At 32.3% G+C, this 72,089-nt stretch overlaps 3 protein-coding genes across 4 annotated transcripts in view; 1 reads left to right on the forward strand and 2 right to left on the reverse strand.

The window, feature by feature from the left end:
• The window catches only part of LOC111697613 (facilitated trehalose transporter Tret1-2 homolog), an 8,768-nt gene extending 8,310 nt beyond the window's left edge, over nt 1–458 (reverse strand). The window contains exons 1-2 of the mRNA XM_023467670.1: nt 352–458; nt 1–46 (exon numbers count right to left, since the gene is read on the reverse strand). The exon at nt 1–46 is cut by the window's left edge and continues 33 nt beyond it. Of these exons, the coding sequence (XP_023323438.1) occupies nt 1–46; nt 352–385 (80 nt within the window). The 5' untranslated portion in view covers nt 386–458. The remainder of the gene's footprint in view (nt 47–351) is intronic.
• Nucleotides 459–13,465: 13,007 nt separating this feature from the next.
• Nucleotides 13,466–41,481, reverse strand: LOC111697620 (glutamate-gated chloride channel subunit beta). Of its 2 annotated transcripts, none has more exons than XM_023467687.1 (18): nt 41,395–41,481; nt 40,736–40,801; nt 40,211–40,305; nt 39,331–39,369; nt 38,301–38,392; nt 36,347–36,419; nt 35,976–36,019; nt 34,856–34,931; nt 30,570–30,642; nt 29,556–29,640; nt 28,923–29,046; nt 24,284–24,393; nt 23,723–23,876; nt 21,021–21,142; nt 18,698–18,820; nt 16,917–17,026; nt 15,564–15,624; nt 13,466–14,839 (listed from the first exon to the last, which is right to left on the reverse strand). In XM_023467687.1, the coding sequence occupies exons 2-15, from the start codon at nt 40,768–40,770 to the stop codon at nt 18,722–18,724; spliced, it is 1,221 nt and encodes a 406-aa protein (XP_023323455.1). In that variant the 5' UTR covers nt 40,771–40,801; nt 41,395–41,481; the 3' UTR covers nt 13,466–14,839; nt 15,564–15,624; nt 16,917–17,026; nt 18,698–18,721. The 2 variants fall into 2 exon arrangements, with proteins under 2 accessions (XP_023323455.1, XP_023323456.1); XM_023467688.1 differs by having other exon boundaries at nt 40,736–40,806; nt 41,395–41,479.
• Nucleotides 41,482–64,289: 22,808 nt separating this feature from the next.
• On the forward strand, nt 64,290–71,960 carry LOC111697618 (angiotensin-converting enzyme). Its single transcript, XM_023467680.1, has 13 exons — nt 64,290–64,432; nt 64,777–64,872; nt 65,927–66,034; nt 66,444–66,529; nt 66,765–66,793; nt 66,867–66,928; nt 67,110–67,172; nt 67,858–67,924; nt 68,675–68,765; nt 69,570–69,678; nt 70,891–71,014; nt 71,461–71,557; nt 71,793–71,960. Exons 1-13 carry the CDS (start codon nt 64,305–64,307, stop codon nt 71,927–71,929), a joined length of 1,197 nt encoding a protein of 398 aa, XP_023323448.1. The 5' UTR covers nt 64,290–64,304; the 3' UTR covers nt 71,930–71,960.
• Nucleotides 71,961–72,089: the final 129 nt, after the last annotated feature.

Consider the following 72,089-nt stretch of genomic DNA (forward strand, 5'->3'; position numbering starts at 1 on the left):
AGTAAAATGAGAATAAACCCAGACAGATACAATCCACTGGTAAACACTAAACAATGCAAACATTTCAAATAAAATTGTTAGATTTTATTTTTTCAAGTTTGTCAAGCAGGATTGAAGTTTTTGAAGTTAAGTTATTGAAAAAGTAATAATTATTTTTCCGAAATAGTTTAAGTAAACGTATTTAAACCAAAAGTAAATATTGCGGAAATATTGTATAAAATTAAATAATACTAACATTATAAAGATAAAAGATAAAAAAAACTTTAAGTCAGAAGAATTTATTGCATATATAATGAATCAATATTTAAATATTGCAAATATGCGAATAAATTCATATATATAGATATTTACCTAAAAGAGTTTTTCTTCTTCCAAATTTATCCATTGTTGGTCCTGCTAGGATACACCCTACCAGAGCACCAATAGATAGCAGCCCAGCTTAATAATAAACAAATGGCAATGATAATAATAATAATAATAATAATGATAATCATGATGATGAATAATGATAATGATAATAATAGTAAAAATATTAATGATAATAATAACAACATTATTGCTAATAATATAAAAGGATAATGATAATGATAATTATTATAATGATAACAACATAAATGCTAATAATATACAAAATGATAATGATAATAATGATAATAATAATAATGATAATGATAACAACTTTAATGCTAATAATATAAAAAATGATAATGATAATAATGATAATGATAACAACTTTAATGCTAATAATATAAAAAATGATAATGATNAAGGCTAGAAAGAAGGGCGCGAAGCGCCTTGAATTTCTAGTATAATACATTCTATTAATACAACTTAAACAGTGATTTCATGTTTGAACGTGAGCAATTAGCAAATATAACTTTATCCTTCATATTGTAAAATTATTTGAAATATTGTTAAAATTAGCATGAACAATATAACTATGTCCTTCATATTGTGAAAATTATTTGAACTTGTAAATCATTATTGCTAAAATTATTTGAACATGTAAATCATTATTGTTAAAATTATTTGAAAATGTAAATTATTATTGTTAATATTAACATGAACAATATAACTATGTCCTTCATATTGTGAAAATTATTTGAACTTGTAAATCATTATTGTTAAAATTATTTGAACATGTAAATCATTATGTCCTTCATATTGTGAAAATTATTTGAACTTGTAAATCATTATTGTTAAAATTATTTGAACATGTAAATCATTATTGTTAAAATTATTTGAACATGTAAATCATTATTGTTAAAATTGTTAAACATTAAATATATTTATTCCAAGAAAAAATTTCTTATTTGCTAAAAATCTAATTAAAGAGTGCTACAATTTTGGGTTTAAATGTTTTATAAAAAATTGAATTTTTTTTGCAGATGTTTGTTTAGGTGTGATGAAATACAGACAGTCCAGTGAATGAAGAATAAATATTTAAAATATAGTTTCTTTTATACTTTTAATATGAAATAAACCAATTAACCTGTGTACCCGATAACAGCTCCATTAAGCATACAGCCCAGAGTTGCACAAAAAGTTGCCAAAATCTTAAATGTAAATTTTTTTAAATAGTGGATTATAAATCAAAATTGCGAAAGCAAGTTTTAATTCATGATAAAAAACTTAAATTCATGCTAAATTACCGCTAGTTTAATATCATAATTTGTTTATATATGATGAATTTTGAAAGACAATTGTTTGGTCGCTAGGTGTCTCTGCTCTCAATATTTCAAAGATTTCACTTGGGAGAGAAACCTAGCGGCCAAAATCGTCCTCAAAAGTACAACGTTTAAAGAAAAAAGATTATGATATAGATATGATGAACCATATTGGAATGACCCGAATTGAGTTAGACCATTTCGACCTGCAATATCTTAACGATAAGTTTTAAATTTAATTGAATTATCTACGGTCTAGGTAAAATGATTCACCGACGAAGGGTCAAACGACCCAGGGTCATACGACAAAAGGGTCAAACGACACAGGGTCAAACGACACTGGGTCAAACGACAAAGGGTCAAAAGTGCGACAAAGGGTCAAACGACAAAAGGTCAAAATGATAAAACGGCCCAGAAAGTGTCTTAACCTAACCTAACCCTAAATAATAATAAATAAATGGATATAATTGACCATGTGGCCATAGCGCTCGGCCCCCTAGCCTGTCCTAGCCGCTGCGCTCGGGCCAGAAAGTGTCTTAACTAACCTAACCCGTGGCCGCAGCGCTCGGCTCCCCAGCCTGTTCTAGGCGCAGCGCTCGGCCCAGAATGTACCTAACCTAACCTTAAATAATAATAAAAAATACTAAACGTCAAAATTAAAAAAAATTTGCCCTTTTGTCGCATTTTTGACTCTTTGTCGTTTGACCCTGTGTCGTTTGACCCTTTGTCGCGTTTTTGACCCTTTGTCGCGTTTTTGACCCCTTGTAGTTTGACCCTGTGTCGTTTGACCCTGGGTCGTTTGACCCTTTGTCGGTGAATCGGTAAAATAATGCAATTCCGTGGATTTGTATGGATCCTACACTCTTCGGTATGAATCGTTTTTGACCATTTTCTCTTTATAGACGCAACAGATAGGCGTAAAATTAGTTGTGATCGATATCGAATTCAATTCAGGATCTGCACATACCCTCTTTCATTTATTACAAACACTTCCTGTAATAGTGAATATAAATGATCTCATTATATATCTTCACCTGTTTTTTCTTTGAATATTGAGTAGAGATATCATACTTAAAGGTTTCCTCTTCTTTATTCTCCGTCCAACCTTTCATAACCAAACCCTCATCCTCCGGATCATCTTTATATATTTATTCAATCATAACATGGTCAAAACTTGTGTATTATTAATCCCTTCTTAAAGCACTAAACCGGTTCTCTTTCCTCCTCAAGAGACAAGTGGGATTTATTTTTTAAATAATAATGGGGGTTTTATTAATGTTAAATTAATTTTAGATTCATTTATTTTATGATAATGGGTAGTTTATTTAGATGCATCTAGATAATTAAAACTGTTTATAATGATTTAATAAGTTTATAAGTAGAGTTCTAGGTCTACATAAAAGCTGTTCCTTTCTGGTTAGCTTGATTAATGACCATTTATATTTCAAAACCGTACTTTTATTCATATTAATCTTAATATGCAAAAATATCGAAACGTTCTTTTTAGAACAATGAAATGTTACTGGTCACTTAATATCTATTTGTATATTTTACATTTGCGTAATTAATGTAGAAAACAAATGTATTGGTAAAACTGGTCAACTAAAGATCAAAGTAAAGCAAAATACTAATATAATAATTACCAAATATTGGCTGATTTGTTGAACCCATGTTGTACAAGGTACACACTGTATTGTGTACTGGAAACTAATTTCAAACATATATTACCTTATCTTTATTACAGTGTTTTATTGGACTTCATTTTTAATATTCAAGAATTATAAATTAGTTTCGACACTCTCACATTTCTCACATTTCTCACTTGATAATTTTGTAATGCATTTATTCCAATGTATACATTTGTGCTTAATCTTTACAATATGTTTAATTTGTTTATGGTATTTCGGGACAAAATTAAAAAAGATGAAACCAAAATTACAAATTATTTTTAATCTTTTTTCTCTCCATTTTGAGTGACCTCCTCCCCATGGGGTATTTTAGGGGGTTAGGAGGGGGGGGGGGGGATTGACTGTTTTTTTTTCACAATTGCAATACTCCTCTTAAATGCAGTTAAAATGGACAAAATAAATATTTTCTGATAATGATAAACATTTTATCAATTGTAGCTAGCATTGATTTATAATGATTTCAATTTATAATTACTTTTCCCGTCCATATATTTATATATTTAGATTATCCCATAAACGCTGTGATTTCTTGTACTTTTGCTATAAAATATACGTTTTTCTTCCGAAATAGCTTGCTGTAACAAAGACGACATCTAAGTATATTATGGGTTTACAGGATTCAAGGATAATAGATTCTAACAGCTATATAGAAAATATTTAGGGGTGTCAGTAGCACGCCAAAACCTTGATTTAGTCTGAGGTAGTGTGTTAAAAAATCCTATTTTAAGAGTTTTCAATGAAATAGCGAGTTTTTGACAAAAATAAGAGGTTCATTGAATAAACTCATTTTGGCTGACCCCCCTTTAATAGACCCTGCGCCCCCCCCCCTCCTATTCAGAACCGTCCCCTTTGTTCGAACGAAAGATGACAATTCTTTAACATTTTTTACTGTTATGGAGGGTGGTTTAAGGAGGTCGTCTTACTTTTGCTTTGTCTGCAGAAAGTTCTTTAACTTAAAATTAAAAATTTAAAATGAAATTTCATCTGACAGAGCCTTTAATTTGTATCATTAAAATGGAGGCCGTTACTTTTAGAAGTAAGTTTATGTGTGTTTTTTATACAAAATTTACTTTTGAAAAGTACTGTGTAAACAAAAATTGAAAATACTTTGCAACCATGATCAACTTTTTATGTTCTCCGACTACAAACTATTATTTATATTTTATACTTTATTCTTGTTTTTTTCTTATCTTATTGTACCATTTTACCTTTGTGTACGAAATAAATCTATAAAAATATTAGTGTTTTGGAAGTAAGTTTTTTTGTTGCTGTTTTACCCCCTCTTAGATATTACCGGCCCTTTGAGTTGAGATACTGAAGTGAGATACATGCCACCAGTCCAACTTATTTAAAAAATTCTAAAAGTCCCTCAGAAAAATGTGTTAAAAAAATATTTTTTTGAAAAATGTTAACAACTTAACATGTTACACATTTTTCTACATTCATTTTTCAGGGGCTGTTAAACTGAATAAATTGGACATCTGTAGCTTAATAAAAATGTATAAACTATTTTTGATTGTTTCGAAAACACTGACCAGCCGTTAGACTGTCCTCTTCCCTACTCTATGCATGAACAAAATTTGTTCAGAACTATGAAGTTTGAACCCTGTAGATGTTAATTACACATTTTTTATTTCGGTCCAGGTTGGCCCTGTTCATTTGATAACCATCAACTACTACAATATATAAACAATAACATAAAATAGTACAAATAAACATTAAAAAAAATGTTGTCAGAGGAAAAAAATACTCAAATTATGATTTACGAAAAAAGAAAATCAATTTGAATATTATTTCACTATTCAAAGAATGTTTAAAGGAGATTAATTGATATTCGTTTCTGTCATGAAGATGCAAAACAAACTTTAAAGTGTATTACAGTATAAAGTGGGGTTGAGGATCTAATTTGCAAACATTTGAAAAACTCGGTTTTAATAATACGCGACGCGACGTATACAAATGTTTGAATATAAAATCGATAAGTTGATTAGTTGACTATTTTTAACCCTAACCTTGTTGTTTGTTGATGTCAACTCCAGATAATGCTGTATACCCTAAATACTGTGTTTTAAGGAGTAATTATGATTAATGAATATTCTGTACTGTACACTGGGACCAAATATAATTAAAGAGAATCCTATTTTGGATTTTTTATCGTTAGATCTAGTTTTACCCTCAAGTTATGTCAGAAAATTCCGTAGCGACTTATTCCCAATCTTTTAACTTCACATATTTTTGGGATGAGAACTTTAATTGACATTTTTTTCTTTTGAAATGTAGATAATTCTCTCAATAAAAATATTAAGTTAGGAACAAAAGAATAATTGCAAAAATAATGCTAATCCGAGACAAGCTATAGAGTAGACAGAGTTTAATTTTAAGACTAAAACCAGCTCCACGGAAGTGTTAATTTTTAGTTATACTTTAAATTTGTCAGTCACCCCAAGGTTATACGGCAAGGAAAGTTAATTATTGTTGCGTATTCTCTGCGTACATATTGAAACAAGTTCTCTCTGGGCTGTGTTTGTAAACAAGGATAGGTATCCGGAGAGAATAACAGCATTTATAATTTTGATAATTCACATAATAGTTTCCTTTGATCAGAATATTTCAATGATTTTTTTTGTGAAAGATGGATCCCATGTCAGTCTGTGACATCCGTCTTCCGTTTACTTTACAGCAAAAAGACAGTACACTGTAGTACAAAAAATGCGTACACCTCTGAAAGAACTATCTTTACATTATAATTCTTTGAGAAACCCAAACTTTTTTATCCAACAGTGTAGCTTATGACACTGCTGATGAAAGAATACACTTTTCATGCATTATGCATTTTGTTGAACAACATTTTCCATTGAATTAACTTTATTGTCTACACATGTCACCTGGTTTGACCATTGTGCCAAAATAAACTATAAACGATCCTTATCTAAGCTCACTGTGGTCAGTGAATGATTCAATTTTCAGAAACGTACGCAATACACTGCACTGACGCAATAAGTAGGGTTTAAAATATCTTGCGTTTTAGATAGAAAGACCCAAACTGCGGAATGTTTATTTGACTGTAAGATTCGAGTTATGATTTTAAAAATTGTAACAACAATTATAAATGTGCAGTGAATTTTTAAAAGTAAATCAAAAATTAATTTCAAACTAAACTAAGAAAAATTACTTAATGTTTGTAATCTTTGCTTTTATATAGTGCCAAATGCTGCTGGGGTTTTTTTCACTGTAACACTGAAAATGTGCCTTTCATATTTTCGGAGAAAGTCAGTAATATAATTCAATTGGTTCCGTTACGAATGACAAATTATTGCGCGGCGTTTCTAAATTAAAGAAATCAAAGAGAGAAGTTTTTATTGATTTTCACTTTAGGAGTAGAGTCTTACTAATTTTTGAATAATTTTAGCGTAAGTCGCTGAAAACTAGAAACGATTATTTTCGTTGTATCCTTAAAATATGCACTAGACAACCATAGTCAAGATACCGACGAATAAAATGTCGTCTTTGAAAAATGCATTTTAAAGCTTCAATCTTAAAAACTTTTTAATGTCGTTAGTTTGGCTGATATTGCGATCCGTCCTAAAAAGTATTATTCCATCAAAACAGTCCAATGAAACTGCAACAAAGCAGTTGTTCAATTTGCTTAAATTCATTTCATTTAAAAGTTGATTTTTAAGTTGCTGGTAAAATTATTTCTTTTTCACAAAAGCAAATGTTGTCGAATTTCTATTCCACAGTTTTATGAGTCTCACCGTATATTATGTTGATTTAAGTTTGAATTTGAACAGGGAAAAAAGGACGGACAACAAAAAATAAATATAAAAAATTAATTATGTTGCAATTTTCACAATTTGTATGGACGCCAAGTTATTCGGTCTGAGACGTCTTTAAAAATTTTCTCCTTATAGACGCAACAGATAAAAGTAAGATTAGTAGCGATCAAAAGCGCTTTTTTATCGCATTAAGCCTATACCCCCTTTCATTTTTCGCAAACACTCCCTTTAAGTTTGAATTTGAACAGGGAAAAAAGGACGGACAACAAACGCAATCGCGAAAGATATATAAATACAAAACAATATTTTCAATATTCTCTGTTCCTTATTTTATCTCTGATTTAACAACAGACTTTTTTGTTTATTTTGTTGCATTATATGTCAATATCAATGAGAATTTGCATATTTTTATCATGGAACATTTAATCTTTGAGAAAAATGTAAGGTGAGAGTTATTTATTAACATTACATATCTTTCCTTGTTTCTTTTCTATGTTCATAACCCGAAATAGATTGGTATTATGGTATTAATCTTTTATCCACGTTATAGTATATGCTGAAATGTGGGGACAATCTCACTCTAATTGAGATTAATTCTACCCTCATCTATCTCATTAGAGAAACATGGATAGGAGGAACCAGATAGTGGGACAGGAAGCTAGAGGTTCTAGGAGGAACCAGATAGTTGGACAGGAAGCTAGAGGTTCTAGGAGGAGCCAGATAGTGGGACAGGAAGCTAGAGGTTCTAGGAGGAACCAGATAGTGGGACAGGAAGCTAAAGGTTCTAGGAGGAACCAGATAGTGGGACAGGAAGCTAGAGGTTCTAGGAGGAACCAAATAGTGGGACATGAAGCTAGAGGTTCTAGGAGGAACCAGATAGTGGGACAGGAATCTAGAGGTTCTAGGAGAAACCAGATTGTTGGACAGGAAGCTAAAGGTTCTAGGAGGAACCAGATATCGGGACTGGAAGCTAGAGGTTCTAGGAGGAACCAGATAGTGGGAGAGGAATCTAGAGGTTCTAGGAGGAACCAAATAGTGGGACAGGAAGCTAAAGGTTCTAGGAGGATCCAGATAGTGGGACAGGAATCTAGAGGTTCTAGGAGGAACCAGATAGTGGGACAGGAAGCTAAAGGTTCTAGGAGGAACCAGATATGAGAATGGTTGCTAGAAGTTCTAAGAGGAACCATTTCCAACATTTAGTTGGGATAAAGCTAAAGGTTCTTTGGTTGTATAAAAAGAACTTGACAGTTTATATAGACCGCGGAAAAGGGAAATGCAAAGAAAGATTATTGGAAAAGTTCTTTGTCTGGTTCAATTGAGAAAATATTTTGATACCTTCTCATTTAAAAGAAAGGATTCTCAGCCACTTATACTTTCCTCTTATCCTATGTTACAGTCCAAGAATATTTTAATAAAGATTAACTAGCATATCCCAAAATAAAACTTTGCAATATTATCTTTATTAATATAATAGGCAACATAGGATGCATTTTTCCTCGTAGATTAAGATCTCTTCACTGGGAACTAAAAAATGAATCCTATGCGTCTAAAGCGTTTTGCAGCCATTAAATCTTCATAACTTGAACTACCAAAAATTTGTTGGCATGGTCAAGGGCTAAAGCGCAACGACCCTTCGAAACTGGCCCGGTCTCAATAGTCGATGTGTTATTTGTATAACAGTGTAGTGCGTAGATCGCTGTCACGCTACATTACAATTTTCCCTGGACGTCATACATATATATATTTATATAATATATCGTGTTCTTCTATCTGATATATGATGTTGAATAATGTTATCTAATATCTTGTTTTTCTCTCTTCTTGTTCTGATTGAATATTAGTGAAGGGTGACAAGTAACATTGCAGCATTCTTTACAAAATACACTAGAAGAGTACAAAGGGGCAGCTTGCAACTTTACAAAAATATAAATAAAGAAGCAATGCAACCATTAGAAAAGTACAAATAAGTAAGCAGTGCAACCATGAGAAGAGTACAAATATAATTAAGCAGTGCAACTATTAGAAGAGTACAAATAAGTAAGCAGTGTAACCATTAGAAGAGTACAAATATAAGTAAGCAGTGCAACTATTAGAAGAGTACAAATAAGTAAGCAGTGCAACCATTAGAAGAGTACAAATATAAGTAAGCAGTGCAACTATTAGAAGAGTACAAATAAAACGGCAGTGCAACTATTAGAAGAGTACAAATATAAGTAAGCAGTGCAACTATTAGAAGAGTACAAATAAGTAAGCAGTGCAACCATTAGAAGAGTACAAATATAAGTAAGCAGTGCAACTATTAGAATAGTACAAATAAAACGGCAGTGCAACTATTAGAATAGTACAAATAAAACGGCAGTAAAACTATTAGAATAGTACAAATAAATCGGCAGTGCAACTATTAGAATAGTACAAATAAAACGGCAGTGCAACTATTAGAATAGTACAAATAAAACGGCAGTGCAACTTTTAGAATAGTACAAATAAAACGGCAGTGCAACTATTAGAAGAGTGAACTGAAGGGGCAATGCAACTATTAGAAGAGTGAACTGAAGGGGCAGTGCAACTAATAGAGTAGTATAAGTAAAGGGGCAGGGAAAATGCTAGAAGAGTACAAATAAAGGTGAAGTGAATCTGTTATAAAAGTACGAAAAAGGGGTAGTGCAACTATTAGAAGAAGAATACAAATAAAGTGAAAGTGCAACTTTTAGAAGAGTCTAAATAAAGGGGTAGTGCAACTATTATAAGAAGAATACAAATAAAGGGGCAGTGCAACTATTTGAAGAGTAAAAAATAAGGGACAGTGCGGCTATTAGAAGCGTAGAAATAAAGGGGCAGTGCAACTATAAGAAGAATACAAAAGGAATATAGACAAGAGACCTATATTTGTTTACTTAACATAAGTGTACTGTTTATGGGAGAAATGTAAATATTGTCAATATTCCTCTCAAGAACTGTTGTAAACAAAGGTACGGGGGTTCCTCGTGTATATTCCTTGTATAGATATGTATGATATATTGTATATCCTTCCCCTTGCAGTGGGTTGTATCTATATGTTTATCATAAATGATTGGAAAGAAGAATGCCAAATTCTATAAAGTTTCGAATATTCAGGAGATAAACTACAGGTTCTGCCAACACCTTGATAGAAAAATATATATTTACATTTTCGGACCAGAGCATATCAAGGATCATGGATAACCAAGGACAAACATACCAAGGACCTTAAAAAACTAGGATAGGAAAGAAAGTCAGAACCTGCTTACAGGAAATACGGTTAAAATCTATCAAGGATCATAGTTTTTCAAATAAAAGAAATTTAGAATCTGTCAAGGACTTTAAAACCAAATGAAAAAATGTTAGGATCTATAAAGTTCCTTATATATCCAAATGAAATAATGTTAGACCTATAATAAGGACTGTTTGTAGGAACGGTTAGACCTTATCAAGGACCGTATACATAAAGAAAGATAATTAGACCTTTTAAAAGAAATGTTGAATAGCTAAACGGAAGAAATTTAGTCCTGATCAAGGAACGTATCTATCTAAAGGTACGACACCAAGAACCTATCAAGGACCGTTAAAACCCAAAGAAAAATACAGAACCTATCAAGGACCGTAAATAACCAAAGAAAAATACAGAACCTATCAAGGACCGTGTAAAAACCAAAGAAAAATACAGAACCTATCAAGGACCGTAAATAACCAAAGAAAAATACAGAACCTATCAAGGACCGTTAAAAACCAAAGAAAAATACAGAACCTATCAAGGACCGTAAATAACCAAAGAAAAATACAGAACCTATCAAGGACCGTAAATAACCAAAGAAAAATACAGAACCTATCAAGGACCGTAAAAAACCAAAGAAAAAGACAGTAAGAACCTATCAAGTACCGTAAACAACCAAAGAAAAGACAGTAAGATCCTATCAAGGACCGTAAACAGCCAAAGAAAAGACAGTTAGAACCTATCAAGGACCGTAAACAACCAAAGAAAAGATAGTTAGATCCTATCAAGGACCATAAATAACCAAAGAAAAGACAGTTAGATCCCATCAAGGACCGTAAACAACCAAAGAAAAGACAGTTAGAACCTATCAAGGACCGACCAAAGAAAAGACAGTTAGAACCTATCAAGGACCGTAAATAACCAAAGGAAAGACAGTTAGATCCCATCAAGGACCGTAAACAACCAAAGAAAAGACAGTTAGAACCTATCAAGGACCGAACACAACCAAAGAAAAGACAGTTAGTCCCTCGAACGATATCACGAACAACTTGTTTACGGTTTTAAAACTTTTTTATTTCTAATACACTTGAAAAACAACCGGTTTGATTACAAATCAATTATTTGAATTATAACAGCAATAACTTGTAATAATACGTTACAATAATCATGGTATTAAAGGGAGTGACTGGCTATGTAAGGTAGTTAAACTGAGTATGCAGTCTTGTGGACAAATTCTTTAGAATTCATTTGAGACAAAAAAAAAACTTTTTAAAGACCTGTAAATCCTGAGTTTGAGAGCAAAGTCGACATTCAAAACTGTACTATTGGGTGGATACGTTTTCAGAATTGTTTTTATTAATTATTAAATAACGACTACAAAAAATGATAACAAAATTCTACAGTAAACTAATTAGTTGTTTAGGAACAGGTTGAGAAAATGAAAATTAACTCTTATCATCGAAAATAAGTAATCTTATTCAATTATTAGTTTCTATAACCTCTGCAGTCTGCAGTCTTCAATATAATGATGAAAAAATGAATAATTTATTCTAACTTTGATTTATTGACAAATTTTTTTGAGAAATATGTTCTTAAATATCTGATTAGTTTACTATAGAACTTTTACTATATTTTTCGTCGTCGCCATTTATAATTTAAAAAAAAGCCGATTCTAAAACGTGCCCACCCAAATTCATGATTTTGAACGTCGACTTTGCGCTCAAACCCAGTAATTATACATCGTGAAAACATTTTATATGTCTCAAATGAATCCTAAAGAAGTTGTCCACAACACAGCATACTTGCAGTTCAACTACTTTACATAGCCGGTCTGTCTCTTTGATAATAACAAACTTTTATCACAATTAAATATTCAGAATATTCGTCTTAGAAATTTAATCAATTTGTAAATAAGATAAGGATTTCAACTAAACAAAATTTTAGAATTATTTTTATATAATAAATATTTACAATATTTAGCACAATATTTCAGTTTTATATACAACAAATACTAATAGATAATCTAAGAATATATGAACAAATGAATAGATGAATACATGAAAGGATGAATAGATCATTGATTATAGGTGAACAAATAAATAGATGAATGCGTGAAAGGATGAATAGATCATTGATGAATATAAAAAGGATGAATAAATGAAAAAAATAAATAGGTGAATAAATGAAATTCTGAATGAGTCAAAAAATGATTGAGTAAGTAAGCAAATAAAATATTTCTCTCTTGTTGTTCAAAATTGCGAATTTTTTCTGTGTGTCCTACAAATAATTTAGTTTTGAGTTTGTACTAAAATGAAAAGTGGCTTTTTAGAATAATCATTAAAACTTTTAAAGGGACCATTCACTTATTTGGGTAATTTCAGGGTAAACTAAACAGCCTATTCGCTGTTGATTAGTAATAGTCTTACTTTTCAAAAACAACTGTGGCCGGAGAAAAAGTTGATTTTTCGTTCAGAATTCGAGCGCAAAGGGACGGTCCCTTTCTATAGACACTAATTGATGTTTTTTTCGGCATGTTGTGAATCAAAATAAATTTCGAATATAAAATTAAACTGTAGTATCTAATCGTTAATTGTAAATGTTATTATTTTTAATTTTTTTTTGTTTTTTAACTTTCTATTTCTAAAATAACACTATTTTATCGCATTCAAAATTGTGTATTGCCTGTGTAAAAAGCTGAATTGGACGCGGCATGACAAATGAAAAGTTGTGCACATACGGGAAAAAAATATACAAAATCTACGAACCAAAATACGATTAATGATTAATTGATTGTCGTAGAGACGTCGTCTTTGTAAACACATTTTACATGTTTTAATACGAAAAACGTAAATTTCTTGCTAACTCAAATATCAAAAGTTTTAAGATTTTAGTACATAATAACGAACACATAATGCCATTAAAATATAATAAATTTAAATGTTATTGGGCTGCTGTTACTGAAAAAAACAACAAATAGTGTCTATAGAGAGGGACCGTCCCTTTCCGCTCAAATTCTAGACGAAAAATCGGCTTTTTCTCCGGCCACAGTTGTCTTTGAAAAGTAAGACTATTACCAATCAAGAGCGAACAGGCTGTTTAGTTTACCCTGAAATTACCCAAATAAGTGAACGGTCCCTTTAATAGCAAAGAATTATCTTTAATAAACATCATCTTTATACATTCAAGTCAAATGAATTATTCCTAACTTTCTGATCTTTTTTATCAAGACTCCGATACTGAAACATGATTTAACGGGATGAAAAATCATCAAATTGAAGACTCAATTATATCAAAAATCTATGATGTATGTTAATCAAATGCAAGAAAATAAATAAATAGTCAATATTATCTAAGATCAAACTTAATTATTTATTAAATTCAGAAGATTAAAAAAATAAATCTAAGATAAAAACCAATTTTTTTTTCTGCATATCATTTCAGTGGTCAGAACTTTTTCGTGAAAATATGCCTACAATGTCTGATCTCGATATCCACGGTTTTAAATTTCACAATAATTTGCAAAGATCAAATATTATTAATAAGAACAAAAATATTATCACATTAAGACTCATGAGATCAAATGTCATTATTTAAGAGTTATAAGATCATATTCATCAAAATCAAACTATAAATATAAATTTTTGAAGAATTTTCCAAAAAATAGTTTACTGGATTGAGGCCTCAATTTTGGAAATACCATTGACTGGAGGCCCCCATTAATTTATCGTTGACCGGTGGCCTATATTTCTAATATGTCGTTGATTGGAGACCACCAACAGCCATCTTGATTAAATCCTAGACTGAGGTCATCATCTTTATCAAATCCTAGACTAGAGGCCACCATTTTTACTAATTCCCAGACTGGAAGCCACCATCTTTACTAATTCCTAGATTGGATGGCCACCATCATGACTAAATCCTAGACTGAAGGGCACCATCTTGACCACATACTAGACTGGAGGCCACCATCTTGACACTAGACTGGAGGCCACCATCTTGACTAAATCCTAGACTGGAGGCCACCATCTTGACCACATACTAGACTGGAGGCCACCATCTTGACTAAATCCTAGACTGGAGGCCACCATCTTGACCACATACTAGACTGGAGGCCACCATCTTGACTAAATCCTAGACTGGAGGCCACCATATTGACCACATACTAGACTTGAGGCCACCATCTTGACCAGATATTAGACCGGAGGCCACCATCTTGACCAAATATTAGACTGGAGGCCACCATCTTGACCACATATTAGACTGGAGGCCACTATCTTTTTCAAATATTAGACCGGACTAGGCCGACAATACCTGGCCTTCCCGCTGCAAGTACATTTTTGAATTCTTGATTCTGATCTTTTATTCTTAAATAGATTCTACAAGAAGTGTTTTTATCATGAACTAGAGTTTGATACTGGAAAGAATGCACCGTTAAATTCTTCAATTGTCTAGAGGTAACAGCGTCTACGGAAACAACCCCTGAAAATTCAAAAATGGATTTAAGGGATGGAAAAAGCTAGGTTTTAAGTATCCATCATGCAAAGATGGCAATGCGCAATTCGCAAGGGAACTTTTAATAGCTTTGACTAATTAAGTATGAATTATGAATCATTATCTGGTAGAATTAAACCTTTGCATAATTGACTTCATGGTACAATATAAATAATGTATCTATACGTAAAATATTTGTATGAACTCTGTATTTATTAATAAACCCTCTCTACCCCCGCCCCTCTAAACTACTATTTGATTTGATTGTTTGGTTTAGGTTTAGGGAGGGATAAAGAGGCCTAGAGCAGGGTCTAATCTCAACAGATTACTTGGAAATCAATTGGAGCAAATACTAGATGTCATTACAAACAGACAACTCTGAAACCAGTACATACAGGGTTCCTCACAATTCCATACATCTTTGTCACAGATTATATCGTGAATCGTGAATTGTTCTAAAGTGGGATTTTCGGAACAAATTATAATAATAGAAGAGTTTGCTTGCAGGGTAAAAAAGGTCAAAGGTGGAATGAGTATTCTGGGCGTAATTTGGCGTACATAGGTGTACTGTTCACAGAAATACGGGTACAACACACAGTAATATGTGTACTGTACGATGCATAGGTTTACAGCGAATAGATAGTAGGGATTGGATGATCGGAAACACCAAACTTTGACCGGAAATGTTTCCTTTTTTGTAAAATTTATCTACCTGATTCATGCCAGGACTAGGGCCTTGGAAGAACTTGCAGTTCCCTTTTCCGTTTACAGACCTAGACAGAATAGTTTACAGTTTACATACCTAGACAGAATAGTTTACAGTTTACATACCTAGACAGAATAGTTTACAGTTTACAGACCTAGACAGAATAGTTTACTGTTTACAGACCTAGACAGAATAGTTTACAGTTTACAGACCTAGACAGTCCTTGGTGTTTTGCATATTTACCCTGAGGTGCACTCTTATCCCTGGTAGTTTGTAAATATACCTTGAGGTGCACCCTTATCATGCCCTTATCCCTGGTGGTTTGTATATATACCTGGAGGTGCACCCTTGTCCCTGGTGGTTTATATATATACCTGGAGGTGCACCCTTGTCCCTGGTGGTTTGTATATATAACTTGAGGTGCACCCATGTCCCTGGTGGTTTGTACATATATATACCTGGAGATGCATCCTTGTCCCTGGTGGTTTTTACATATATATACCTGGAGATGGATCCTTGTCCCTGGTGGTTTGTATATATACCTGGAGGTGCACCCTTGTCCCTTGTGGTTTATATATATACCTGGAGGTGCACCCTTGTCCCTGGTGGTTTGTATATATAACTTGAGGTGCACCCATGTCCCTAGTGGTTTGTACATATATATACCTGGAGATGCATCCTTGTCCCTGGTGGTTTGTACATATATACACCTGGAGGTGCACCCTTGTCCCTGGTGGTTTATATATATACCTTGAGATGCACCCTTGTCCCTGGTGGTTTATATATATACCTTGAGGTGCACCCTTGTCCCTGGTGGTTTTTATATATACCTTGAGGTGCACCCTTGTCCCTGGTGGTTTGTATATATACCTGGAGGTCTACCCTTGTCCCTGGTGGTTTGTATATATACCTGGAGGTGCATCCTTGTCCCTGGTGGTTTGTAAATTTACCTTGAGGTGCACCCTTGTCCCTGGTGGTTTGTATATATACCTGGAGGTGCACCCTTGTCCCTGGTGGTTTGTACATATATATACCTGGAGATGCATCCTTGTCTCCCTGGTGGTTTGTACATATATACACCTGGAGGTGCACCCTTGTCCCTGGTGGTTTATATATATACCTTGAGATCCACCCTTGTCCCTGGTGGTTTGTATATATACCTTGAGGTGCACCCTTGTCCCTGGTGGTTTGTATATATACCTGGAGGTCTACCCTTGTCCCTGGTGGTTTGTATATATACCTGGTGGTGCATCCTTGTCCTGGTGGTTTGTAAATTTACCTTGAGGTGCACCCTTGTCCCTGGTGGTTTGTACATATACCTTGAGGTGCATCATTGTCCCTGGTGGTTTGTATATATACCTTGAGGTGCACCCTTGTCGCTGATGGTTTGTATATATACCCAGAGGTAGGCCAGGGGCTGAGTATCCTGTATCCCCGATGAATACAGGGGGGGAGGGCAGAGATCCATCCTAACAAAAATGACAGTTTAGTTTTACCTACAGTGATTACAAAAATCACGAGGATAGTTCATTTTGAAAGCTTGCTTTTAAGAATAGATTTTTTTAAAACTACTTTAAAAACCGAACGAAAAACGCAACAAAATTCTTCAAAAAAGTCTTTAAAAAAAGATTTTAAATGAATCCTAAAATGTTTACTCTCAGTTCAACTGTCATACCTAGCCAGTCTCTCCCTTTAATGCTAAAAATTACTAACACCAATTCTAAATAAAATGATCAAAAGAAGACTTTAATAATTTCACTTTATGTTGTTAATTATTTTAACGTAAAGAAACTTGAACAGTAGAAAACATATTTTACCCATGGATAAAGATAGATTGCGCATAAGACGACGTTTTCATCTTGAAAGATTTAATGTTTTAAAGATATTCCTATTGTATAAATTAACTAGGTCGGTTGTGAACATTGGCTGTTCTTATGTCATTGAGTACTTGTGGTGTACGTGAGTTCTGTAGAGAGAAATTTAAATTAGTATAGTCCTTCTCATGTCCTTCTTCAGTTATATTGTTGTTCAAATAGGTCCATTCCCGGAGTTATTTTACACTCTCTTCTATGAAATCCATTAAAACACCAAACCACCCTGCTTATCATTGAAGTACACTTTGAACCCTAGAAGTATGAGTTCGCGGACTGTACAATTCTTGGTGATTTTGCGTACATAAGCTATCTATGTTTATTCATTTATCTATGATTTTACCATATATATATAAGATTGTAAAGAAATGGAAATCATTGTAAAAGTGAAAAGTTTTAATCTATAAGTATATATCGTCTTTGATTAAGAAGATCAATTCCTGGAACTAAAAGGTTGGAAAATCTTAGAAAATTCTTTATGTTAATCTTTCTAATCCAAGAATCGAAGATTTCTAGAAATAAAATACACTTCCTGCGAGTCAGCAGTTATTCATTTAACTTGAACAGATTTAAATAACCTTCACTGTACACTGTACAGTTATTTATTTAACTTGAACAGATTTAAATAACCTTACACTGTACACTGTACAGTTATTTATTTAACTTAAACAGATTTAAATAACCTTACACTGTACACTGTACAGTTATTTATTTAACTTGAACAGATTTAAATAACCTTACACTGTACACTGTACAGTTATTTATTTAATTTGAACAGATTTAATTAAATAACCTTACACTGTACACTGTACACTTATTTATTAACTTGAACAGATTTAATTAAATAAACTTAAACTGTTCTTTACAAAAGGACTTATATTAGAATGAGTTATGCACAAAGAAGGATATTTCATTTCATCAACTACTTGACTTAGTGTTGATTTAGTCTTACATTTTGTTTATTTAACTAAGAATTTAAAGAATTTGAGCCGTTCAAACATGGTTGGTTCAACTTAAAATTTTTATCATTGTTTCGAGATTTAAGCCAGTGCGCAATTTGAACTATTGATTGACGGTTTAGCGACGCGGATCAAATTAATTAAATTCCTTCCTTTTTATATCAAACTATTTGAATCGAAGGCAGTAAGGCAGAAACCGATCAATTCTATGATATTTCACGGCGTCATTAAAGTCTCGTCCTTTGTGAGTAACCATGTATCTGTTTTAAAAAATTATGAAAATTATTCATTATTCTTAATTGTTACTGACCGTTGCCGCCTCCCCCGATGTCGGCTATCCGCCAGATTGCCGTCCACTTAAACACATCGGCCAGTAGATCAGATTAAACACAAGGAACATAATCGGGAACACTACTAGGAACACATCGTCAACCTACAATCAAATGCTTTTTTGTGAACAATCCCTTTATTGTTGTTTGTTTGTAAATTCGATATATTCCCTTGTCTATTGTTTAATCCAGAGATTGTTTAAGTGAATTGGATTTAATAGGTTAAACTGTGTATTTAGTATCCTGGTATCCTGAGTTATAAATAGTCTACTAGATCGATGATGGTAGAAATAGTTTTACTTTATAAACCAGAACCTAACTTACCCCCCCCCTCCCCACATAACAAGTTTACAATAACAATCAACATCAGCTAGAACTGTTTGCAACAGAGATATTTTAGAATGTTTGTTTTTTGTGTTCAATGATTTTAACCTTATTTTTTATTTAGTCATGTTCAATGACACCTCTCTAACTCTGTAAAAAGAATGGGGGGGGGGGGTTGGATATCCTACAATCATATTCATTATAAAATATACAAATATTATAGCACGCAAAGTGAAAAAATAAATTTTTGTTTACTTTCTGTAATCGTTGTACAAAAAGTGTATTGTCAGTCTGGAATTAAATTTGATTAAGAAGAAAAATATGCCAAACGGAAATAAATATCAACGTAAATCTAAACCACTTAGATTTACGTTGATATTTACGTGAATATTCAAACGGGAGTGACCGGCAATGTATGGTAGCTGAACTGAGAATGTAGTATTGTGGAGATATTTTTTAAGATTCATTCGAGATGTATATTTTCTGAGTTGGAGAGCAAAGTCGACTTTCAACATCATCCTTCTGGGTGGGTACGTTGTAAGAATCGATTTTTTTAAAATCATTAAATATGGAGGACAAAAAATGTGAAAAAATCTACAGTAAACTTATTAGATGTTTAGGAACATATTTATCAATTTAAATTTTCTCAATAAATCACTGTCAGAATCAATTATTTCTTTTTTATCATTAAATTGAATTTCTTATTCTTTGTGAGTTTGTTTGCAGATACCTTCAAATTCTTTATTTATCGTCTTTTTAATAAAATTTCAAGGAAATCTACAGAAAATGTTTGTGAACAATGAGACATTACAGAAACCAATAATTGAATAAGATTATTAGTTTTTATGATTATAGTTGATTTTTATTTGCTCCACCTATTCCTAAACAACTATTTAGTTTACTGTAGAATGTTTACTACATTTTTCATCTTCGTTATTGAACAATTTTTAAAAAACAGATTTTCAAAATCATCCCTCAAAAATGAACAAATGATTCCTAAAATTTTCTTCACAATACTACATTCTCAGTTCAACTCCCATACATTGCCGGTCACTCCCTTTAAGAGAAAGATATTTAGAGATTAAGAAACATTGTATATTAAAACTCTAAAGGGTGTTTTTTCTTGTCAAAATCTGATTATAATTTTCCTAGAGTAAAGAATTCTGGCGAAAAAAAATTTTAGTTCCTTGTCTTCTTTATAAAATAGTCAATATAATTTTAATGATGAAAACTAGTTGAAAAGAAGTCAATAAGTCATAATAAGTCAAAGCCAATTTAAAGTTATAAATTTCTTGAATGAAGTAAACCCAACTTTTGTCAAAGTTATTTGATAGTTATTCACTTTAAAGCTTCACATATCACTAAAAGGGTAATATTCTTCCAACATATGACCAGTAATCTTCTTACCATTGATATTTAATTTTCCTGCCTTTGATCTTCCAACGTATTCTCTTTAATTGTATTGTCGTTGATCAATGATCTTCCAACCTTTGATCTATAATCTCCCTACCTTTGATCCATCAACGTATATGCTCTTTAATCGTATTGTCTTTGATCTATGATCTTCCTACCTTTGATCTATAATCTTTCTACCTTTGATCTATAATCTTTCTACCTTTGATCTATAATCTTTCTACCTTTGATCTTCCAACATATGATCTGTTATTTTGTTGTCTTGGATCTGTAATCTTTCTACCTTTGATTTATAATCTTCCTGCCTTTGATCTTTAATCTTTCTACCTATGATCTATATCTCCCAACCTTTGATTTATAATCTTCCTACCTTTGATCTATAATCTTCCTACCTTTGATTTATAATCTTCCTTCCTATGATCTATATCTCCCAACCTTTGATCTATAGTCTTCCTTACTTTGATCTATAATCATCCTACCTTTGATCTATAATCTTCCAACCTTTGATCTGTAATCTACCTACCTTTGATCTATAATCTTCCTTCCTTTGATCTATAATCATCCTACCTTTGATCTATAATCTTCCTTTCTAATTGTACGAAGTTTTCCTTCTTCTTCAGTTTGTTTTCTTGCTCTCTTCCTCTTGAGACAGCTTTTCTTCTTCTTCCAAAGTAGATATGCGTATCCAACTGAGAGCAAGAGTATTTGTTGTACTTTTACAATGGAAATGAGTTCTTGCAACAAACTCTTATTTTTATATCATTGGAACCGGATGTCGTAGACTTTTGATATTTCAAACTATGAATTCGCTTTGAACTTGATTTACACCATCACGTTGCTTAAATATCCAGGGAATAACAACTTAGAGTTTGAGCCAAAAACTCAGTATTTTTGCAATAAAATAACGACTACCCCTATCTCCCCCCCGCAGCTTTTTATATTATTAAAATCATCCTGTATTGTTGTACTGAATATGACTGGGGAATACCCTGTCAATCAGATCACAAAACAAACATTATTCAACTCTTTTCTAAGAATCAAGAAAATGTTTTTTATAATTTTCGTATACCCTAATTTGGTAAAAACCATTAAAACTGTCGAATAGACAGATATTTACGCTATTGCTTGAGTATAATATTTTATTTTAAAGTAAAAACATTTAGCAGTATTAGGTTGAAAATTACACATTAAGTGTGAAGGGTTTCATGGTTTTCATGTGAACCCTGTATTTACTGACATATCTGCACTGAACAAAATACAGAGAAAAAAGTGCTGAGGAGTTTCTTATCCCTATATCTGTGCAACCTGATGTCGTAGAACTTTGATATTTCAAACTATGAATCCTGTTAGATCAAGTATTTTAAGTTTGACAGGTTGCAAAGGTATAGATAATAGAATAAAATATAGCGAAATTGTTAATATAGTATATTCTGATTGTTTTTTTTCTGTATCTACATCTGTTTCTGTATCTGTGTCAGTATCTGTATCTGTATCTGCATCTGCATCTGCATCTGTATCTGTATCTGTATCTGTATCTGTATCTCTGTATCTGTATCTGTATCTGTATCTGTATCTGTATCTCTGTATCTGTATCTGTATCTGTATCTGTATCTGTATCTGTATCTGTATCTGTGTATCTGTATCTGTATCTGTATCTGTATCTGTATCTGTATCTGTATCTGTATCTGTATCTGTATCTGTATCTGTATCTGTATCTGTATCTGTATCTGTATCTGTATCTGTATCTGTATCTGTATCTGTATCTGTATCTGTATCTGTATCTGTATCTGTATCTGTATCTGTATCTGTATCTGTATCTGTATCTGTATCTGTATCTGTATCTGTATCTGTATCTGTATCTGTATCTGTATCTGTATCTGTATCTGTATCTGTATCTGTATCTGTATCTGTATCTGTATCTGTATCTGTATCTGTATCTGTATCTGTATCTGTATCTGTATCTGTATCTGTATCTGTATCTGTATCTGTATCTGTATCTGTATCTGTATCTGTATCTGTATCTGTATCTGTATCTGTATCTGTATCTGTATCTGTATCTGTATCTGTATCTGTATCTGTATCTGTATCTGTATCTGTATCTGTATCTGTATCTGTATCTGTATCTGTATCTGTATCTGTATCTGTATCTGTATCTGTATCTGTATCTGTATCTGTATCTGTATCTGTATCTGTATCTGTATCTGTATCTGTATCTGTATCTGTATCTGTATCTGTATCTGTATCTGTATCTGTATCTGTATCTGTATCTGTATCTNATTTTAAGGGTTCAACTTCCTGTTGGTCATTTAAGGGACTGTAAGTGTCGTTTTTAAGTCACCCTACTTACAATGAGGGGAATGTCCGATTTACAATGGTTCCATTTTACCCTTGACGAATTATCGATGGAAAAGAACGTGTTTTCCTCAAAAGTCTAGAATATTCTGTGTCCAAAGCGTTTTCAAAAGTTGGATTGTAAAAATATGTAATTATTAATTTAACATCAAGTGTTTCTGTCGACAAATAAGAATATGTCCGTCATCCTTAATCAGTAAAAGGCTTAAAAGGTACTGTTGTGAATCAGACACGACACTCTTCTTTTAAACGGTCTTGTTAATTATCCTTACGTGTCCCTTCATAGTCTCTTCATGTGCGTAAGTAATATACTTAAAAGTAAAAAACCGGGGCTGATAAAAAGATTGTGCTGTTTTGATTTTATCCAGGTAGTGTTACATCAAATGAAACTAGATGCCTACCTGTTTAATTTAGTTTTGTGCCAACCTTTAAGATAATACAGTGGGTTTCCAAACCGGTCCTTTTCTACCTTTAGAGAACAGACTATATATAGCCTGGTGTTCCAAGATCCAGAGTTTAGCAAAGGTGTTCGATCCCTTTCTTTGAAAAATTATTCCATCTTGCAACCTGATGGTGTAAACCTTTCAAATTTCAAACTTAGGCTATTTCATCCATAGCCGAATTGACCAAGTAACTTTGACATATTTTTAGGTTTATTTTCGGACCCTTTCACCTTAAAGATACTTAATTGTTCCCTAGAGATTGTTCAGTCAAGAAAGAAAATAAAGTGTAAAAGGATAGATTTCAATTCTATTCAAATACATAATCCTTAATTTGAGTTTTATCAATAAATAACCAAAATTGCTTTAAAAACATAAAAAATATTTTTGAAGAAGAAATTTCCAATTTTACTATCCCCCCCCCCCAAAAAAAAACCCTGAGGTAAATAACATAGTTATCTACTAAATGCTCCCTGCCTAAGGCACCAAAGACGAAGAATATACAGACAAGCATCCAGGCTGCTATAGCGGTCATCCCCTCAACATTCGGAGAGTTCGACGTTACAATATTAAAAATATTGATTAGCACGAGGAATAGAGTAATCAGCATAGCCATCCTTCCAGGGACAACCTAGATAGAGATACAGATACAGATACAGATTCAAATACAGCCACAGATACAGATACAGATACAGATACAGATACAGATACAGATACAGATACAGATACAGATACAGATACAGATACAGATACAGATACAGATACAGTTGCAGTAACAGTTACAGTTACAGTTACAGTTACAGTTACAATTACAGATATAGTTGCAGTTACAGTTACAGTTGCAGTGCCAGTATCAGTTACAGTTATCGTTAGTTACAGATACAGAGAAAAAGAACGAGATAGAGAAAGATTCAAATACAGATACAGATACAGAGAAAGACGCAGATACCTTTCTGGATGATGAATGACTACAAAAACATCTGTTTGGTGATGAATGACTAACAATATCTCAGTTTGATGATAAATGACTATAAATACCTCTGGTGGGATGAGAAACCCGACCCATGAGACTACTACGAATAGTCCAGATGGAAGATAGTAGATATACAAATACTTCAGAACGTGCCGGGATAGTCGCATCTCAAATCCTGGAAATATTATTTTTATTTCTGTAAACAACGTTCTTTAAAAAGTTTTATTAAGAACATGACATGACATTGTTCTCCTTCTAATCCTCTAATACAGCTCCTAGATTCAATATATTTCCCGTTTATGGATGTTTTTGTGTTGAACATAAGCTTTAAATCTGCCAGGGGTTTACAAGGGATGCCAAGTTCTCATGTTCTATGATACTCTACACTTGCTTTCCTACCTTGCAGTCTTCAAACCTTTATTTATAAAATAACATTTTTAAGTTTTTCTTTTTATTCTTGCAGATCTAGGATCTAGGATCTTGTATCTAGGATCTTGGATCTAGATCTTGGATCTAGATCTTGGATCTAGGATCTAGGATCTAGGATCTAAGATCTAAGATCTAGGATCTAGGATCTTGGATCTAGGATCTAGGATCTAGGAAATTGGATCTAGGATCTTGGATCTAGGATCTAGGATATTGGATCTAGGATCTAGGATTTAGGATCTAGGATCTAGGATCTAGGATCTAGGATCTAGGATCTAGGATCTAGGATCTAGGATCTTGGATCTAGGATCTAGGATCTAGGATCTAGGATCTTGGATCTAGGATCTTGGATCTAGGATCTTGGATCTAGGATCTTGGATCTAGGATCATTTTTTCATGATATTTCCAATATATCCCTCCAATATCTCATGGATTCTCTCTTCCTCCTAATATCTTCCATATACCCTCACCCTCCCAATATCTCCAATACCCTCTCACTCCAATATCTCCTATATACCCTCTTCCTCCCAATGTTTCTTAGGTACCCTCTCACCCCAATATCTCCATGAAACCCTCTCCCTACCAATAACTCCTATACACCCTCACCCGACCATTATCTCCTAGATATCACCCCTCCCAACATCTAATTTACAACTATACCCCTCTCTTAGCCCCTCTTTGGTAACCCTGTTATCTCCTTCAATCACTTAATCACCATCACTTACTCCTGATAAACCAACCTCAACCAGACCTCCCCCCCCCCTACTTCTCCCTAATAAGTACCCAACTTGGGTCCAACTCCCCCCCACACCCTCCCCCTTCTACCAACATTATTTCTATGACCGAAGCTGTATCCCCTGGACCCTGATATAGATATATATATTACCTCAAGCTTTAACACCTCTACAACCATATTCAATACCCTTGGACCAATAAAAATGTCCCCAATGGGTTCAAGCCCTTTTTACATTTGACAAACAAATCTTCTACCCTCTCCCCATCTCTTAAGCTCTACACCTCCTTCATCTCAATACAGTTCTATTGTTTAGACCTTCTTTGTCTCAAGACAGTTCTATTGTTCTACACCTCCTTTATCTCTAGACAATTCTACTGTTCTAATTACACCTTCTTTATCTCAAGACAATTATACTGCTCTACAACTCCTTTATCTCTAGACAATTCTAATGTTCTAGATACACCTCCTTTATCTCAAGACAGTTCTACTGTTCTACACCTCCTTTATCTCAAGACAGTTCTACTGTTCTACATCTTATTTATCTCAAGACAATTCTACTGTTCTACACCTCCTTTATCTCTAGACAATTCTACTGTTCTGCACCTCCTTTATCCCAAGACAAGTGTATTGTCCTACACCTTCTTTACCTCAAGACAAGTTTATTGTCCTGCACCTTCTTTACCTCAAGACAATTCTTAAGGGTCATTCTTTATGAACTCAAATAGTTTTTGATGATCAGGGAAATCAATGTCATGGATTTTCTTTAAATTTTGCACACAGGTGACATATTATGAGAAAAAAATTAAATCCAAAGTTTCTAGCTCCTGTGACCTCTGGTTACTGAGTTATACCCTACTAAAGTTCCGGCCTCAAGCCAGTTTTCAGCCTGACCTCGCATGCTTTGGTAAAGCCAATTTTCAAAAAATATCCCAATATTAAGATTAAAATGCTCTAACTCCAACAGCAAGTAAAATCCAAAAATGAAACTTTACATGATCATTAAATACATTGTCGGGAATCTTTTAAAAAAATAATTGCGAAAATTGGAGGACACCCTCATAATAAAAATCGAGGTCAATTGCCTCGGGGCCAACACTTTAGGAGGCTATAAGTCAGTAACCAGAGGTCACAAGAGTCTGAAATTTTGGATTTAATGTTTCCTCATAATATGCCATATGACATTGACTTCCATGGGGTGGCTGACTTGATAAAGACTGACCCTAATGTTCTACACCTCCTTTACCTCTAGACTATTTTACTGTTCTACACCTCCTTTACCTCTAGACTATTTTACTGTTCTACACCTCCTTTATCTCTACACTATTTTACTGTTCTACACCTCCTTTATCTCTAGACTATTTTACTGTTATACATCTCCTTTATCTCTACACTATTTACTGTTTTACACCTTCTTACCTCAAGAGAATTCATGTTCTACACCTCCTTTACCTCTTATCAATTTTACTGTTCTACACCTCCTTTACCTCTCATAAATTTTACTATTCTACACCTCATTTCTTTCAAGACAATTCTACTGTTCTCCACCTCCTTTATCTCTAGACTATTTTACTGTTCTACACCTCATTTATCTCTAGACTATTTTACTGTTCTACACCTCCTTTACCTCTAGACTATTTTACTGTTCTACACCTCCTTTACCTCTAGACTATTTTACTGTTCTACACCTCCTTTACCTCTAGACTATTTAACTGTTCTACACCTCCTTTACCTCTAGACAATTCTACTGTTCTACACCTCCTTTACCTCTAGACTATTTAACTGTTCTACACCTCCTTTACCTCTAGACAATTCTACTGTTCTACACCTCCTTTATCTCTAGACAATTCTACTGTTCTACACCTCCTTTATCGCAGGACAATTCTACTGCACTAAGATTATTACCTTAAAATCCCTCTACTATTTCACTCCTGGTTTTGCCTGCCCCCCCCCCCTCCCCTCCTTCCATATCACTTCACCACCTCCTTCCCTTCCCCGAGCTAGCTCTTTAAACCCCTAGGTTTGGACCCCCTTCCCCTCCCCGAGATAGCTCTCTACACCCCTACTCTAATCAGAACAGGAGATAGGAATAGGATTACTCAATATCAATCCTTACAACAACTTCACATACAGACACAGACAAACTTTATAATCAGACAACATAGACAAACCTCACACAAAGAAAACACAGACAACTTTACAATTATACAACACAGACAAAATTTACAATCAGACAACATAGACAAACCTCACACAAAGAAAACACAGACAACTTTACAATTATACAACACAGACAAACTTTAAAATCAGACAAAATAGACAAGCAACTCACAAAGACAACAAAGACAAACTTTACAATTATTCAACACAGACAAACTTTACTATCAGACAATACAGACAAACTTTACAATCAGACAACACAGACAAGCAACACACACAGACAACACAGAGAAACTTTACAACTAGACAACACAGACAAGCAACACACATAGACAAACTTTACAATCAGACAAAACATACAAGCAACACACAGACAACACAGAAAGACTTTACAATCAGACAACACAGACAAACTTTATGATTAGACAACACATACAAGCAACACACACAGACAAGTTTTACAATCAGACAACACAGACAATAAAAATACTCAGACAACTCCCAAGACAAACTTTACAACTAGACAAAATAGACAAGCAACACAGTATGACAACACAAACAAAATTTACAATCAGACAACATAGACAAGCAACACACATAGACGTAGAAAATTAACTCATGCACACATACAACACCAAAATAATCTCTGGCCATTGTCAACCAACATGGACAGAGATGATGACCAACCAACAGACGAACTAAAGGCCAACCAACATGGACAGAGATGATAACCAACCAACAGACGAACTAAAGGCGAACTAGAGACGAACTAGAGACAAACCAGAGGCGAACTAGGGACGAACTAGAGACAAACTAGAGGCGAACTAGAGACGAACTAGAGACAAACTAGAGGCGAACTAGAGACGAACTAGAGACAAACTAGAGGCGAACTAGAGACGAACTAGAGACGAACTAGAGAGGAAATAGAGACGTACACTGCTAAAAGACAATAAGTTATATCTACCACCAACATTAGCCCACAATAATTACATAAGATAAAAGTAAAAGATCTAGAAAGAAAATTGTAAAGAAAAGTATAGAATAAAGTTAGCAAATCATGAAAAATATTCATTCAGAAATTTATGAGAGGCTTATTTATTATTATTACTTATGAATTTAATAAATTTGAAATGCCTCCGCTGGTTCAAATTTTAATCACTGGTTCAAATCTTTAATATTTAACTTTGAATCTGTGGTTCAAATTTAAAAAAATAGGTAGTTCAGCGACGAAGCTCAAAACGGTTGTCTTAATCCTGTAACCAACTTAGCAAAAGGAGATTCTATTTATCATTGCAAAAATTCGTAAGAAAAATTTTATATACCATAATGTTATTACTAATAAGTATGAAGATTTATTCTTGATTTAGTTTAATCAATCAGAATACCTGTAACACTGTAATTCATGCCACTATAGTCTAATATCCTGTCTGATTGCTCCAAGGGTAGAACTTCGATTAGATAATCTAGTATAGTGTTCCTTTTCTTCTCATTGTACTGTACTAGAGCTTCCTAAACATATATAACCTATTATAGTGTTCCTTTTCTTCTCATTGTACTGTACTAGAGCTTCCTATAGTGTTCCTTTTCTTAACATTGTATTACTGTACAGTACTAGAGATGTTTAAGGGTAATGCCTGATTCACAACAGTACCTTTGAAGCCTTTTTCTGATCAATAATGTGGAAGAAAATGTCGGTTTTCTAGCTTTAAAAGTGTTTACTTCTAATAACTCATACATATTTTTCTGTAGTACAATGCACCGCACGCAGAAAACGCAATATTATAACAATAACATGGAATTTCTTTATCAGGCAAAGCTTTTAAGGGTACCGTTGTGAATCGGGTCACTTGATATTACGCTTACAGTCCCTTTCAGTTTCCCCCTAAAGACGAGCTGGATAACGAATCAAAACAACGAAAGCAGTCGTTTCTATAAGAATAAATTACAATTGTTAAAGCCGTTTTTTTTATCAAAATAAACAAAAAAATTTACATTTTGATTTATTTTTGTACACTCACCTCGAACCTCATTAAATTTATATCCATATTAGTAGATCCTACACGAAACTTACAAATATGTTCATCTAATGGATATCTTTCAAATCTAAACAAAAATAAAATTTAAAATCTTTGAATTCGAAACTCATGATTTGACTAGGAAAGAATCCCAAATGTTTAAAATCCAATTTTGTTCATTATGTGCAAAATAGACGAATTTCGAAAGTAAAGTTTTCAAAGAAATAAAGTACAATATCAGGGTATCAATGATCTGAAAAAGATGAATAACGAACAATGTTTATGAAAAATATTGTCTCCGCGTGACATATTTTCGGATTCTAGCTCTTGTAAATTGTAACAAACAAATCTTGTTTTTCTTCCATTATTCAATAAATATATTCTTTAGAAATACATCGTGCTTAAAAAGATGACATTTAGATTATAATTTTTGATAAAATTCCTTTATTTTGGGTAATGGTTTTAATTGAAATTTCTGTTTTAGGGAAATGTTAACAGATGTGTATAATTAAAAATTCATGAATACAATCTGACGAATGATGCAATTTTAACCCTTACTTTTACTGTTTACTTTAGAAAAATGTTAACAGATGTGTATAATTAAAAATTCATGAATACAATCTGACGAATGATGCAATTTTAAACCTCACTTTTACTGTTCACTTTAAATTAGGGTTTCCACTGAAATACAATTGTTTCATTTGCTTAAATTTTTACATAATTAACAGAACGAATAATGATGTATAGATACAAATATGAAACGGGAATTTTTGTTGACACCATGCACATATACTTTCTTCAGATATGGTGTTTATCATTCTTTTGTTCTATTTATTATAATAAAGGCAAACTCAGAATATTGATATAAAAATAAATCAAAGATAGAAAACATAAAATAATGCAAAAAAAATGTTCCCAAAAACTAAAAATGTTGTCAAAATATAATTTAATCTGGAAAATGAATTCTCTTTCTTCTGTTTCCATTAAAAATGAAATTACACTGATCGTCACACTCACCTCATTGGACAAAGGAAGGTGACAGAACAGAACTGATTGTACATAACATCCTTCCCGTCAATAATCCATACCCCTGTACATAATATAGTTAGAAAATTATTGTACATAACATCCTTTCCTTCTATAATCCATTCCCCTGTACATAATATAGTTAGAAAATTATTGTACATAACATCCTGATCCCGTCTATAATCCATACCCATGTATATAATAAAGTTAGAAAATTATTGTACATAACATCCTACCCATTTAATAGTTACAGTTAAATCTTTGTATATTACATTAAATAATAATTATTTACAACTACTTTACAGGGAAGTTAGGGAAATTTTACTTTACCAAGAGATCCCAAAACATCCAGAGCGCAGTTGGCAAAATTGATCGAGGGGACCCTTGGTTAAATAAGAATTTTAATTTCCCGAAAAAGTAGGTATACAGGTTTACACCGTTTTATCGTCTTTTGAGATGAAAATGCCCGACTTTTTCACCAAAACTTTGCAGATCGGATAGATATTTTACTTAACTGTCACAAGGGAAGTAACGTAACTAAATTTCCCTCTGTTGGGGGAATGCCTTCATAATCAAACGTAATGTAATACGTTGATAATCTTCTGACAGCAGTTATTTCGATATTTCTCAACTCATGAAAGTAATATAAAAATACTTAAATATAAAATTCAACCAAAAATGAGAAGATTTTTTTTGTCTTTTTTTAAATTATTAATCAATTATTCCTGATTAATTAGAGTAATGAATAAAGCATTTCTTCAATAGTGACGAAATAATTAATTGTTTTCTTTGATAATAATTCTGAAATGAGAAAGAAGTAAGTTGTGTGTCACAAAACTTTTTATTGAAGTTTATTGTTTAGCAACAATAATCTATCTGTCTATTTATCCATCTATCTATCTGTCTATTTATCTATCTATCTTTCTGTCTATCTATTCATCTATCTGTCTATCTATCTATCCATATATCTATTGTTGTTCAAAATTGTTCAAAGAATTGTAACTACTGAGGATCGTCATGATAGACGTGAAACATTATGTTTAGTATAATTCTTTTTTAATAAAAAATGTGAAGTTAAAAACTGAAATATCCATATATCTATATATATCTATTTAAATATGAAACGAGTATCAGTATCCATTTTCAGTATTCGTTCAAAAATCATTTTGCCCTTGTTAGAAAGGTTGGGAAGAATAAGTTTAAATATTCCTCAAATCAGAAAAGGGGAATTTTTGTCTATGACATTAAAAGCAAGCTACAAGCTTCAAATGTTTACCCAACACTGCAAACTAGACAAAGGAGAAGTTGAAATGTATGCGACATCACCACTATAATGTTGTGACCTCGTAGCTCCGCTAAAGTATGAGAAAAGTAAAGTTATTTGGTTTCATATTAGAAGTTCAAAACAGTCTTCTTAATAGCTGTTCAATTATAGGCGATCTGATTGAAAACTTTCTTACTTGCAATTTACTATAGTTTGACGTGGCAATCCTCAAATCTAAATATTGTGTTTATCTACCCTAGTTCCTAGGATAGAAGAATAAATAGGAATAAACTTGGAAAACAGGTTTAGCTTGGTGTTAGAATAAACAAACAAACATACAATTTTAAAAACAAACAGCTTCCAGGAGTGCTGTGATGTATATATGAAGAGGGTATGTGGTTCAAAGGAAGATGAGCCATGGGAACATGGAACTAACAAGTATATGTAGAGTGTACAGTGTAAATTAGTTACTGGTAAGTATTTACCCCTAAGTGTGTACTGTGTATAGACCAGGTACTGGTAAGTATATACTCCTAAGTGTGTACTGTGTATAGACCAGGTACTGGTAAGTATATACTCCTAAGTGTGTACGGTGTATAGACCAGTTACTGGTAAGTATATACTCCTAAGTGTGTACTGTGTATAGACCAGGTACTGGTAAGTATATACTCCTAAGTGTGTACTGTGTATAGACCAGGTACTGGTAAGTATATACTCCTAAGTGTGTACGGTGTATAGACCAGTTACTGGTAAGTATATACTCCTAAGAGTGTACTGTGTATAGACCAGGTACTTGAAAGTATATACTCCTAAGTATGTACTGTGTAAATTAGTTACTGGTAAGTATATACTCCTAAGTGTGTACTGTGTATAGAACGGGTACTGGTAAGTATATACTCCTAAGTGTGTACTTTGTATAGAACGGGTACTTGTAAGTATATACTCCTAAGTGTTTACTGTGTATAGACCAGGTACTGGTAAGTATATACTCCTAAGTGTGTACTGTGTATAGACCAGGTACTGGTAAGTATATACTCCTAAGTTTGTACTGTGTATATACCAGGTACTGGTAAGTATTTACTCCTAAGTGTGTACTGTGTATAGAACCAGAACGGGTACTGGTAAGTATATACTCCTAAGTGTGTACTGTGTATAGACCAGGTACTGGTAGGTATATAGTCCTAAGTGTGTACTGTGTATAGACCAGGTACTGGTAGGTATATAGTCCTAAGTGTGTACTATGTATAGAACGGGTACTGATATGGTTAAATTTTGCTCTAGGTTTGTGATTTTTAGATCTGATAAATATGTAGTTTATGGTTTGCACTGTATACTGTGTACAACTAATATTCTGAAAATATCTCTGTGTTTACTCATGCTGACAGTATATGGTCAGTATTATACAAATGAGGAGAGGGGGAGAAGAAAGTGGGAGAGGACAAACAGGAAGTTTACTTATCAACTTTTAAACGATGTGATGCAAAATATCTATAATGTGAAAATATTATCCGTTGAATTTCTTTAAACTTCGCACAAAGTTAGAAAAACATGAATAATTTAAATTTGAATTCTTGTAAAAAACCTGGAAAAATGTTAAATCGACGGTGATTTAACACCTACACGTGATATTCTACTGTTGTCTTTAATATCCGGGTAGTTAGATTAAATTAATCTAATTATTCATAATTTCTTAGCTCTCGAGGCGAGAAGATCTTGCCGTGCCTTTCTATCTAAAGAAATTATCGTTTTTTAAATTTAATTTCATATAATTTTTTTGACAAAAAGCTGTATGGCTAAAAACTTAATCCTGAGCTGAACACTTTTGAATGGGATATCCTTAATCCATAATCCCGATCCCTTACTCTGAATATCCAATGTACACATTTTTATTTTCTTCTTAAAGGGGCTGTAAAGGAAAAATGAAAGGGGGTATAGGAAGAAAAATGTAATTTCAGGCGTTGAACGATAGATATAAGACATCTATCTGATGTTCGAGTTGTAGTATCAAACAGATAATATTCAACAAATACGCAACCAATCTGAAAACGACTATTTCCCACAGGAGCCTGAGAATCTCAGATTTTCTCCTGTTATAATTTCTAAATTTTTTTCAGCATTTTTAATAGATATAAATGATAATTATAACGAATAATACATACGTCACAACATTTTGATTCAACATTTTGATTCAACATTTTGATTCAACATTTTGATTCAACAATTTGATTTAACATTTTGATTCAACATTTTGATTCAACATTTTGATTCAACATTTTGATTCAACATTTTGATTCAACATTTTGATTCAACATTTTGATTCAACATTTTGAGTCAACATTTGATTTAACATTTTGATTCAAGATTTTGATTCAACATTTTGATTCAACATTTTGATTCAACATTTTGACGCAACATTTTTGCAAATTTTAGACACGCAATTTGGCAATTCTTGAAAGTTGTGAAAAAAATGCAAACAAATTATGTTAATGTGTGTGCAAGGATTCCGAAAAGGAATATATTTTGAAAATATTATTCTTAAATATTTCTTCTTTCCAGGTAATTAACCAATGTTTAAATTTGACACAAGTAATTCAAACTTTTAATTAAAAACTTATCAAAAGATTGAAAATATAAATGAGAGATTATCTTATTGAATTAAAATTTGTTCTTTAACGTGGAACTTAGGGTTTTTCGATATTCCCTTCGATATTTCGATGTTAAATGGGTTTTCAGCATCCTGCGTATCCTTCTATTTTCACAAACACTCCTTTTTAGGGAATAAATGATCTAAACGTAAAGATTAACTGTCTAGAATAAAGAAACCTATTAATTATAAACAAGAAGAACAGAGGAGATACCGAGGTTTAAGAGGTTTATAAATAAACAAGATTTGATCTGAACTGTCCTAAAAACCAGATTTATTATTTCTTTTCAGAAATTTCACTGTGGATTTTTAACCAAGCAAAAGAGTAAAGGAGTAAAATATGAACTATGTTTATAATACACTCTATACCTGCTAGCCTTTTCAAAACATCCATTGATTTAAAGCTTTTTAAGTCGTAGATGAAGATATTGGGAACCCAGAGATCCTAAGCAAAATTAACTTTTTATAACGATAATTATTAAAAATTCATGAATAATAAAAACCGTTTTTACATCATGATTACAAGATAAAAGTGGTTTACAAAATGTCATTAAAGTTATCCCAGAAAAAGAAGAAGAATTATGCTCTATAATATGTAATTTGTACAGAGCAATGGACAAACATGTTATTCATACTTATCAATGTTTTTGAAATATTTGTTTTTTATTAATTTTCGCAATATATTTTGACTGATTCGCTCCGAAACATTTGTTTTCTTAAACATTGCTGAATGTAAAAGACGTAACCAATCCCTTTACAATCCCTCTACCATTTGAACATATCACATATCAACAAAGAGAATAAATATACATTAGAGGGGAATTTACTAGAAAAAAGTGTAAAACAACCATTTTGTTGTACTGTTTCCATACTGCAGGCGTACTTCACATATTTGTGCCATATAACCTTTTAGGCCCTGGAATATCATTTTATAGTAAATCTAAAATTATTGTTAAAAGAAAACCAAATTATGAAATAGGCTGGTTTCATTATTGACCAATGATCATTTCACATAGACTCTATGCCTTTCACTTTACAAACGATGATTTTTCGTTATAGCTATGAATCAAATGATGTTTTTATTCACCTAATTCATTATAAAGTTTATTCAACAGCTTTAAAAAATTCGAAATTCAAATGGATAGTCTAGGGAACATACTGTATTAATGTACACTACTGCATATAATTTGTGAACATTTACATGATTTGTACACTTTGAACTTCCTTTCAGGCTGAAAGGGACTGAACAAATTCATACCAAGAAATTCTCTAAATTCCCCTCTAATATATATTCTATTCTCTTTGCATATCACCTTTATCTTTTAACTTGTTTGTTATCTTTATCATCTTTTGTTTTTCTTTACTTTACGAAAAAGCATCAGCTGATAAATGTTTTTTTTTAAATGTCCTTGGACAAATTGGAATAGAAAATGATATCTTGCTGGGACAAGGAAAGAGAATTTGAATGAGTGTAATATAGTTAGATCACCTGTAAAAACTCTAAAGATACAGGAGACCAAGAATCTGCTTCAACTAAGCAACATAAAATCTTCAAAATTTGACAAAAAAGTTTGAAAACATTGAAAGTATTGAAAACATTGAAAGTATTGAAAACATTGAAAGTATTGAAAGTATTGAAAGTATTGAAAAGTATTGAAAGTATTTTAAGTATTGAAAGTATTGAAACTATTGAAACTATTGAGTTGAATTTCAAAACTTGAAGGATAGATAAAGTGAAGTATTTATATCCCTGTACTATTGATTTAAAAACTTGAAGGATACATATAAAGTGAAGTATTTATATCCCTGTATTATTGATTTAAAAACTTGAAGGATAAATAAAGTGAAGTATTTATATCCCTGTATTATTGGTCTGTATTCTGCTCTCTTCCCATTGGACGGAGAAGTACATGGATAAAGTTATAGAAAACTCCTGAAAACAAACAATGCTATATAAACAGTACATTAATAAATATACAGAAAACTCATAAAATTAAACAATGGTACATGACAAGTACATCATAAAGTTATAGAAAACTCCTGAAAACAAACAATGGTACTCAAACAGTACATAGATAGTTATAGAAAACACCTAAAAATATACATTGTATAGAATTTTAAAGATTAATTAGCTTATTTATATTTCTTAATAAAGTTGACACATTTTTAGAATAGCACAGATAACAATTTACGCACTTAGTAATTTAACCCGCCAGAAAGTTCATCTTTTTAGAGAATAAGAACAAGTCTATGATATAGTTTATTAGTAATATATTTGTAGGTAATAAACTATCATGCAGGAGAACATGTTGATCCGATGCAGGTTGGAGAACTACTGGATTTACACCAGCATATATCTTTTCCCGTATTTTCTCCCTTTCCTTCAAGGATTCTTAGTTCAGATTTAAGGAGAAAATAGATCCTCTACAGGGGTTCCCCCCAAGTCTCGAGATCCATTTGAGGTTGAGACTGATGTGGATTTGACAAAGGATATAGAGATGTCCCTTGGACAAGGTTGATTTGGGTTGCTTATGAGTTGTTGATCTTCCTCCTCCTCACGTCATGATCAACCTTAAGTTAGGCTGGCCAGTGGCCATTTGAAGAGATCATTTGTAGTGATGGCTAGGCAGGATATATTAAACCTGAAGAGAACTGGAGTCCAGAATATCTTCGAGTAGGTTAAAAATTTTGAAGTGCTGAGTTTTAGCTTATAAGTTTCAGGAGTAGCTAAGTAGCTTGTTAGCTCCTGGAGTAGCCAAAAATAACTTGTTAGCTCCTGGAGTAGCTAAAGTTTAGCTTATTAGCTCCACGAGTAGCTAAGGTTTAGCTTATGAGCTCCAGGAGCAGCTGAGTAGATTGTTGGCTCCATGAGTAGCTGCATTGCAAGAAAAATCGTCTTTGGAGGAATATTCTTCAGTGAAGACTTGTTCTTCTTCCGGTACATTTTCAAAAAATCTATTAGTTGAACTTCAATTTCATTAGGCAAGGCTGTAATCACATGATGATATTTGGTTTGTTCATTGTTAATATTCTTTATTGCAAACTGGGATTCGGCTTGTGCGAACCAAAGTTTAGCTCCATCGGCCCAGAAATGTGGTAGTTTAAGAGCTATTGATTGAATATTGTCCACTGAAACCACAGCCATTGTTCTTCTTCGGGGTCACCAATTTAGAGAATAAGAACAAGTCTATGATATAGTTTATTAGTAATATATTTGTAGGTAATAAACTATCATGCAGGAGAACATGTTGATCCGATGCAGGTTGGAGAACTACTGGATTTACACCAGCATATATCTTTTCCCGTATTTTCTCCCTTTCCTTCAAGGATTCTTAGTTCAGATTTAAGGAGAAAATAGATCCTCTACATCTTCGAGTAAATTGTTTTTTTTTTTTCCTGTTCATGAAATAAGAAAAGGATAATCCGATAAACATTGTTTTAAACGATTAAATATTTCCCTTCAACTTTCAAAACAATAAAAGAGATTTCAATAAAAATAGAGGAATATGGGTTGCACGGGTCGATTTTTCACCCCCCCCCCTTATAGCTTAGGGGGGGGGGCTTTTTTACCAGCAAAGATATTGAAAATCTATAACATATTTCAAATAATTAAATTTTTAAAAGCGCCAATTTTTAATACATTTGAGTTTTTAGAATATATAGTTAGGTCTGGACTCTAGATATATTGATGTTAGGTACTTTCCCGAACAGGCAATTTTCCATGTCCGGCAACTTCCCAAGCCTGTCATTGAAAATTATCTTTTATTATAATTGTTGTTGATTTAACCCCTCTATATCTGTATTTATCTTTAACCTTATCGTTGACTCCAAGTATATCTAGGATCTCTAGGTTCACATTAATCATCACAGCCTTCTCAGGGTTAGGCTGCTCAAGCTTCTGGTATCCTAAACATCAGACAAATACTTTTAGAAGAGTTTAATGTAACTCTGGTATCTAAACACCAGAAAAATTCTTTTAGAAGAGCTTAATGTAACTCTGGTATCCTAAACACCAGATAAATACTAGAGGAGTTTAAGTTAAGCTCTGGTACCCTAAACACCAGACAAATACTAATAGAATTGTCTAATTTAAACTCTGATATCCGAAACACCAGAAAAATACTTTCAGAAGAGTTTAATGTAACTCTGGTATCTAAACATCAGACAAATATTTTTAGAAGAGTTTAATGTAACTCTGGAATCCTAAACACCAGACAAATACGTTCAGAAGAGTTTAATGTAACTCTAGTATCCTTAACACCAGATAAATACTTTTAGAAGAGATTAATGTAACTCTGGTATCCTAAACATCAGACAAATACTCTCATAAGAGTTTAATGTAACTCTGAACACCAAGCGAACTTTGAAAGAATAAAATAATCTAAAGGTTGGAATCAAAAACACCAGAAAATTGTACACAAGAAAACGAATATGACATAAATGCAAGCCCTAATTTATATTTCTAATTTGAACACAAGAAAACGAATATGACATAAATGCAACCCCCTAATTTATATTTCTAATTTGAACACNTGGTATGGATGAAATAAATGCAACCAATAATATATATTTATAATTTGAAAACTAGAATAGTATGGATGAAATAAATGGAACCAATAATATATATTTCTAATTTGAAAACTAGAATGGTATGGATGAAATAAATGTTGTATTGCTGAGCCAAGAAAAATATCCAATTTTGGATTCTGTATTTCTGAAATTAGATTCAGAAAAAAAAACTTGACCAAAACCAAATTGAAAAGAACGAAAACTCTGAGTTTAAAAATGAATGATTTTAGATATTGAAGGAAAATGAGAATGATTAAAAATCTATTTTGGTTTACCTCTTGGAAGACACCAACCCAGTACACACTTAGACATTCCTAGATATTCAGGTTTTTATAAATTAACAGTGAAACAGAAACTGTAGGAAAAACAGAAGCTTGAAACAGAACAGAGACTGTAGTAAACAAAAACTGCAAACAAAATAAAAACTGTAAACAAAACAAAAGCTTGAAACAAAACAAAAACTGTAGTGAAGAAAATTGCAAACAAAATAGAAACTGTAGTGAACAAAACTGCAAACAAAACAGAAACTGTAATCAAAACGAAAATTTGAAACAAAACAGAAACTGTAGTAAACGGAAACTGCAAACAAAACTGAACTGTAGCAAACAGAAACTGCAAACAAAACATAAACTGTAACCAAAACAAAAATTTGAAACAAAACAGAAACTGTAAGCAAAACAGAAACTTCAAACAAAACAGAAACTGCAAACAAACAGAAACTTTAATAAAACAGAAACTGTAAGCAAAACAGAAACTTCGATAAAACAAAAAACTGTAGTGAACAGAAACTGCAAACAAAACTGAACTGTAGCAAACAGAAATTGCAAACTAAACAGAAACTGTAGTGAACAGAAACTGCAAACAAAACAGAAACTGTAAGCAACACAGAAACTGTAAGCAAAACAGAAACTTCAAACAAAACAGAAACTGCAAACAAACAGAAACTGTCAGCTAAACCGAAACTTTAATACCACAGAAACTGTAGTAATCAGAAGCTGTAAGCAATACAGAAACTTTGATAAAACAAAAACTGTAGTAAACAGAAACTGCAAACAAAGCAGAAACTTTAAGCAAGATCTATAATCTCTATGTCTAATTGTATACATATCTATCTATATATATATCTATATATATATATATATATTATATATCTACCTGGAGGAGTATGTTCATCATCTTGATGTAGAGTAGGTGGAGGGAGAAGGAGAAGGAGAAGACAGAGAATACACAGAACTTGAATCCGTAGTTTACTATACATAAAATACATAGAAATATCAGATTATATTTAATTAAATTCAAATACATTTGTTGGGACTTTTAAATTGCTGATCAGGCCTCAGTATATGGTGAATATGTTTAATTGAGTTTTAGTATTTAATTGTGACAAAAATTATATTTAGATTGTAACTCAGAATATATTTAGTTTGCCAAAACAATATTTTGTTAGATCGTAAATTATGACATTAATTCGTACAGTGTAATTGAGCTCTGGTTTCTATTTGCATACTTTAGCAAATTAAAAATGAGATATATTTAAAAATTATCTTCCCACTTTTGGATCTTCGAAATCCGAAAGAAATAAGATAAGTAGCTGTTTTAAGAACATTTGCACATTCGTACATTTTGAACCAATTTTTAAATCCAATAATAGAAAAATTTTAACAAAATGATTAAAATAACCTTAAGATCTCCCAACACTTCAAGTAGAAGTGCATTCTCCAAACCTCACCGTAGTTGTACCTCTACCTAAACTTTTAAACATTTGAGACATAATTTGAGAATTTAATTCTAAGAATTTTTAGCATTTTAACAATAAACAAAAATTTGATTGAAAATTAACAGCAAAAAAAAATTTCGAAAAAAACTTAAATTAAATTTTACTTGAGATATTTCTTGATTTTTAAGAACTAACAACAGAATGAAAATTTCAAACAAAATAGAAAAATTATTTAAATAAACTGAAATTGTAATTAAATCAATGACAAAAATATGAATTGTGAATTCATTATGCAACAATTAATGTATTTGAGAATGCTAAACTTATTGATAAGTGTACAGTTGAAAATGTACATTTATCAACCTGTACAGGGTTACCCACAAAAGATAAGACCTGAGAGACGACTGTCCGGAATCAATACAAACTTTTAAGTACAGTCTTGGTTATTCACTGCCACTTAGAACTTTCTTTTTCTCTAAAATATCATTTTAAGTATATTTTAATAAGTTCTACGAACGACTTAATTCAATCTTTAAATCGTTTTATTTCGTCATTATATAGTCTTATTCTTTTTGGTTAACCCCGTTCTCAATTTTAAATATAAGTTCAATTACAAGCTAACCTCCTGATCAAAAGTTCTACAAGTCAAATCATGACAAGAAGTTTAATCACTGCAAACTAGTTCTTAAAAACTATTTCTTCATGTTATCTGAAATATAAAATTATTCAATTCAATTCTTCATTGAAATTGTCTCTCTTATTTCTAAAGGTTCAGTACGCTTATTTTACACTGCCATCATAGACATATCAATTTGTTGTCTATATATTTGTTGGGTTTTGAATTTTTCTTCTAAAAAATTGATGTTAAAAATTTCCAAAATAAATTAAATTCGGAAAAAAGAAACAAAGCGCCATGGATTTCTATATCTCATTAGATTAGACTGATATATACATAAGTCTAATATATTCCTTTAATTATTCTTTTCAAATACGAAAACATAGATAAAGGCAAAGTATGCATTCACCATATATATCATATGAAAACATAATATAAACATATGTTTGATATTACAAAAAGATCAATTTAAAACGACGAAAAATTAAAACTTTGTCTTAAAGAATGACGAACGTTTTTTCTGAATATTTTAAACAATTCATATTATTTTTCAATTGAGTGCCGGAAAACAGTGTTTGCTGTACAGTAAGGTTTCAAGAAACACAAATCAATTAATGACTATTTGTGGCCGAAAAACCGGTCATACAGTTGATTTTTATTTATTTTCAAATATGTCGATATGGGTATCAAAAGATCCGTCTTTCATTATTTTGTAAAAAGTTCTTTTTTCCGTTAAATATAATAATTTTGTCTTGATAGACGCAACAGATAGAAGTAAGCTTAATAGCGATCAAAAGCGCTTATTTTTCGACGTAAGTCTATACCCCTTTTATTTTTCGCAAACACTCAGTAAAAAAAAATAATCAGACAAAGGTCTTCTGGTTATTTTTAGAAATAACGTCTGTGTCAAATCTATCTAAAATGTATATAATAAATGTTTACTCTAATGATTTAACTTTAAATTTTCAAATGCTATTTGGAGAATTAATTGTCTTTTTCCCCACAAAAAAGGTATTCAAATACCATAACCATTAACCTTGTATTAATCTGACATGATCAGAACTGAAAAATGTCCCCATGAAATATTATTTTTGAATGAATTAAAAATTTAAAAACTTAATTATTCTTGTTTTATATTATGATGAATAATTAAAATAACCGATGAATGTATAAATGTTACGAAGCGTCAATAATTTCTAAAAGTTAAAAAGCGCTAGTTTTTTTCTGTGCTAAACATGATGCTGCTAACTGTAAATCTATGCACAACTAATACTTGATGCAATATAGTAATATGTTTAATGTTATGGAACCAAAATTGATAATTTATCAATAATATGTCTGCAGTCTAAAAAGTCGAAGTATAATAATAATATCTCTCAAATCCTATTGAATGATCTAAACTAGAAAGCTATATAATATTTGAGATCCTAGTGTCTGATAATCTAGAAAACTAAATAATATCTCTCAGATCCTAGTGTCTGATAAACTAGAAAACTAAATAATATCTCTCAAATCCTATTGAATGATCTAAACTAGAAAACTAAATAATATCTCTCAGATCCTAGTGTCTGATAAAGAAAACTAAATAATATCTCTCAGATCCTAGTGTCTGATAAACTAGAAAACTAAATAATATCTCTCAGATCCTAGTGTCTGATAATCTAGAAAACTAAATAATATCTCTGAGATCCTAGTGCCTGATAAACTAGAAAACTAAATAATATCTCTCAGATCCTAGTGACTGATAAACTAGAAAACTAAATAATATTTCTGAGATCCTAGACGTCTGATAATCTAGAAAACTAAATAATATCTCTCTGATCCTAGAGTCTGGTAAACTAGAACACTAAATAATATCTCTGAGATCCTAGTGTCTGATAAACTAGAAAACTAAATAATATCTCTCAGATCCTAGTGACTGATAAACTAGAAAGCTAAATAATATTTCTGAGATCCTAGTGTCTGATAAACTAGAAAACTAAATAATATCTCTCAGATCCTAGTGTCTGATAATCTAGATAACTAAATAATATCTTTGAGATCCTAGTGTCTAATAATCTAGAAAACTAAATGATATCTCTCAGAAACCAAATAATATCTCTGAGATACTGGTGTCTGATAAACTAGATATCTAAATAATATCTCTGAGATCTTAGTGTCTGATAAACTAGAAAACTAAATAATATCTTTGAGATCCTAGTGTTTGATAAACTAGAAAACTAAATAATATCTCTGAGATCCTTGTAACTCGCAAACTAGCTTTAAAATAAAATTGTCCATGAATAAAGTGCCGGGGGGGAATGAATTTCAATTTATATCTTCCCTGTAAGAATTTGTAGAGTGTACACATTAAACTTTGCACTTCAAAGTGTGAAAAGTAAAGTGTCATTATTCTTCTGTCTGCAAAATATTAAAGAAGTTGATAACATGTAGATCTTTAATTTCAAGTCTTTAAATATATCCAAATGTATTTTTATACATTTCTAAAACTTGAAAGAGATTTAGAAAAAGATGATTGTAGAGATATATATCTTTATTTCTTTCAATTTTCTAAATGAAAACCATCAGCTCCGCATCACACGGTAATCCTGAGTTTAGAATCCATAACACACTTATCCTGTCTAGAATACTCAACCTTTCTATATGGATATGTGCCAAGATTTCTTTTAATTTGTACTCTTATCCCGATAATCAAGGATAACCTAGGTATTACAGTTTGGTCTCTAGTAAGGAACTGTAACGAACATGTGTTCCTGGGCAATATAAGCAGTTATTGATTATCATAACCGAGCTGAAAGACATGGGTTTGCTTGATCAATGGATTTATATCTTATCCAAAGTCTTTGATGTAGTTTCGTGGATAACTGTAACAGTTATTCAAGGAAATTGAAGATCAAGAAGTATCTCCAGGTGTTCTTAGAACACTGTTATATATACAGAGGACAAACTTATCAGGTACAGTACAATGGAACAATTATAATGTATCTAGACCTTTTAAAGTTTACAACAGTGTGAAACAAGGAGCAGTTTCCTCTCTTATCCTATTTTGTATATTTATGAACAAATTGATATCAAAGTTAAGAGTGTTTATTGCAGTGGATGTCAACTTGGAGGAGTTTTCATCAGCATATTTATATATGCAGACGACATTATATTGCTTGGAGGAGTTTTCATCAGCATATTTGTATATGCAGACGACATTATATTGCTTGGAGGAGTTTTCATCAGCATATTTGTATATGCAGACGACATTATATTGCTTTGAGGAGTTTTCATGGGCATATTTGTATATGCAGACGACATTAGATTGCTTGCTCCTAGTAGAAACGGTTTACAATATATGAAGAATGTATGTGAACAATTTGCAAACTTACTTTCGATGAAATTTCTAACATGTAGTTGAAAAGTATAAGACTAAATGTATAATTTTTACAAAATATCCAACCACTGTCACAGTCCTCTAATTTAATGACCATGCTCTTGAGTAGATTTGTTTCATTCATTTCTTCATTAGAAAAATCGTCAAAATATGTATCAGACTTTTGATAAATCTTTAAAAATTTGATCAAAGGTCAGTAACTGCAAAAAATCTGAGAAATATTGCAGACAAATGCAACACACATTTGAATATTATTGACAAACATATTGTAAAAAATCGTATATGATATTTCAAGAAATGCCCGTGGAAGAAGAATGGACGATATTATTAATTTCATGTACACGACCTTATTATAGTACAGTTTTGTTTCTTGTATTTGTATTTATTTTCATATTTACACTTATAATTTTTGTGTCTATTTAATTGTAACAATTATTTAAATTTTGTACGTTCAGGAAATAGATAATAAATATAGAATATACTGAACTTTAGTCCAGTATCCACACTTATCCTGTATATAGAATACTGAACCTTAGTCCAGTATCCACACTTATCCTGTATATAGAATACTTAACCTTAGTCCAGTATTCACACTTATCCTGTATATAGAATACTGAACCTTAGTCCATTTCTGCACTTATCCTGCATATAGAATATTGAACCTTAGTCCAGTATTCACACTTATCCTTTATATAGAATACTGAACCTTAGTCCAGTATTCACACTTATCCTGTATATTGAATACTGAACCTTAGTCCAGTATCCACACTTATCCTGTATATAGAATATTGAACCTTAGTCCAGTATCCACACTTATCCTGTATATAGAATACTGAACCTTAGGCCAGTATCCACACTTATCCTGTATATAGAATACTGAACCTTAGTCCAGTATTCACACTTATCCTGTATATAGAATACTGAACCTTAGTCCATTATCTGCACTTATCCTGTATGTAAATACTGAAACTTAAGTCATGTGTCAACTTACTATGAAACGCAGGAATATACCAATAAAAAAATGAAGAAATTCAATTTATATTTCTGTATTATTGTATCCCTCTTTCACTTCATATCTCTTTGCATTTTATTTTTTTCAAAGGAAATGTTGTGATCAAAACAGGAATTGGAAATAAACTTTATGCAAAACTTTTTTACACAAAAAAAATTGAATTTGTCTCTAAAATGACAATTTTGTTTTATAGATACAAACATTTGTCTGTGCATGAAGAAAACTGCTTAGAACCTGGAATATATTTCTAATTAGATTACTCCCCTAAGCTTAATTGAAAAACTTGGAACTGATTGGTTGAGTGTTTCACGAACTTAAGATACTTTTATTCAAGTAGAATACTATTCCAGCGGAGGGAAGGTCGAAATGGGTATAGGGGTATATTATTCAAGTTGAATACTATTCCAGGGGTTGGAAGGTCGATAGGGGAATATTATTCAAGTTGAATACTATTCCAGGGGTTGGAAGGTCGATAGGGGAATATTATTTAAGTTGAATACTATTCCAGGGGAAGGAAGGTTGAAAGGGGCATAGTAATCAAGTTGAATACTATTCCAGGGGTAGGAAGGTCGATAGGGGTATATTATTTAAGTTGAATACTATTCCAGGGGAAGGAAGGTTGAAAGGGGCATATTAATCAAGTTGAATACTATTCCAGGGGTAGGAAGGTCGATAGGGGCAAATTATTCAAGTTGAGTACTATTCCAGGGGAAGGAAGGTTGAAAGGGGCATAGTAATCAAGTTGAATACTATTCCAGGGGAAGGAATGTCGAAAAGGGCATATTATTCAAGTTGAATGCTATTCCAGAGGAAGGAAGGTTGAAAGGGGCATATTAATCAAGTTGAATACTATTCCAGGGTTAGGAAGGTCTAAAGGGGTATATTATTCAAGTTTAATACTATTCCAGGGAAAGGAAGGACGATAGGGGCATATTAATCAAGTTGAGTACTATTCCAGAGAGAACAAAATTTTAGATTAAAAAATGTTTTTCTGTGTTGATCATTATCAGAAGCTACTGTTATCACTCTTAATTAAATTATCACTTTCAATAACGTTATATCATTGTGATATATGTATAAACTTAATTAAATGAATATAATTACATGAACCTAGTTAGATTTATAACTTTAATAATTTAACTTCCAAGGAAAATTTTGAAACAGCTGGAAGAGATCCGGTGTAATTTCTTCTTCTTCTTCTATTTCCATCCTACTATCCTACCATCCACCATCCTACCATCCTACCATCCTACCATCCTACCATCCTACCATCCTACCATCCTACCATACTAACATCCTACCATCCTACCATCCTACCATCCTACCATCCTACCATCCTACCATCCTACCATCCTACCATACTAACATCCTACCATCCTACCATCCTACCATCCTACCATTCTACCTACCTACCATCCTACCATCCTACCATCCTACCATCCTACCATCCTACCATCCTACCATCCTACCATCCTACCATCCTACCATCCTACCATCCTACCATCCTACCTTCCTAAATCCTACTGATAATCTCCTAAATCCTACTCTTGATCCCTTAAATCCTATTCTTGATCTCCTTAATCCTACTCTTGATCTCTTAAATCCTATTCTTGATCTCCTAAATCCTACTCTTGATCTCCTAAATTCTACTCCTGATCTTCTAAATCCTTATGTTGATCTTCTAAACCCTACGCATAATCTCCTAAATCCTACTCCCAATATCCTACATCCTACTCTTGATCTCTCAAATCCTTATCTTCATCTTTAAAATCCTACTCATTATCACCTAAATCCTACTCTTGATCTCCTAAATCCTACTCTTGATCACTTAAATCATACTTTTGATCTCCTAAATCCTATTTTGATCTCCTAAATCCAATTCCTACTCCTGGTCAGTTAACCGACTCCCGATCTCCAGTACTGGATTCAGCTGTCTGCTCCAGGATTGAAGGTTGGGAGAGAAATCCTCGAGGTTTGAAGAGAAAATTTTGTCTCCTCTCCTAGCTTACTGGAGGGTTGATGGGAGCTGACACGGGCTGAATTCCCGGGGTTGAGACAGGAGGATCGGGTTTATATCACCGAGGGAAGAGGATCCTCGGAAAAGAGAAGAAGAACTCAGAAATGTCTGAGAAAAGATGGAAAACTGTTTTCTCTTTAATCAAATGTGTTGATAAACTCATTTTAGAATGTGTCAACTCTATTCTTTACAATGTTCTGTTAAACACTTTAGTCTGGACAAACACTTGAAATAAACGAAAGTTTCGAAGCTAGTATTAAGAATTTTTACGTTGTGTTGACCCCAAAAAAATGTTTAGCTGGAACTAGAAATATGATTGGAGCTAGAATAAAGAATTTAGATCCAAAAAAGAATGGAGCCTTAATGAAAACTAGAGCTGAAATAAATATAGGAGCTAGAACAAAGACTGTAGCTAGAACAAAAACTGGAACTAGAAAAAGAATGAATCTTCAATGAAACTAAATATGAAATAAATATACGAGCTAGAACAAAGACTGTAGCTAGAACAAAAACTGGAACTAGAATAAAGACTGGAGCTTAAATGAAGACTAGAATAAATTAAGGAGCTTGAATGTACACTGGAGTTAGAATAAAGACTGGAGCTAGAATAAAGACTGAGGCTTGATTAAGGGTAGGAGCTAGAATGAAGAGAGGAGCTAGAATAAAAATTGGAGCGGAACTAAAAGTGGAGCTTGAATGAATACTGGAGTTAGAATGAAGATTGGAGCTAGAAATATGATTTAAATTACTAAATAACGACGACAAAAATAAAGTAAAAAACATGCAGTAATCTAATCAGATGATTCGGGACATATTTCTCAAAAGAAATTTGTCAATAAATCCATGCTAGAATCAATTATTTCGTTTTCATTATTATATTAAATTTCATATTTTCTTTGTATCTATTCGCAGATTTCTTAAAATTCTTCAAATGTCGTCTTTTCAATAATAATTCAAGAAAATCTGCAGAAATGTTTGTGAATAATGAGAATTAGAATAATTAGAAAATATAAACTAATTTATTGAACAAGATTACTTATTTTCGATGATAAGATTAATTTTTATTTTCTCAACCGGTTCCGAAACAACTAATAAGTTTACTGTAGAGTTTTGTTTACAGTGAAGCTAGAACGAAGACTGAAGCTAGAATAAAAACTGAAGCTAGAATAAAGACAAGAGCTCGAAAGCTAGAAATAAAGAGCAAGAATAGAATTTAATAGTATATTTGAAAAAAAATGTTTGAAAAATGTTAGTTTGCATATCTTGAAAACTCGTTGTTTATTAATGTTGGAAGGAGTAAACAAGAGATTAAGTGGGATATCCTCCTTAACCAACACATAGATAGATAGATAGATAGACAAATTGTATATCTATATATTCTAAGGATGAGAAGTGGATGAATGTGGATGAAAGAGTCAAGGATAAATGAGAATGATAATATAAGAATTAAAGAATTGGGTAGAAAAATATGAAGCAAACTTCTAACTATTCTAGTAATTAGATATAAGATGGAAAACATACTTTTACTTAAACTAATTTGTGCATTATATATTCAGTTCACAAACATATACAAAAATATCTTTAAAAACGGATGTCTTTGCTTTACTGTGGATATTTTCAGTATTTTGAGTTTTATCTTTATGAACATTAAATATGGTGAAATGTATTTTTGATTTTTACTTTTTATTTCTATGGTTGCTGCAAAAGAAACCATGTCATAAAAAGTAAGATATATTTTCTTTAACGACTTCAATTTTTTTATCTTTGCAGACATATACGTTTTCCTGAAGTTGTATATAATTTAATAGTTTTTATTAATTAATCCCTTTTCGTTGTTTCGCAGATAAGTGTAAATGAATTACAATCTCCTTATAACAAATGTATTTTCATCGATCTTTCCTTTCCTTACTTCACATTTTTTAATCAGAATTTCCTCTAAACTATTTATTCTTCTTTTAATCTTCATCCTCTTATTCAATTCCAATCTTTCATTCAGATAATTGTTCTTATTATCCTTTTAACACCCACAATCCTCCGTTCAAGTTCTCCGCCCCCNTTCTTCCCTTCTTCTCTTACCCCTTCCCCTCTCCTTTACATCCTTTCCAGTATCCTTCCCCTTACCCTTTACTTACATACTCCCCTCCCTCTCCCCTAGAGTCTGCACCCACAAGTGTGTGAATAGGGATAAATTTGTTGATCTAATCCTGAAGTTTTCTATTGAAAAACTAAATCAGATTTACCCCTTGTCTAGAATACAACCAAGCTTTTGGAGAAATCTACTCCAGGGAAACCCAAGATGCGTACTACTTGGAAACCCGGGAAATGTACTCCTTGGAAATGTACTACTGCACTCTGCACATACAGTTTGGATTCAACACGATCTACACTCTGCAGGGTGGATTCAACACGATCTACACTCTGCAGAGTGGATTCAACACGATCTATACTCTGCAGTGTGGATTCAACACGATCTACACTCTGCAGTGTGGATTCAACATGATCTACGCTCTGCAGTGTGAATTCAACATGATCTACAGTCTGCAGGGTGGATTCAACATGATCTACACTCTGCAGTGTGAATTCAACATGATCTACACTCTGCAGGGTGGATTCAACATGATCTACACTCTGCAGGGTGGATTCAACACGATCTACACTCTGCAGGATGGATTCAACACGATCTACACTCTGCAGTGTGGATTCAACATGATCTACACTCTGCAGGGTGGATTCAACACGATCTACACTCTGCAGTGTGAATTCAACACGATCTACACTCTGCAGTGTGAATTCAACATGATCTACTCTCTGCAGTGTGAATTCAACATGATCTACACTCTGCAGGGTGGATTCAACATGATCTACACTCTGCAGGGTGGATACAACATGATCTACACTCTGCAGGGTGGATTCAACATGATCTACACTCTGCAGGGTGGATTCAACATGATCCTACACTCTGCAGGGTGGATTCAACATGATCTACACTCTACAATCTATCTATCTATCTATCTATATATCTATCTATCTATCTATCTATCTATCTATCTATCTATCTATCTATCTATCTATCTATCTATCTATCTATCTATCTATCAAATCTTTCTATCTGACTTTCTGTAACGTAAAAAACAAATTCAAGCATAGCTAAATATATTTAAATCTTTGTTTATTAGTCCCAATCTTCTATTTTTATTCCAGTTTTTTATATTGTTTTTCTGGTCGGGTTGTGACTGTGGAACTACTGAACCTATTATACTTGTTTTTCATCTTGTTTGTGAGACTGTAAAACCGGGATTGTTAGAGACCAATTCCTCTACAATATCAATCAATATGTACTCAGAGAATAGATTGGAGGAAACCTTTTAATTCACAGATAGAAAGATAGATTTTAAAAGGTAAGAATATAGATATGTAAAAAGGAATGTGGAAGGGGTTTGATTCAGAAATAGATCAATAGATTAATAAAATCTATCCACGAGTTGATCGATGGATAGATGGAAAAATTTAATCCCCAAATATATGAATGGATTAATCCTTTTCATCTATTCATCGTTCCATTTGTGGATTTATTCCAATGATCCATTCATATATTTGGAGGTTAATCCTTTTCATCTATCCATCGATCCATTTGTGGATTTATTCCGATGATCCACAAATATAACAATGGAAAAATGGAATAAATGCATAGATGGATCGATGGATAGATGAAAAAGTATTAATAAACAAATAGATCGAGAGATAAATGGAAAAGGATTGATCCACAAGTAGAAAGATAGATAGAAGGAAAAGGATTAGTTCACTAGTAGAAAGAGAGAGATAGATAGAAAAGGATAATTTCACAAATAGTTCAAGAGATAGATGGAAAAGGATTAATCCACAAGAATAGAGAAAGATAGATGGAAAAGGATTAATCCACAAGAATAGAGAAAGATAGATGGAAAAGGATTTCACAAATAGTTCAAGAGATAGATGGAAAAGGATTAATCCACAAGAATAGAGATAGATGGAAAAGGATTAATCCACAAGAATAGAGAAAGATAGATGGAAAAGGATTAATCCACAAGAATAGAGAAAGATAGATGGAAAAGGATTGATCCACAAGCAGAAAGATAGATAGATGGAAAAGGATTAATTCAAAAGTAGAAAGATGTTAAATGTGCATGTGTTGCTAAGATCAATCTGAACCAGAGCCACCAGGAGCCGGACCTACAAACCATTTAACAACTAAATTTCTTCCAATGCAAAAAACCAAAGAAGAACTCAATTTCTTCCAATGCAAAAAACCATTGAAGAACTCAATTTCTTCCAAATCATAAATTCCTAACTGAAAGGTTGAAAGGAATTGAACCTTTGCCACAAACCTGAAATATCAAAGGTTCACACCATCAGGTTGAACAGATAAAGGAATTAGAAAATTTATGTTTTGGACAAAGACTGAATTCCTTTATACCTTTTCACACATTCATATTGAACATCTTAAAGGGATTTCCTAATTTTTTTAATCGCTAATCAACATATTTATCATTTTATATTATATATTTATATATTGCATGTCAATATGATTATATTGATCTTTAATATAAGATAGATAGATAGATAGATAGATAGATAGATAGATAGATAGATAGACGATAGATAGATAGATGTGAAGGGGATATATTGGTCTGAATATGACTGTTTATTCAGTATAATATCCTATATATTAGTAAATATTACTTTACTACCATGATCTATCTTTCTATCTATCTATCTCCCAATCTATCTACAATATCTTATCCAAAATATCTTAATTTTATATCTATCCATCTTTTCAGCGCGGTTTTCATTGTTATAGAATCCAATTGTTGAGCTCACTCTTGTATGCCGAGTCCATTAGCGCCTGATCTAATCAGGGTTCAGCCATGTGTTTGGTGTCTATTCTGAATCAATAGAAATTGTATGGCGGTAATATTTATCTTTCTATCTAGCTCATTATTCAATTAGAGATAAGTAAATCAATTAGAGATCAGTAAATGAAAATATTTGCTTCTACTGAAACTACAGTGACCGGGACGACTATGTCACCAGGTCATGGCTCTTGCTATTACATTGCCAGCCTAATTATTCTTCTCCAGTCTCATGGATATAATTATTTCAAACTACAGAGCTTGTTTCTAGCTTCAGAAGTGTACCAATATGGATATGGATATGGATATTTGTTAAAAAGTTCGTGGGGTTTCATGTGCACAAATCGTGTGAAATATTGAAGGGTGGCATTTTGTATGTCTGTATAATTGTATGTATTTATGTCTGTATGTCATGTAATATGTATGTATGTCTATATGTGTATGTCTACATGCCTATAAGTTTATATTCCTAGCTGTATGTTTTTATGTCTGTAAGTCAATATGTCTGTATGTCAAAATGTCTGTATGTCATGCAATATGTCAGTATGTCATTCAATATGTCCGTATGTCTTGCAATTTGTTTGTCTGGGTGTCTGTATATCTGTATGTTTGTATGTTCTGTCCCGGATATATTATTTATGATGTTTAGTACTTTACTCTGATATCTATAAGGATGGGGCAGCTAGAGATATAACAACCATAAACCCATTTATACAGATAATAAACATGTATATAGGGTTAACCCTATACTGGATACTGGACTAAATATTTATACAGATAATTAGGGTTAACCCTATACTGGATACTGGACTAAATATTTATACAGATAATAAACATGTATATAGGGTTAACCCTATACTGGATACTGGACTAAATATTTATACAGATAATAAACATGTATATAGGGTTAACCCTTTACTGGACTAAATATTTATATATCAAGGGACTGTTCAGTGTCCGAACTAAAGTTTTAGCCAAGTCACAGTCTCCCTCTTCTAACACGCGTTTTTTATTGCATGCGCTGTCTGTTTGATCCTGGTTTTATAACAGTCCCTTTTGGCCTCTATTTAGCATTTATTTCATTTTATCAATCCATCATGGAACCAGAAATCTTTTTCAATCTATATTTTCACCAAAAATACCTTTATTTCTCATCATATTGATGGCATTGGGGGGGAGGGGATGTTTTTTTGGGGGGGTAGGAACATAGGGAGACGGGGGTGATGAAGAGTGAGGGTTTTGCTTAAGGTTGTTTAGGGTTATCCACAAAGTATGAGGCTGTGGTGTCGACTAAAAAGTTTTCAAATAGGAGGATTATAAGCTTGAATTTCTGCCTTCAATTAAATATTTTGTTGGTTTACTGAATGATTTTACAAAGAAAGATACAAGATATAGATACAATCGTCCTTGGTGGGTAACCCTGTAATAACTGTTATCTAGATATATCACTCTTTACTAAAGCCCACTATTTCTTTGTTCAGAGTACTGCATATCGCGGCAGCAGTGCAGTACTCACCGAGCACAGTTTAGGGTGATATTGTTTTTACATATATATATAACCGAATTATAAAAAAAAAGAAATCAAATAAAAATACAATTTAAAATGGACTTTGTGACCATCTTTCAGCCAATCTACCCCCTCNGTGGATGGATAAGTTTGGGAGAAGAGTGGACGGATAAGTTCGGGAGAAGAGTGGATGGATAAGTTTGGGAGAAGGGTGGATGGATAAGGTTGAGAGAAGGGAGGATGGATAATGTTGGGAGAAGAGTGGATGGATAAGTTTGGGAGAAGGGTGGATGGATAAGGTTGAGAGAAGGGAGGATGGAAAAGGTTGAGAGAAAGGGAGGATGGAAAAGGTTAGGAGGAGGTTTGGATGGATGAGGTTGTAAGAATGGAGGATGGAAAATGTTAGGAGTAGTGTTGATGAATAAGGTTGTGAGAAGGGTGGATTGATAAGGTTGGGAGAAGGGAGAAGAGATAAGGTTGGGAGAAGGAAGGATTGATAAGGTTGTAAGAAAGAAGGCCAGATAGGGTTGGGAGAGGGGAGGATGGAGAAGGTTGGGAAAAGTTAGGATTGATAATGTTGGGAGAAGGGTGGTTGAATAAGGTTGGGAGAAGGAAGAATTGATCAGTTTTTGGAGAATGGTAAAGGGAGGATGGATATGGTTGGGAAGGGAGGATTGATAAGGTTGGGAGAAGGGAGGATTGATAAGGTTGGGAGAAGTGAGGATTTATAAGGTTGGGAGGAGGTAGGATTCGTAAGGTTGGGAGAAGGTAGGATTTATAGTTGGGAGAGGGTAGGATTTATAGTTTGGAGGAGGTAGGATTGATAAGGTTTGGAGGAGGACGGATAAACGTAAAAGAAGAAAAGATTGTTTATAATAAAATATGACAATCTATAAAACTTAATGGAGATATTTAATGGATTTTGATACTTTCTTTTATATTTCCAACTTATATACTCAGGATGAGGATCAGATATGAAAGGGATTGACAGAAAAATGAGGGATGGATGAAGGGATGGATGACTGAAACGATAGATATCTGAATAAATTCTTGGAATGAAAGATATGTCTGCAAAGTTTTGCGTGAACCTTGAAGAAGAGCAAACTATGTTGTAAAGATGGAAAGAATAAACTTCATACTTTTATCAACCAATCTATAGAATCTAGATCCTTGAGAGAAATTACACCATTAAAGAGAGTGATCGGCAAGCAGGAGATGATTTCAAGTGACCTTTCATAAATTTATGGGCATGCCAGGTTTTCATTATTGGAAACTTGAAGAAATCCTCGTTTTTCTAGCTTGTAGGGTGTTTACTTTTTTACATGTTTGTACAGAAACAACAATTCGAAATAATCAGTTTTCAAAAAGAAAGGCAAAGATGTCTAATTCACTTAATTGAACAGAGGAAGCTTTTAAGAGTACCCATGTAAATAGAACATGCCAGTGTGAAGTCCCTGCAGAAATGGAAACACAACAATGCAGAAATAAATTAAGTGTTTTTTTAAAACTAAAAATGTGGTTAATGGGGGGGGAAGGAGGATTCAATTATTAACCCCCCCCCTCCCCTCCGGGAAATATCTTGAGGCGCCCTTGTTTAAACTGCAATCATGATATTTACATTCAATGACCAAATTCTTCTTTCTATATTTATGAGTAAGTTAAAAGATTTAGAGTTTGTATGGAATCTTAAGTTTATATATTTATCAGTTCTAAACATTGAGTTTAACGTTCAACGAGAAACTTTAATACACAAATTTTATCAAAATAAAATTTCAATCCAAGCAAAATCAATATTTTTCTTGGCACAATATAGAATTTCTTTCTTTCTTTTGCTGTGAGTTGGTCATTTCAAATCTTTTAGTTTTTATATTATTAAGTCGGGAACCCAGCTTACCTGGAAACCAAATTTACCTAATTTACCTAATTTACCTAATTTACCTTTACGCATTTAGAAGTTTTAAACCGAGCCAAGAACAATGCAAATCTCTCAAGGTAAAATCGGGCATAAATAAATACACATAACACATATAACAAATAATTATTAAATTATATTGAAAAACTTTTTTTAGAATTTTAGAAATTTTTGGTAATTTCTGTGAAATATGAAAATTTATGTAAAGTATCGACCAAAGAATTGGAAAGTTTTCAAATCTTTTGATCACCTTTTTGAGACGTATTCAAACCAAACATTTATTTCAATAAATATGTTTAGGAAAATCCTTTTTAAAGGGATTTCAAGAGACAAACAAACATTGTGTTGCAGACACAAACAATTCCTTTGTGTGGTGGTAGGCTGGATATCAAAGCATTATGATAATTGAATGAGAATAAACAGAAAATATAGAAGAATAAGATGACAGAATATATTTATCTTTATCAAAACAAATATCACAAGATCTCACATAAATAATAAATATATTTTATATTTCACTACTTTTTTTAGATATTTTAAATACTGTATGTACATATCGTCAAGATATGTAAACTATGTACAGTCTCTACACCTGATCTGATATAGATTGAACCCTTGATCTAATATAGTTTCAACCCCTGATCTAATATAGTTTCAACCCCTGATCTAATATAGTTTCAACCCTTGATCTAATATAGTTTCTACCCCTGATCTAATATAGTTTCAACCCTTGATCTAAGATAGTTTCTACCCTTTGATCTAATATAGTTTCTACCACTGATCTGATATTGTTTCTATCCCTGATCTGATATAGTTTCAACCCCTGATCTAATATAGTTTCAACCCTTGATCTAATATAGTTTCTACCCTTTGATCTAATATAGTTTCTACCACTGATCTGATATAGTTTCAACCCCTGATCTGATATAGTTTCAACCCCTGATCTAATATAGTTTCAACCCCCTGATTTAATATAGTTTCAATCTCTGATTTAGTTTTAGCCCCTGATCTGATATATATACCACTGATCTGTATAGTTGATCTTAAAATGAAAATAAAAAAATATATTTCTGAATTTAATCTTCTTCTGAAGGAAAGCGCAACACTATTACCAGGAAATTAAAGATCTAAAGAAATTGGGCAAAAAAGTCTTAATATGTTTGAGAATTTATACAAGTTGACAGGGATTCTAGAAAATAAATATTATGAGGGAAGCTTTATAAAGAAACACTAAAAGTAAACTACCAAGGGGTTCAGTGTCGTGATCACAGTATATATATTTTTGTTTTAATGTGAAATGAACTATTTTCTAAGGAGCGTTACAATGTCCGTAAACTTTAAAGCTTGCATTTTGTTGCTTATCATATCTAATCTTAACTAAGACATTGAAATACCATGCAAAGGAAAAAAACTCTTTAGATTATGATTATTTTTTTAAGCTTAAACAAATGCCTTCTTCTCAAACCTTTTCTCAAAGTTTGAACTGCTGAAGCTATTGATAACAAAACTATACATTTAAAAATGAAAAATGGAGCAAAATAGGAGAAAAGAAGATGGAAATAATCAAATACAAAAATAAAAAAAGATAATCAAGTGCACGAAAGGAAGATAGAAGGTAACTAAATAAAAATAAGGAAGATAAAAGATAACAAAGAAGAAGAAAGGAGTTAGAAGATAACTAAATACAAGAAAGGAAAATAGAAGATAACCAAATATAAGAAAGGAAGTTAAAAGATAACCTAGTATAAGAGAAGAAGATTAAGATATCTAATATAAGAAAGGAAGATAGAAGATAACTAAATATAAAAAGATAGATAGAAGATAACCTAGCTAATTTAAAAGAAGAATATAGAATATAAAAAAAATATAAGAAATGAAGATAGAAGATAACTAAATATAATACAAGAAAGATAGAAGATAACCAAAAATAAGAAACTTAATGTGAAAACGGAAAAAAGATGATAACTGAATATGAGAAAGGAAGATAGAGGATAACTGAATATGAGAAAGGAAAATAGAGGATAACTGAATATGAGAAAGGAAAATAGAGGATAACTGAATATGAGAAAGGAAGATAGAGGATAACTGAATATGAGAAAGGAAGATATAGGATAACTGAATATGAGAAAGGAAAATAGAGGATAACTTAATTTGAGAAAGGAAGATGGAAGATATCTTAATATAAGTGAAGAAGATAGAAGATAACCAAGTATAAGAAAAAAAGATAGAAGATATCAAAGTAAAGAAAGTAAGATAGAAGATAACTGAATATAAAAAATGAAGATAGAAGATAACAAAGTAGAAGAAGGAAAGATGGAAGATAACAAAGCATAAGAAAGAAAAATAGAAGATAACTGAATATAAAAAATATGATAGAAGATAACCAAAAAGAAGAAGGAAAGATAGAAGATAACAAAGGATTGGAAAGGATATGTTGAATACATTTATTGAAGAGGGTCAGCTTTGGCAGTTAAGTGTCTAAGTATCCACAATTGGAACTATTTGGCAGTTTCTTGCTTTCTGTCTTATACACACATTCTTACATAGAACATATATACACATTCTTACATAGAACATATATACACATTCTTACAAAGAACATATATACACACATTCTTGCATAGAACATATATACACATTCTTACATAGAACATATATACACATTCTTACGTAGAACATATACACACATTCTTACATAGAACATATACACACATTCTTACATAGAACATATACACACATTCTTACATAGAACATATACAATCATTCTTACATAGAACATATATACACATTCTTACAGAGAACATATACACACATTCTTACGAAGAACATATATACACATTCTTACATAAAACATATACACACATTCTTACATAGAACATATACACTCATTCTTACATAGAACATATACACACATTCTTCCATAGAACATATATACACATTCTTACAGAGAACATATACACACATTCTTACAAAGAACATATACACATTCTTACATAGAACATATTTACACATTCTTACATATAACATATATGCACATTCTTACATAGAACATATATACACATTCTTACATAGAACATATATACTCATTCTTACATAGAACATATATACACATTCTTACATAGAACATATACACTCATTCTTACATAGAACATATATACACATTCTTACATAAAACATATGTACACATTCTAACATAGAACGTATATACACATTCTTACATAGAACATATATGCACATTCTTGTGGGGTTAGGAGGTTTAGGAGGTTTGGGAGGTTTAGGAGATTTAGAAGGTTTAGAAGGTAGGAGGTTTAGGAGGTTTAGGAGGGTTAGGAGGGTTAGGAGGTTTAGGAGGTTTAGGAGGTTTAGAAGGTTTATGAGGTAGGAGGTTTATGAGGTAGGAGGTTTAGGAGGTTTAGAAGGTTTAGGAGGGTAAAGAGGTTTAGGAGGTTTAGGAGGTTTAGGAGGGTTAGGAGGGTTAGGAGGTTTAGGAGGTTTGGGAGGTTTAGGAGATTTAGAAGGTTTAGAAGGTTTAGGAGGTTTAGGAGGTTTAGAAGGTTTAGAAGGTTTAGGAGATTTAGAAGGTTTAGGAGGTTTAGAAGGTTTAGGAGGGTGAAGAGGTTTAGGAGGTTTAGGAGGGTTAGGAGAGTTAGGAGGTTTAGGAGGTTTGGGAGGTTTAGGAGATTTAGAAGGTTTAGAAGGTTTTGGAGGTTTAGGAGGTTTAGAAGGTTTAGGAGGTTTAGGAGATTTAGAAGGTTTAGAAGGTTTAGGAGGTTTAGGAGGTTTAGAAGGTTTAGGAGGTTTAGGAGATTTAGAAGGTTTAGAAGGTTTAGGAGGTTTAGAAGGTTTAGGAGGTTTAGGAGGTTTAGGAGGTTTGGGAGGTTTAGGAGGTTTAGGAGGTTTAGGAGTATTGAAAGTATGAGACATATCTTCTAAACCAGGAAAACAGGAAAAAATTAGGATATTTTATCAAAATTCAGGAGATCCCATTACATCAATATTACTTGAACTTGTTCTGATCTCTGACTCTATATCTTTGAAAACAAAGGAAGTAGACCTTTGATATTTCAAACTGTGAATTCTGTCAGTTGGAAATATTAAAGGTTTACACCATCAGGTTGCAAAACTAAAGGGATAACAATATTTGAGTTTAATGGTCAAACACAGCGATCTAATTTCTTTAAATAGTGTGCTAACCCTCTCTCTCAAACACAGCGATTTAATTTCTTTAAATAGTGTGCAAACCTTCTCTCTCGAATACTCCATCAAACACAGCGATCTAATTTCTTTAAATAGTGTGCTTACCCTCTCTCTCAAACACAGCGATTTAATTTCTTAAAATAGTGTGCAAACCTTCTCTCTCGAATACTCCGTCAAACACAGCGATCTTATTTCTTTAAAAAGTGTGCTAACCTTTTCTCTCGAATACTCCGTCAAACACATTGATCTAATTTCTTTAAATAGTGTGCTAACCTTCTCTCTAGAATACTTCGTCAAACACAGCGATTTAATTTCTTTAAATAGTGTGCTAACCTTCTCTCTAGAATACTCCGTCAAACACAGCGATCTAATTTCTTTAAATAGTGTGCTAACCTTCTCCCTAGAATACTCCTGAAATCAATTTACCTTTCAGTAAAAAATGCGACGCCTTTCTTTATAAGTTTTATTATTATTCTTATCAAATGGAAGAAAAGAAAAGAATCTTTTCTTCTATTCTTTCTTTAGAATAAATTAATCAATTCCTCTTTAGTCTAATTAATTGAAGATGTGATATAAATCCAGGGGTGTGAACTGCAGTCAACAAACACATTTTAATACTGCAGGGGGATAAATTTGGTCCAACCTACTACCCTTCTCCGATTGTTGCTGTAAATTGATAACAAATTATCCCGCGCGCGCATGATTATAAATTACTTGTGCACTGTGCAGGAGACAAAGTGTTTGAATCTAATTAAAATATTTTCCACAATAATGCTCAGATTATTCCAAGTAAATGTAAGAATAACATTTAGAATAGAACAATCCATTACCGAGGTAGGACAATTCTAAAACGTGTTTAAGGCCCAAACATGACAGTGTGAGATGGGAGAAACCTAATATCAATTTGAAGTACCAGACTGAACTTTAAGCAGAGCTAGAGCAAATTGTACAGCATGCAATGTGCATACATACTATACACGGCAGAATGGGACGGTACATGCTATACACGGCAGAACGGGACGGTACATACTATACACGGCAGAAACGGGACGGTACATACTATACACGGCAGAACGGGACGGTACATACTGTACACGGCAGAACGGGATGGTACAAATGAATCATCTCCTCCTAGTAAGGTTTTTGTGCGGTATTAACATAATATTATTAATTTGTTCAAGTTTAAAAAGTAAATGAATCCTTATTATGATCAATAATGTTGAAGATAACATTTTGTTTTTTTTGCTTAAAAATTAATTAATAATTTCTCCATTGCCACTTTTTCAAAGTGTCCCCAAACGAATATTAACAGTTTTCAAAACAAAAACATGGTGATGTACTTGATCAGATAAAGCTTTTAAGGGTACCGCCGTTGTTAATCAGACATGCCACTCTATCTATTAAGGGTCACTTTAAATAACGTTTACACAGTCCCTCTTTAAGCATATTTTCAGATTGCAAAAATCACTCATGTGATGGATAGTTTATTCTTAAAAAAGAAGCATACAATTTTGCATTATTTAAAGGATGAACAGTTAGGCCAAGAAAAGATAAAATGAAGAAATAGATAAAATGAAGAAATAGATAAAATGAAGAAATAGATAAAATAAAGAAATAGAAAAAATAAAGAAATAGATAAAATAAAAATAGATAAAATGAAGAAATAGATAAAATGAAGAAATAGAAAAAATAAAAATAGATAAAATGAAGAAATAGATAAAATAAAGAAATAGAAAAAATAAAGAAATAGAAAAAATGAAGAAATAGATAAAATAAAGAAATAGAAAAAATAAAGAAATAGAAAAAATGAAGAAATAGATAAAATGAAGAAATAGATAAAATGAAGAAATAGATAAANGTTGGTTTAAATAAAAATGTCTTACTAGTAAGTAATTAAATCACTTATTTAAATTCATACCCTAAGTCTAAAGACGACTTTCTATTCCAGCGTTTTCTGGTTATCACTGTACACTCTCCTTTAAGCAGAAAATGATCATGTCGCTTTAACATTAAACATAACAATGGAATAATATGAAAACATGACATAAATGTCTGTCTCTTATTCCTTATACAGATATGTAAAAAGAATAGAACTAAAACAAATGTGAAATGGTTCAAATATTATGATGTGTTGGATTATCCATATCTTAATATAATTCGTATTCATGACTCCCTAGGGAATAGCTCCTTATCTCATTGAATTTTGATGATAAATTTAGGATTTTCTGCCCCATTTCTGTCATAAATCAACATTCATCCTGTACACACACTTTATACACGTAGTCAGGAAGTGAGACGAGAAGAAAAAGAGAACAAGTAAACGGAGTTATGAAGGAGGGATGAAGGAAGGAAAAATATGTTTTGGCTCAATTTCTTTGACCAGTTTCGCCAATATATATTTTTCCTGTGGGGCCCTACTAAAGAACCAAACAGCTCGATATAAAATGGAGTACCGTCTGCAAAGCATGTATAATCATATGGTAGGGCGAACCGCGTCAGTTGTCTCTCCCTTCTATTCCTTGCTCCCTGGTATTAATTCACCCTTCAGGCAGGCAGGCTTATAGTTGTACCGGCACGACATGCTACATTCCCACGAAAGGTTTATGATCGCCATCTAACGGTCACTTGTTGGATATAATACCCATTCAAGAGTTCAGTTTTACAATTTTTAATGAAATACTCTAACTTTTAACATAACACATAAAATTTATGAATTTATTCTATGTTTGATGGTTTTGTATTTCGCATCAAAAGGATCCTTAAATATCCCTGAGTACAGAAGTCTGTTTATTGGTCCTGTACTCCAATTGTACACAATGAAACATGCTGCAGTGGAAAATATCGCATATTTTAGCCTTTAATAGATCTCTGTACCCTCTTATCTCTGATGTAAAGCTTTAAAGCTGACTGTTTTGTGTTTATTATCTGAGAATAGACTACAATCAATCATGAATTACAAATATGCACATTAATGTACATTATACATACACACATTCATACACACACACACATACAATATATTGATTACATGATCAACAATATCGTTTATGGCCAATTTTTCAAGACCTATTTTAAAATAAAGATTGTTTTTCCGCAATTTTATAAAAGAAAGATAAAAATAAGACAAATAATTTTTTAAACATTAAAAATTTAAAAAACTTTTACCAAATACATTATAAACTGTATTAAAAGCAAAAGAGAACCAACAAGTTCTAGTCGAACCCTTGATTTTGACAGATTTTTATGATTACCCTGTTTTTCCGCGAGTATATAAAAGATAGATAAAATTTGATAAACACTTTAATTCCGAACTTAAAATTTAGAAAAAAAATTTAAATAACGTTTTGTTTGTAACTACATTATAAATTGCATTACAAGCAAAAGAGAAATAACAAGTTTTAGTCGAACCATTGATTTTGGCATGATTTTCATGACCTATTTTAAAATAAGGATTGTTTAAAAATCCCCCCAACAGATTTTTTATAAAATATTATTTTCATAAACCGAATCTTTAAAATTGTATGTAAAATCGAATGTTTGATTATTTTGTTGTACATGTGTAAGTGAGATATTATCCTGGATCATTTAGAAGCTTGAGATCTTGAGAAAATGCGGCCCCCTTTAGACTCCCCTCCCTTCTTAAAACAAAGCTCCGCCCCCATATCCCCTGACATAAAGGAAAATCTGTCAGATTAGGATCAGGATATTCATCTTGTGTTTACAGTTTATGCTTTTCCATTTAACCTTTTTTAGTGATTTTTCCTAGAAAAATCTAAGAATAACACGAAGGCGAAAATATTATTTGTAATAGTGGATTTTCTTTGAATTTCGAGCCTATTCTCATCAAACGTTGATTTTTGTATTTTCTGTTTTATACTTTTTTAGGAACTGTAAGTTTTGAATATTAAGATGTATATACTATACAACCCATCATTCTTGTTTTAATGCAAATAGCAAAACAATACTATATGTTTCGGTCCGCACATACTTTAGTTTCTCGTAAATGTCATCTTTATTGATTAAATTGTTAAAAAATAACATATCGAGCAGACAAGGCTGGACTCCTAAGAAAATGTTCGAGAAAGCTGACGAATTCTTCCAATCTATGGGAATGGATCCTATGCCACAAAAGTAAGTATTATTAAACAAACGGACTGAACGAACGCTTGCCACAAATTCTAATGGTCTAAACTTTGCAACCAGATGATCAGATTAGATATTTGATATTTCAATCTATAAATCCTGCTAAATCTTAAATAGATAATGTTCTTCAAGAATTTATTAGAAGTAATTGTATTGTTATCTAGATCAAGAGGGTGAAGACTGCGCAATTGTGAATATATATTTACAAAAAAATTAATTTGTGTGCCATATCACACGTTCAAATATGAAAGAAATTTTTAGACATTGTTAAAGATTTCGATCTATTAAATACAATATTTTTTTAATGCTTGAAAATATTTTTTGCTCTCTAGGTTCTGGGAAGGAAGTATTCTAGAGAAACCTGAGGATGGAAGAGAGCTCACTTGTCATGCTTCAGCCTGGGACTTCTACGATGGAGAGGACTTCAGGTCAGTATCTTGGAATAGGTTAAAGGATAGGACTTTAGGTCAGTATCTTAGAATAGGTTAAAGGTTAGGACTTGAGGTCAGTATCTTGGAATAGGTTAAAGGATAGGACTTCAGGTCAGTATCTTGGAATAGGTTAAAGGATAGGACTTCAGTATCTTGGAATAGGTTAAAGGATAGGACTTTAGGTCAGTATCTTGGAATAGTTTTAAAGATAGAACTTCAGTATCTTGGAATAGGTTAATGGATAGAACTTCACTATCTTGGAATAAGTTAAAGGTTAGGACTTCAGGTCAGTATCTTGGAATAGATTAAAGGATAGAATTTCATTATCTTGGAATGGGTTAAAGGATAGGACTTTCAATATCTTGGAATGGGTTAAAGGATAGGCCTTTAGGTCAGTATCTTGGAATAGGTTAAAGGATAGGACTTTAGTACATTTAAATAGGTTAAAGGATAGAACTTCAGTATCTTTTAATAGGTTAAAGGAAAGGACTTCAGTATCTTTGAATGAGTTAAAGGATAGAACTTGAGTATCTTTGAATGGGTTAAAGGATATAACTTTAGTATCTTGGAATAGGCCCAAGGATAGAACTTCAGGTCTTGGAATAGGTTAAAGGATAGGACTTTATTACATTTAAATAGGTTAATGGATAGGACTTTAGTATCTTGGAATAGGTTAAAGGATAGGACTTCAGTATCATGGAATAGGTTAAAGGATAGGACTTCAGTATCATGGAATAGGTTAAAGGATAGGACTTCAGTATCTTGAAATAGGTTAAAGGATAGAACTTCAGTATCATGGAATAGGTTAAAGGATAGAACTTCAGTATCATGGAATAGGTTAAAGGATAGGACTTCAGTATCATGGAATAGGTTAAAGGATAGGACTTCAGTATCATGGAATAGGTTAAAGTATAGAACTTCAGTATCTTGGAATAGGTTAAAGGATAGAAGTTCACTTTTTCTTTAAAAATCTGTTTCTTTAAAAATCTGTTCCTTTAAAAATCTGTTCCTTTAAATTAGGGTAAACGTATTCTATTTTATTCTAATTTAGGATAAAACAATGTACTCGAGTGAACCAAGAGGATTTTATTACAGTAAATCATGAGATGGGGCATATTCAATACTTTTTACAATATAAGACCCAACCTCATCTATACAGGTATAGATTATCATTTTTATAAATGTGACAGACTATATTGAATATAGTATAATTGAAGTCATGAATGTATAATATATCGGTCGCCTTTTTTCTCTATCTATATATTTATCTTTTAATTTAACTGTCTATTTCGATTCATCAGGACCCCCCCCCCTGCCCCCATCTTGATTTTAATCTACCTATATCTATAACCGGTCTATTTTAAATCAAAGAATTTGGTAAATCTCCCTCTAAAACACGACCTGTCATTCTTAATTGAGGAAAAAATTCGTTATTTGTGGGACACATACAATATTAGTAGAATCACCGCCATATTGAATACCATAATGGGAAATTTTTTCTTCATTTCTTAAGAATTGCATAAGATTAAAATATTTTTACATTTTTTCGATCACAATTATTTTTTTAGACAAGGAGCTAACCCAGGGTTCCACGAGGGGGTGGCTGATATCCTCTCTCTTTCAGTTGGTACTGCCACATATTTCAAACGAATCGGTAAATGATTAATATTTTTAGTTTTCAAGTTAAATACTGTTAAACTGGGAATTCAAGTGAGTGTTCGCAAAAAAAATTTAATTTTGTCAGAAGGTTGTGTTTAGGAGAATTTGATCAAACTGAAGTTGAACATTTTTTCTTGTTCATAGAGAATGGTTGTAAGGATGAAAGCTTACATTGTGGAAAGCTCAACATGACATAAAATTGAAATTGTTTTAAATTTAAATTTTTTTAGGGCTTTTAGCAGAGTCTGTTGATATAGAGGTAATTTAGTAGAAAATAATAAAAAATAAGAATTTAGTATTTGGGTAATGGGTATTACTGTAAAGGTTACCAGTCCCTGTATTTGGGTAATGGGTATTACTGTAAAGGTTACCAGTCCCTGTATTTGGGTAATGGGTATTACTGTAAAGGTTACCAGTCCCTGTAAGTTGTTTAAATTAAAATTTCGGTTAACTTAAAAATACCACGTAGACAAAAGATTAATTTTGCTCAATTTCCGTGCTTATCGATCTGGACATATTTGAAATTCTGCAAGATCAAGAAATATATTTATACAAACTAATTTTATTTTCCATAGATGGGATGTTTTCTCTGGAGAAACTACTGTTGAGAACATGAACTGCCATTGGTGGAAACTCAGGTTCGCTTTTTTAAAATTTTATTCAGTAATAATTCACAGTTATTACTGATGTATTCATATTTGTAACTAAGATATAAAAGGGAGAATTTCTAAATCCATATACCAGCAATTGTCAGAATTCAGACTACAAAGAATGAGACTTTAGAGAGGACTCAACGGAACTTGTTTTATCCTTTTTCTTACATTCATGGTTCCCTGAAGTTTTCTTACATTCATGGTTCCCTGCAGTTTTCTTACATTCATGGTTCCCTGCAGTTTTCTTACATTCATGGTTCCCTTCAGTTTTCTAACATTCGTGGTTCCCTGCAGTTTTCTTAAATTCATGGTTCCCTGCAGTTTTCTTACATTCATGGTTCCCTGCAGTTTCCTTACATTCAGTTTTCTGCAGTTTTCTTTTTTTTTAGAAATCATTCCGTAAACTATTTAATTATACTAAATTAAAGGCAGAACCACAAACTTAAGTTTCAAATCGTCATATTTTAAGAGTTTTGCGTCGTCATTACAGTCACATCCTCACGGGTAACCCTGTAATTGTTATGGCTTTGATATTTTGAGCAAATTCAAACTATGCAGACAAAAATAATAATGATAAGAATAATAACAACTGATTAAAGAATGATAAAGAAAAACACCAAAGGCAAGGGTAAATAAGTAAAATTTCATGAAATTGTTGAAATAATTTCAGACACGAAATACAAGGACTGACTCCTCCTAATAAGCGAAGTTATGAAGATTTCGATGCTGGATCTAAGGAAATTATCTTTAAGCAAAAACCATTTTTGGTAGAAAAGAGGGGGAAAGGTTTGGTGAGAAGGTTATAGAGAAAAGGAGAGAGATAGAATTGGGCAGGAAAGAATAGAAAAAGAAAGATGAGGATTAAGAGAATGGGAAAGATAAGAAAGGATAAGAAAGGAAAGTAAAAGAATACGGAAGGAAAGGAAAGGAAAAGAAAGAATAGGAAAGGATAGGAAAGGATAGGAAAGGATAGGAAAAGATAGGAAAGGAAAGAGAAGGATAAGAAAGGATAAGAAAGGAAAAGAAAGAATAGGAAAGGGTATGAAAGGATAGGAAAGGATAGGAAAGGGTATGAAAGGATAGGAAAGGATAGGAAAGGATAGGAAAGGATAGGAAAGGATAGGAAAGGATAGGAAAGGATAGAAAAGGATAGAAAAGGATAGGAAAGGATAGGAAAGGATAGGAAAGGATAGGAGAGCATAGAAAAGGATCTAAAAGGATAGGAAAGGATAGGAAAGGATAGGAAAGGATAGGAAAGGATAGGAAAGGATAGGAAATGATAGGAGAGCATAGGAAAGGATAGAAAAGGATAGGAAAGGATAGGAAACGAAAGGTAGGAAAGGGTGTGAAAGGATATCAAAGGATAGGAAAGGATATCAAAGGATAGGAAAGGATATCAAAGGATAGGAAAGGATTCTAAGACAGTCACTTGAATCCGTTGTACATAATGTTGGAGTATAAAGATGATTAAAGATAAATATATTTAGTACCATGTAGCCAATGATGTTCCATATGTCAGATATTTCACGGCATTTGTTTATGAATTCCAGTTCTACCGAGCACTTTGTCTTAAATCAGGTATTCTAATGTTAATATTTAAATGACCCTACAGTGGTCTCGGCGTTTATTTCAATACAACGCGACGGTGACAACTTTTAAAAATGCTTTGATTTCTAGTCAGCTCTTATCCACCAGAGACAAAAACATTTGTTAAAAAAGACAAAACTGGGGGAAAAATCTTTGTTATTGAAATATTGTTGTTTATAACATTAATTCATTTAATAATTTTAAATATACTAAAAGATATATAGGTTTATGTCGTATTTTTTTGGAGGGGGGGAGGGTTATCTTTCTCTGGAAACTTTGGATGTGATTACAATGTAATATTTTTGAAAATATGTGCTCGGGACCCTAAAACGATAATATTTTAGTGAAATATGAGCCCAGGGACCCTAAAAGGATAATAATTTAGAAAAGTATGTGCCCAGGGACCCAACAATGATAATATTTCTAAAAAAATGTGCCGCCCGGGGACCCTAATATAATATTAGTTAGGAAAGTATGTGCCCAGGGACCTTAAAATGATAATATTTTAGGAAATATGTTCCCGGGGACCCTATAACAATAATATTTTAGGAAAAGATGTACCCGGGGAACCAAAAATAATAATATTTTAGGAAAATATGTACCTGGGGACCTTTATAATAATAATATTATAAGAAAATATGTGCCCAGGGACCCAAAATGATTATATTTTAGGAAAATATGTACCTGGGGACCCTAAAATGATAATATTTTAGGAAAATATGTGCCCGTGGACACTAAAAGGAACATATTTTAGGAAAATATGTACCTGGGGACCCTAAAATGAAGATATTTTAGGAAAATATGTACCTGGGGACCCTAAGCTTCCCCTTCACAGATGCAACTTCTATGGTTCAAGAGAGGCGGGAGACAGTTTAAGAGAAATGTTGAAACTAGGATCATCTAGGTAATTTATTCTTCATTTTAAACATAAATAGTATCCTGGGATGGAAATAATATAAAAAGAAAAATGGCACAAAAGACGAAGGTTACCCACTCCCTCAAAGGATGAGACCTTAGAAACGACTGTACGGAATTTATACAGTCTAATTCCTTAAAGTCATGATTACGTGCAACTATGAACTTGTTTCTTTCTTCGCCAACTCATTAATTAAGCTATTAAAAGACTTTATTCAAGACAAAAGACTAAATTTAAACTTGGGATTGTCATTTTCAGAGTTTCAGGTCGTCTTTACAGTCTCATCCTTTGTGATTACTGTGTAACCCATATATCTAGATAAATACTAGAACTTAAACCAAACTGATACAAAATTCAGATTCTTAGTTTTTTCACCATCAAAACCATCAACAATTTTTTCAAATCTTTTAAGAATTCAAAACAATTGTTATCACGTTCTAGAGAAACTGAAATATGTATTATGTATCGATCAGGATTCGGAACCATTTACAATGGAAAGTTTATACAGTATTTTGAAATAAAGATTTTTTTATAATATCAAAATTATTTCTATATTCATTACTCATACAGCCAGGAGATTGACCAGCAGGGGATTGTTTTTTTTTAAAGAAATGTAGTTAATGGTGGTTTAAAATTGTGAAGGGTGTAATATCAGAGTTACACAAAAATAAGTTTATGCAACTTCTCTCTTTTAGCACTTTATTTTTCACACAGTGATAACCAGAAAACTGTAGAATAGGTAGACGACATTAAATAAATACTGAAGTGAATTTAATGTTGTTTCAAAGCAAACAAAGTGAAATGGTTTTGTTTATACTACACATTGCTGTGAATCATGTTCATGTTCTTTTTCATTTGATTATTTAAAGACATGAACTAAGTCTAAAAGTCGTCTTCCTATTCTAGAGTTTTATTAGTAGCATTATCTCCTGTTTAAATCATAAATGCACTTAAGATTGCATTAATATCGTCTTCCTATTCTAGAGTTTTATTATTAGCATTATTTCCTTTATAAATCATCAATGCACTTAAGATTGCATTAATATCGTCTTTCTTTTATGGTTCTCACTGTTAGAAAATCATATCATAAAGTAAAATCTGTCTGTGTACTTATCAACTATTATGTTCATTGGAGAATTTAATTTCATAACTGTCATCATGTTAAATGATACTATATCTTTTACAATGTACAATGTTTAGGCCGTGGAAGGAAGCTATGTTGACCCTGACAGGGCAACCGGATATGAATACGGACGCACTCAGAGAATATTTCCTTCCGCTTGAAAACTTTTTAAAGAAGGAAAACAGAAAAAATAATGTTCAGGTTGGAATACATAAAAAAATACTTTGGGAAATAAGAGTTCTGCCAAAAATATTAAAAAAGGGAATAAACTCTATTCTGACCCGAAGCTAGAGGGGGGAGGGAACAGGTGGCCCTCTTTATTATAAATAGACTGCATGGGGCGAAAAACAAGAAAAATCATGTACAGTACATCAATTGTTTAGGTTTGATGGAGAAGGTTTAATGTACATCAAGTACAGTATACATAAATTGTTTAGGTTGGATGGGGAAGGTTTAATGTACATCATGTACAGTACATAAATTGTTTAGGTTTGATGGAGAAGGTTTAATGTAGATCAAGTACAGTACATACATTTTTTTAGGTTTAATGGAGAAGGTTTAATGTACATCATGTACAGTACATTAACTGTTCAGGTTTGGACTGGGAAGGTTTAATGTACATTATGTACAGTACATAAATTGTTTAGGTTGGATGGGGAAGGTTTAATGTAAACTCTGTGTGTAAGGAAGCTCCAGTACAGAAGAATACAAAAGGAAATTTTGAATTTAGAAACTCAGCTACAGGCAAATATATCTTTTTACATTTAAAACAAATTATTAATTGACAAGAACGAAAATTACAAAAATTTGCTTAAAAGTTTTTTTTTGGTATGGGTTTAATTCTAACTAAAAAGTCTCCAGCAAAGTTCATAAATTGATTTTGATATTTTTCACAGAAATTCCTTATAAATATGAGCATTTTCTTCTGATTTCAATTCAATAAAAATATTCAACCAAAACTATTTCCGTAATTTTTAAGATACAAAGAAGAAAGTAAGGAAGGAAGACCCCTCATTTTGGAAAAACCCGAAGTTGTCAATCTTTGGAAGAAAATCCGTAATTAATGGATTGTTATATAAGTCTGGGGGGATTTATTTTTATCCATTATTTTTGTAATTGCTTTCTAATAAATCATTTGCAATCCAAACGATATTTTTTAAAAAAATCAAAGATTAAAAATGTAATCTATGACAAAAAATATAATAGCGTTCACGTTATTTTATTTCATTCGGTAAAATATTTTCAATAAAAAGATTAAACTTAATTTTATTAATCG

Source organism: Eurytemora carolleeae, unplaced genomic scaffold (genome assembly GCF_000591075.1).
Source record: "Eurytemora carolleeae unplaced genomic scaffold, Eaff_2.0 scaffold182, whole genome shotgun sequence".
In the NCBI taxonomy this organism is placed as follows: Eukaryota; Metazoa; Arthropoda; class Copepoda; order Calanoida; family Temoridae; genus Eurytemora; species Eurytemora carolleeae.

Bases quoted from the DNA above. Each gene is read 5' to 3' on its own strand.
- LOC111697620 (XM_023467687.1), bottom strand. From the start codon at position 40,770: ATGCACTTCTACTTGAAGTGTTGGGAGATCTTAAG. The intron at 40,306-40,735 runs GTTATTTTAATC...TTTTATGTATAG, and splicing joins AAGTGTTGGGAGATCTTAAG to TAAACTACGGATTCAAGTTC. The intron at 24,394-28,922 runs GTATTCTGATTG...TAATATTTCCAG, and splicing joins CATGAATTACAGTGTTACAG to GATTTGAGATGCGACTATCC.
- LOC111697618 (XM_023467680.1), top strand. From the start codon at position 64,305: ATGTCATCTTTATTGATTAAATTGTTAAAAAATAACATATCGAGCAGA. The intron at 66,530-66,764 runs GTAAATGATTAA...AAATTTTTTTAG, and splicing joins CACATATTTCAAACGAATCG to GGCTTTTAGCAGAGTCTGTT. The intron at 66,929-67,109 runs GTATTACTGTAA...TATTTTCCATAG, and splicing joins TCCCTGTATTTGGGTAATGG to ATGGGATGTTTTCTCTGGAG.